Raw genomic sequence first — 72,089 nt, 5'->3', positions numbered from 1 at the left:
TTTCATAATAAATGTGCTTTGAATATTTGAAAAAGAAAGTAAAATAATGAGGTAGTGTTCATAGCTTCGTGGGCCGTACAGAAATCTGATGGTAGAGGGGAAGAAGATGTTCATAAAATGGTGAATGTGTGTCTTCAGACTCCTGTCCTCCCTGCTGATTGTAACATTGAGGGAGAGAGCATGTCCTGGATGGTTCGGGTACTTAATGAACGATGCGACTTTTTGTGGCATCGCCTATTTAAGATGTCCTCAATGGTGGGGAGGTTCCAATGAGATCTCCCTTCATTTCTGATAAATTTCAGGGAGATCAGACCCAGAGCCATCAAACACCACTCATACATTAACTCTATCATATCTGGTTCCTCAGATAGGCAACTTGCTGGGTCAGAATGGACAATTGGGCTTCTAATCTGTATAACTCCAGGGTGCTATGGATAATAGAATAATTCCAGGATCTAGAATGAGGAAATCTGCTCCAATTCATTCAGTGGAATTGGATCATTTTGCAAAACAAAACTTGACACTGCACTAAAGCCCTGATACAGTCTCCAATCCCATTAACGATTCTAACAGAATCAGAATCGAGATTAATGTCACTGACAAACATTGTGAAATTTATTGTTTTGTGACAGCAGTACAGAGCAGAAGTCACAGTGTGGGCAGTTATTAAACTGATCTTGAATATGTTGATAACATTTCCTCTAGTTACCCAGAAGACAGATTAAACATCGTATCAAACTGGCATCTACTCGATAAGGCAACATTATCAAATCAGAAACTCTCAACATATAGGTAATATCTTCTCCATGTCCACTCTATCTAGGCCTTCCATTGCATGATAGATTTCAATTATGTCATAAGATATAGGAATAGAATCAGGCCATTCATTCAGCCCATCGAGTCTGCTCCGCCATTCCATCATGGCTGACTTAATTGTACTTCTCAACTCCATTCTCTTACTGTCTCACCATAACCTTTGACACCCTAACTAATCAGAACATATCACCCTCTGCTTTAAATATTCCCAATGACTTGCCCTCCTCAGGTGCCTGTGGCAATGAATTCCACAGATTCACCACCCTCCAGCTGAAGAAAAATGCCTCCTCATGTTTGTTCTAAAGGGACATCCTTGTGTTCAGAGCCTGTGCCCTCTGGTCCTACTTCCTCTTCTAATCTACTCTATCTTGGCCTTTCAATATCAATAGGTTTCTGTCACAACCACAGATTTGGCAGCGCAGCAGATACGGCAATTGCACTCATGAATATGCACGTGTCAGCTAATAATTTATTTATTCTGGTGGTATTTAACTCCATTCTTTTCATCATAGTGGTTGTTGAGACTTGAGCAAAGCACAGCAATGTTTCGCTGCCTGTTGCATTCAGCCTTGCCTGAGAAATTGGACTGTCGAGTCGACTGACTCTGAAGACTAGCAGTATTTGTTTATATTTAGCTATTCCTTTAAGCTGGAGTGTTGGCTTTGTGTTCCATTTGAGAATTTTAGTTAATGGTCCTGTTTGGCCTAGCACTTATTGCTTCCTTTTCCCTCTAACTCTGTTCGCATTAAGGTCTGTAAACTATCGACCCGCTTCGCCCCGCACTTGGGCCATATCCGAGTATAGTGACAGGTTTCAGTTAGATGCTCCCTCATTCTTCTATACACCAATGAGTACAGGCTGGAGCCATCAAACAGGCTGCATACATTATCATTTCATTTTCTCTTCCTTAGGTAGTCAACTTGCCGAGTCATCGCAGAAATTTTGGGTTTCTAATCTATATAACTCTAGGATGCTATGGATAATTGAATAATCCCAGTATCTGGGATGAGGAACTCAGCTCCAATTCATTCAGTGGAGTTGGATCACTTTACTAAACAAAACTGTCACCCCACTAAACCCTTGATACCTTGATACAATCTCCATTACCATTAACGATTCTAACAGGATCAGAATCGAGATTAATGTCTCAGACATACGTTGTGAAATTTGTTGTTTTGTGGCAGCAGCACAGAGCAGGAGTCACATGTAGGCAATTATTAAACTGGCCTTAAACTTGCTCATGACATTTTCTCCAGTTACCTAGAGCACAAATTAAACATCCTATCAAACTGGCATCTATTCGAAGAAGCAAACAGAATCGCTGCCAGAGATGGAGTGAGTGATTTGCAGAGGAGTTGACATGGAAGAGTTTCGATGCCCTTCCACCCAACCCAGTTGCAAGGTTAGATTCCTCCAAGGGCAGAGCTGATATGGTGAGATCGAGAATGTCTTCAGGCTGGGTGACCCAAGCGTATTGGGGCGCCAGGTTTCGGATCCTAGAACGTGGCACTACTCGGTGCTTGGACAATTTAAGCAATGGCCCAGACAGAATGGAAGTCCAAGGGTCAAGTTGAGTTAGCTCGCTCTCCCACAAATGTTTATTCCTTTCTCTTACAGTGGCTTTTGTTTTTACTTTATTGGGTTATTCGGGTTTCCTGCCTTGTGGCTGCCTGGAAGGAGACAAATTTCAAGGTGTATATCTTATACATTATTTGGTAACAAATGTGTTTTGAATGTTCCAAAAGGAGAGGCATAACTGGTTATGGGGAACGGAGTGGAGTGGTTAGGGTTGGGGGAAAGAGAGGGGTGGATAAGGTTGGGGGGAGAGAGGTGGTGGGGTTTGGGGGAGAGAGAGGAATAGCTGGGGTTGGTGACAGAGAGGAGTGGTTGTGCTTGGGCAACAGAGAAAAGGGGTTGGAATAATGGGACAGAGAGAATGAGTTGATGTCAGAGAGAAGGGGTCAGGGACAGAAAGAAGGGTTTAGGGGATAGAGGAATGGTTAGGTTTGGGGACAGTGAGAAGTGGTTGTGGTTGGAGGACAGAGAGGAGTGGATGGGGCTGGGGAACAAAGAGGAGTTGTTGGGTTTGGTGACAGGATGGGGTTGAGGAACAGAGAGGAGTGGTTGAGGTTGGAGGACAGAGAGTAATGTTAGGGACCGGGGGTGTGAGAGGAGTAGTTGAGGATGGAGGAAAAAGATGAGTGGTTGGGGTTGGGGACAGAGAGAGAAGGGGTTGGGGTAGGGTACAGAGATAAGGTCTTGGGGATGGTGAGAAGTGGTTGTGGTTGGAGGACAGAGAGGTGTGAATGAGGAAGGGGTAAGAGACAGTTGGGTTTGGGGATAGAGAATAATGGTTGGCGTTGAGGGACAGAGGAGAGTATTTGGAGTTGCGGACAGAGTGGAGGGGTTGGGGTTGGGGTTGGGGACAGAGAGAAGTGGTTAGGCTTGGAGGATAGAGAGGAGTGGTTCGTGGTTGGGAGACAGGCAGGGTTGGGGTTTGAGGATGGAGAGGAATGGTTGGATATGTGGGACAGAGAGGAGTGGTTGGGGTTGTGGGGCAGGGAGAAGTGGCTGGGGAACAGAGCGGAGTGGTTGGGGTTGGGTGATAGAAGGGATTGTGGTAGTGGGACAGAGAGAAGGTGTTGGGGACAGAGAGAGTGGGTTGTGGACAGAGAGAAGGTGTTGGGGTTGGAGGACAGAGAGAAGTGGATGGGTTAGAGGATAGGACAAGTTGGGATTGGGGACAGAGAGGAGTAACTGGGGTTGGGACAAAAATGAGTGGTTGGTCATGAGGGACCATGGGGAGTGGTTGGGGTTGAGGGACAGAGAGAAATGGGTGGGATTGGGCAAGAGAGGAGAAAGTGGGTTGGAGGACAAGGATATGGAGTTAACGGTCAGAGGAATGGATGGGGTTGTGGAAAGAGAGGAAGTGTTGGCATTGAGGGACAGAAATGAATTGCTGGGGATGAGGGACAGAGAGGAGGTGTTAGTTGGGGATAGAGAGAAGTGGTTGGGTTTGGGATACAGAGACAAATGGTTGGTATTGGTGGAAAGAGTGGAAGGGTTGGGGTTGGGGGACAGATAGGAGTGGTTGGGGTTGGGAGACAGAGAAGATTGGTTGATGTTGAGGGACAGAGGGGAGTGGGTGGGTTTGGGTTAGAGAGAAAGGCTGGGTTTGGGGTACAGAGAGGAATGGTTGGGGATGGGGCCAGGGAATAATGGTCGGCACTGAGGGACAGAAGGGTGTGGTTTGGATTGGGGTACAGAGAGGAGGGGTTGGGGTTGGGGGACAGAGAGGAGTGGATGGGTTTGGGGTACAGAGGGAAGTGGTTGGGATTGGAAAATAGAGAGGAGGGGTCAGAGTTGAAGGAATGGAGAGGAGTCTTGGGTTTGGGGGACGGAGAAGAATGATTGGTTATTCTGGTGGAGTGGTTGGGGTTGGGAGATAGAGAAGAGTTGATAGGGTTGGAGGATAGAGAGGAGTGGTGCACAGGGGAGTGTTTGGGGGAAAAGAAGAGTAGTTTGGGTTGGGGGACAGAGGAGTGGTTGGGGTTGGGGGTCAATGAGGAGTGTATGGGGTTGGGGAAAGAGAGGAAGGGTTGGATTGGGGACAGGGAGGAGTGGTTGAGGATGAAGGACAGAGAAAAGTGGTTGGGTATGGGGAATAGAGGAGAGAGGTTGGGGTTGGGTGGCAGAGAAGGATTGAGAGAAGGCATTAGGGGACAATGAGAAGTGGTTGTGGTTTGAGGACAGAGAGGAGTGGGTGGAACTGTGGAGGAGAGCTCTAGTTGGGGGTGGAAGACAGAGAGGAGTGGTTGGGGATGGGGAAGTGAAAAGTGGTTGGGGTTGGAGGATCAGAGTGGAATGGATGGGGTTTGGCAAAGAGTGGAAGAGTTGGGGATGGGGTGAAAGATAAGTGGATGAGATTGGGGTAGAGAAAGGAGTGGTTGGACAGAGAGGAATGATTAGGGTTGGGGGTCAGAGGAATGATTGGGTTTGGGGACAGTGAGAAGTGGTTGGGTTTGGAGCATCAAAGAGGAGTGGATGGGGTTGAGGAAAGAGTGGAAGTATTGGCATTGAGGGACAGAGATGAGAATTTAGGTGGGGACAGAGAGAAGTGGTTGGGTTTGGGGTCCATAGACATATGGTTGGTATTGGTGGAAAGAGTGGAAGGATTGGGATTGAGAGACAGATAGGAGTAGTTGGGGTTAGTTAATGGAGAGAAATGGTGGGTATGTGGGACAGCAGTGGTTGGGGTTGCAGGGCAGAGAGAATGGGTTGGGTTAGGGGACAGAGAATGGGTTGGTGGACAGAGGATTGGATGGTGTTGGGGTTGAGGGTTGGAAGACAGAGAAGAATGGTTGGTGTTGAGGGACAGGGAGTGGTTGGGTTTGGGGTATAGAGAGAAGTGGTGGGATTGAGGTACAGAGAGAAGTGGTTGGGATTGGGCAGAGAGAGAAGAGTGGTTGGGGTTGGGGTTGTTGGACAGAGGATAGTGATTGGGGTTGAGGGATAGAGAGGACAGCTTGGGGTGGAGACAGAGGGAAGAGGTTTGGTTTTGCGTACAGAGAGGAGTGGTTGGGGATGGGGCCAGGGAGGAGTGGACGGGTTTGGTGTACAGAGAGAAGTGTTTGGGATTGGAGGAGAGAGAGGAGGGGTTAGAGTTGTGGGAATAGAGAGGAGTTTTGGGTTTGGGGGACAGAGGTTATGGGGGATAGAGTGGAGTGGTTGGGGTTGGGCGATAGAGTGGAGTTGTTGGGGTTGGAGGATAGAGAAGAGTGGTTCGCAGTGGGGCACAGAGAGGAGTGGTTGGGGGACAGGAGTGATTGGGGTTGGAGGAAAGAGGAACGGTTGTGAGGGACAGAGAGGAGTGGTTGAAGATGGAGGACAGAGAAGAGTGGTTGGATATGGGGGACAGAGAGGAATGGTTGGGCTTGTGTGACTAAAGGGGTTGGGGTAGGGGGACAGAGAGAAGGCATTAGGGGACAGTGAGAAGTGGTTGTGGTTGGAGGATAGTACTAGTTGGAGTTGAAAGGCCTAGAGGAATGGTTGGGGATGGGGAAAGAGAGGAAGTGTTGGATTTGGGGGAGAGAGAAGAACAGACGACATTGAAGGACAGAGGAGTGTGGTTAGGGTTGAGGGACAGACAGGGTGGGATGCAGTGGGAAGAGAGAAGAGATTGCTGTGTTTAGGGAACAGAGAGGAGTGGTTGGGGTTGGGGACAGAGAGGAGTAGTTGGAGACAGAGAGGAGTGCTTGGGGAAAGAGAGGAGTTGTTGGGGTTGGGGACAGAGAGGAGTTATTGGGGTTGGGGATAGAGGGGAGTGGTTGGGGTTGTGGAAGGAGAGGAGGGTTAGGGACAGAAAGGAGTGGTTGAGGATGGGGGACAGAGAGGAGTGGTTAGGGATGGGTTACAGAGAAGAGTGGATGGGGTTGGGGAACGGAGCAGAGTGGTTTGAAGTGGGGGACAGAGAGGAGTTGTTGGGGTTAGAGGACAGTGAGGAGGGTTGGGGACTGAAATGTGTGGTGGGGGTTGGGGGAATGAGAGGAATAGTTGGGGTTGGGGACAGAGAGGAGTGGTTGACGGTGGTGGACAAAGATGAGTGTTCGAAATTGGGGACCATGGACGTGATTCAAAGAGAAAAAGCAACGCCCCCCCCTTCCCTGCACAACAAGAATGGCTATGCAATCATCAACCCCATAGCCCTCTTCCCCGTACAAAATGTCACAAGTACATTGGACCTCAAATACCCCTCTCCCCGCATGAAAAAATCAACAAAAACACAACAAGAACATCAAATCCTATATCCCCTTTTTCTTGCACATAAAATACAAGAAAGAACAGGCAAAAACAGAGTATAAAAATCTATAAGACTGAGAAAAGTCCATAGTCCAAATCCATATCCAAATCGCAGAAAACCTCAGTAACCTCATCGGGGCACAGCGACAGTGATACATTTTACCACAGCCACCCCTTTCTCCTACTCACTACTACCTTCTGGGTTAGTGCTGAGTGATGGTTGTCCCAGTCTACTTGAGCTGACCTCACATGCGAGGACAGGCACATCCCTATTCCATCGGGGTATGAGTTCCGCCGGCTACCCTCACCTGGTTTAGCCCGTCTGTTGAAGGGGTGTACCAGGTGCAGCCGCTGTTGCATGCAAACAGCTACGTGGAGCCACAGGTGAGAGCAGAGTGTGTGGTGGGGACCACAAGTGAGTGAGCTGCCCTAGACTGGGCAGGATAAGCCCCTTCACCAGAGGTGCTATCCATCCCTGGATTTTCATACAACCCAGTAGTGAAAACACTGCACCAAAATGAAACTATATTAAAGATCAAATATGAGCTAAGTTTCACCTTAGTTATATCACTTGTAAGTGCCGTGGCATGGTTTTCTAATAAACAGTTCCTAATACAGGGGACAACAGAAATTCTGCAGATGCTGGAAATTCAAGCAACACACATCAAAGTTGCTGGTGAACGCAGCAGGCCAGGCAGCATCTGTAGGAAGAGGTGCAGTCGACGTTTCAGGCCGAGACCCTTCGTCAGGACTAACTGAAGGAAGAGTGAGTAAGAGATTTGAAAGTTGGAGGGGGAGGGGGAGATCCAAAATGATAGGAGAAGACAGAAGGGGGAGGGATAGAGCCAAGAGCTGGACAGGTGATAGGCAAAAGGGGATACGAGCGGATCATGGGACAGGAGCTCCGGGAAGAAGGATAGGGGGGGGGGACCCAGAGGATGGGCAAGAGGTATATTCAGAGGGACAGAGGGAGAAAAAGGAGAGCGAGAGAAAGAATGTGTGTATAAAAATAAGTAACAGATGGGGAGGTGGGGCCTTAGCGGAAGTTAGAGAAGTCGATGTTCATGCCATCAGGTTGGAGGCTACCCAGACGGAATATAAGGTGTTGTTCCTCCAACCTGAGTGTGGCTTCATCTTTACAGTAATCAGTTCCCCTCTACCACCACTCTGCTCCCTCTAGTGGAATTAGTCCTTACTCTTAATAATTTCTCCTTTGGCTCCTCCCACTTCCTCCAAACTAAAGGTGTAGCTATAGGCACCCGTATGGGTCCTAGCTATGCCTGCCTTTTTGTTGGGTCTGTGGAACAATCTATGTTCCGTGCCTATTCTGGTATCTGTCCCCCACTTTTCCTTTGCTACATCGACGACTGCATTGGCGCTGCTTCCTGCACGCATGCAGAACTCGTTGACTTTATTAACTTTGCCTCCAACTTTCACCCTGCCCTCAAGTTTACCTGGTCCATTTCCGACACCTCCCTCCCCTTTCTAGATCTTTCTGTCTCTGTCTCTGGAGACAGCTTATCCACTGATGTCTACTATAAGCCTACTGACTCTCACAGCTATCTGGACTATTCCTCTTCTCACCCTGTCTCTTGCAAAAACGCCATCCCCTTCTCGCAATTCCTCCGTCTCCGCCGCATCTGCTCTCAGGATGAGGCTTTTCATTCTAGGACGAGGGAGATGTCTTCCTTTTTTAAAGAAAGGGGCTTCCCTTCCTCCACTATCAACTCTGCTCTTAAACGCATCTCCCCCATTTCACGTACATCTGCTCTCACTCCATCCTTCCGCCACCCCACTAGGAATAGGGTTCCCCTGGTCCTCACCTACCACCCCACCAGCCTCCAGGTCCAACATATTCTCCGTAAGTTCCGCCACCTCCAACGGGATCCCACCACTAAGCACATTTTTCCCTCCCCCTCTCTCTCTGCATTCCGCAGGGATCGCTCCCTACGCAACTCCCTTGTCCATTCGTCACCCCCATCCCTCCCCACTGATCTCCCTCCTGGCACTTATCCGTGTAAGCGGAACAAGTGCTACACATGCCCTTACACTTCCTCCCTTACCACCATTCAGGACCCCAAACAGTCCTTCCAGGTGAGGTGCTTCACCTGTGAGTCGACTGGGGTGATATACTGCGTCCGGTGCTCCCGATGTGGCCTTTTATATATTGGCGAGACCCGACGCAGACTGGGAGACCGCTTTGCTGAACATCTACGCTCTGTCCGCCAGAGAAAGCAGGATCTCCCAGTGGCCACACATTTTAATTCCACATCCCATTCCCATTCTGACATGTCTATCCACGGCCTCCTCTACTGTAAAGATGAAGCCACACTCACGTTGGAGGAACAACACCTTATATTCTGTCTGGGTAGTCTCCAACCTGATGGCATGAACATCGACTTCTCTAACTTCCGCTAAGGCCCCACCTCCCCATCTGTTACTTATTTTTATGCACACATTCTTTCTCTCACTCTCCTTTTTCTCCCTCTGTCCCTCGGAATATACCTCTTGCCCATCCTCTGGGTCCCCCCCCCCTATCCTTCTTCCCGGAGCTCCTGTCCCATGATCCTCTCGTATCCCCTTTGCCAATCACCTGTCCAGCTCTTGGCTCCATCCCTCCCCCTCCTGTCTTCTCCTATCATTTTGGATCTCCCCCTCCCCCTCCAATTTTCAAATCCCTTACTCACTCTTCCTTCAGTTAGTCCTGACGAAGGGTCTCGGCCTGAAACGTCGACTGCACCTCTTCCTACAGATGCTGCCTGGCCTGCTGCGTTCACCAGCAACTTTGATGTGTGTACCTAATACAGGGTTATATTTTATATATAATATGTATTTGTTTATATCTAAATTCATGTAAAATCAAAGAGGGAAGATTATTGTTATTTGTTAAATGTATATCGAGACATATAGTGAAATATGTTTATGTCAATGACCAACACAGTCCAACTATGTGCTGGGAGCAGCCCACAAGTGTCACCACACTTCTGGCGCCAATATAGCATCCCCACATCTTACTAACTCTAACCTGTACAGCTTTGAAATGTGGGAGGAAACCCATGTGGTCAACATACAAACTCCATATGCTGGGTGGCGATGACATTACATGCCCACTGTTGTAACTGTGAACAAGGTCACTGGAAAAGACACTGAAGCTGGTGGATATGGAAGCCTTTATTCTCACCAAAGGAGTATGCAGGCATCATATTTGAGAAGCTCTTAAAGAAGAGACCTCTTTGACCCAATATTACACAACATTGTTATATGCTGGAGAGCAAAGTTAACAGCAGAACGATTCTATAGTTACAATGTGTCTACAATGCTTCCTTTCAATTACATACAGTTTTCAAACACCTTTGCACCCTCACTCCAGACACCCAAAATGACCCTAGGCTGCATTCATGCAGATACTGGCACCTGAGGTCAAGTGGAATGTTCCTTTGTTTGTGATTGAGCCCAACCTGCAGCTCCAGGAAGCCCATTATTCTGAACTGTTTTAAATTCAATCTGCAATCCACATTCAAATCTGAAAATTGGTTGCTAGTGAAATTAATATTTGTTATATACCCTAACAGCAGAATACACCCTAACACCCACAACTCACTAACCCCAACCTGGACGTCGTTGAACTGTGGGGGGAAACCCATGTGGTCAATGTAGAAACTCCTTACAGACAGCAGCAGGAGTTGCTGGCGCTGTGAAGCATTACGCTAGCTGTGCCAGATAGCCTAGATTTTATTACTGAGTTGTTGTGTGAAATCAGTTTTTGTTTTTGTCCTTGTAGCCTCACGAGGATGGACCTCTGTACTTTCCAACTGTGACCACTATAAGCCTTGGCTCTCAAACTCTACTAGATTTCTATCAGCCCATTACAAGAGAGAATGAAAAGGGAGAGGTTAGTATCATTTATCTTCATCATTGCTTTTTGCTATGTCATGTTTATATGATGGCAGCGTTTTCAATAGTTCATCTCACCTGAATTTGACACAATGTCGAGATCATAGAACGTAGAAGAGTACAGCACAGAAAGAGGCCATTCAGCCCACAGTGTTGTGCCAAACCAGCTAAAAAGTAGATCAGAAACACCCAAACACTAATCCCTACAACCTAGAACCATATCGCTCCTTCCTCCTCACTCCAAACCTCTCTTAAAAGCCTCTAATGTATTTGCCTCTACCACCATACTAGGCAGCACATTCCAGGCATCCACCACTCTCTGAGTAAAAAAAACTTACCCCTCACATCCCCCTTGACCCTACTCCCTCTCACATTCAACTCTGGGAAACAGATACTCTCTCTGTCTACTCTATCTATGCATCTCATAATCTTATAAACCTCTATCAGATCTCCACTCAGCCTCCACCGCTCCAGAGAAAACAACCCAAGTTTATCCAGCTTCTCACAATAGCACATGGCCTCTAAACCAGACAGCATCCTGGTAAATCTCTTCTGCACCCTCTCCAGAGCCTCAACGTCCTTCCTATAGTGGGGTGACCAGAACTGTAAGCAATATTCCAGGTTTGGCCTAACCAGAGTTTTATAAAGTTACATTCACCCTGTCAGGCCCGGTAAATGTTTTTCTCAATGTTCAGAGAGATCAGTTCCTGGACTTCTTCACCTTCTTGGTTTTTAATTCCACCCAAACTGATTTTACTTGTTTACTGATGCAAGACCTTTCAGTATTAACCAGTGGCTCTGAGAAACAGTGTGTATTGAATCAGACTGATACCTAGACTCTGTGTAGTGGGCACTAGTATGGTGTCACTTTCAACTGTGAAAATTACACCGTGAAAATTTACCCATAAAGTTTTCAGGCACATCCTATTCTTGTCGGCATCAAACAGTGCCCCGACTAACCCTAGTAATGCCAAGTAGCATAGCAGTCAGCGTGATGCTATTACAACTCGGGGCGTCAGAGTTCAGGGTCCAATTCCGACACCCTCTGTAAGAGATTTCTACGTCTTTCCTGTGAGTGTATGGGGTAGCACTGCAGCACAGTGGGTGGGTGGGTTGGATCGGCACATGAATGGAAGGGAGGTGAAGGGATATGGACACAGTGTAGATTGGACATGGATTAGCTTGATTTGCTTTGATAAATTTGAGGACCAAATTTGGTTTGGCACAACACTGATGGCCAAATGGCCTGTCCCTGGGCTGTACTATTCGATATGCTACGATGATTCCACTGGACTGAGATGAGGATGAATTTCACCACCCAGAGGCTAGTGACTTTTCGGAATTCTATAGCCAAGAAGGTTGTAAAATTGTTGAATATATTCAAGACAGATCCATAGTTGTATATGGTGACACATAGGCACTTAGATAATAAAATTTACTTTGAACTTTAACAATCTAGTTAGCGTTCCAATAACGTCCCAATTAGTGTAACTAAGTCGACAAAAGTATAACATCCAGTAAAAATTCAACCACACGTTCATGTACCCCAAGTTACAGACACTACCGGGCTAAATATTCTACAAACATACTTAGTTAAAGGTGTGCACAGAGCATACCTTCCCAGTGGCCATGTTCACCACTTGCCTTAAACAAAGAAGTTTTTCAGGTTTTTCTGTTTTGTGAATGTCTGTTAAGAGTAAGAATTTCAGGATGTATACTGTATACACTCTGATATTAAATTGATATTATTTCTGTGTGACCAAATAGGAAAGTATGATCTTTTTAAGTGTAAAATATATTTGAAGAATATTGAATAAAGAATATTATAACCGCAAATTCAATACACAGATAATCAACAGCATGATGATCAGAATGTGAGGTTTTAATAATAATCCAGTAGTTTCAACCTATCCTATGGTTTCTGAATAACTGATACAAGATATAAGATTTTCTAATATAATATAGATTCCCCAAATCGGGGCCACATCAGCAGATTAAAGATTCGATTTTTTTGCCCCATTTACATCGAAGAGTTCAATTCCGACACCCTCTGTAAGAGATTTGTACGTCTTTCCTGTGATGTATGGGGTAGCGCTTCAGCACAGTGGGTGGGTGGCTTGGCTAGGCACATGGATGGAAGGGAGATGAAGGGATATGGACACAGTGTAGTCCACTTCTGCACATGTGCAGTCCACTTCTGCACATATTCTCCAGCTTCAAGTATGTCTTTTGCCTCAATGACCATAGCAGTCAGTGGATGAGCTAACACCCACACCTCATGAACCCTAACCTGTATGTCTTTGGTTTGTGGGAGGAAACCAGAGCACCTGGAAGAAACCCATGTGACTACAGGGAGAATGTCCAAACTCACCGCAGACAGCGGTGGGAAATGAAGCAAGTCACTGGTACAGTAATAGCATTATACTGTTGTGCTACACATTAATGATCCTGAGGATGTCAACCTCTGATTACTGGCCAGAGCCATTTCAACACTCAGTCTGGGAGTGCTGACTCAGGGACACTGTTGTGTGTGCTGCCTCACTGGTGCTGTCGCCTAGTGACCTGATGCCCTTCTGAGGAGCTGAGGGGGAAATGGATCAGCCATGTTGAAATGGTGGAGTAGACTTGATGGGCCAAGTGGCCTAATTTTGCTTCTCTATCTCATGGTCTGTTTCACCACCACATGCACCCAGGTTCCCAAACGCAGTCGCCTATCCTCTCTCCACTTCTGCACATATTCTCTGGCTTCAAGCACCCAGATATTCAGCCGAGCTCCAAACCAAATGGTCTTCTGAAGATGGGAGTCAAACCTCTTCAGTGTTAGAGCTGCACTCACTAGGTGTGTAACAAAGAATCCCACTCTTATCTAAGTAATGACAACTTGACTTCCAGCTGCAGAGGATGCAGAGACATCAGAGGAGTTGAACCAAAGGTTAAAAAATGTGAATTATGCTTCCAGTAACAACATAGGGCTGCCTGTGGACTCCAGCTCTGGATTGTTTTGGGGGGTTTGCTCACGAAGGCTTCCCCATGAGTGGGTATAGCTGCAAGGCAGCAGGGGTTTGAGTAGAAGTGTTTTTCTTCTCCCAGTTGAGTTGCCAACTACAGCTGATGAGCCCCACCTGCCCGAAATGTTTGTATATTTTTGTTGGGTATACTTATAACTAATAATCACTGTTAAAAAGGCACTAGTTGTGGATAATAATAAGCATGAGAAATTCTGTAGATGCTCGAAATCCAAAGCAATACATACAAAATGCCGGAGGAAATCAACGGGTCACATACGGTAGAAAGGGAAGGAGGAGGTGATAGACAGGTGAGAGGAGGTAAGAGGTGAGAGTGAGGAATAGAAGAAGAGGGGAAGGGGATTTTTTTAACAGAAGGGGATGCCATCAGGTTGGAGGCTACCCAGTCGGAATATAAGTTGTTGCTCCACCCTGAGGATGGTCTCACCTTGACATGAGGTGGCCGTGGACTGACACGTTGGACTACAGTGAGAATGAGTAAATGGAAAATAACCAAATTTTGTGATGTTAAATATATACTAGTAACTAAATAATTTTTAACATCAACTGCTAAAATTCAAGAGGCTCCAGGTGATTTAGCGAGGGACGGCACAGAATTCATAGACATGAGGTGCAACCAGAATTCCACTTGCATCTGTTGAGATGTTGATGTCCTTGCGATCGATGACGGGCTTGAAGACAAAGCTCTGCAGGAGACTGGTCAAAAAAAGGAAGAGTTCCATGCGAGCCAAAGATTCTCCCAGGCACATTCTTTTCCCTGCAAGAGTACAGAAATGTTCTTGAAGAAAAATTTGTAAAAGGTTAGTTACGGCACTCAGCACATAATTACTTAAAATATATTTAAGTATATTAATGCGAGGAGGGAGGAGAAGATGGCGGCGCGACGCAGCGCGCGCGGCTGTTCCGAATGATGTCGTATGTGTTAACTAGGCCATGCACAATCCTGATTTGATGGAGACAGCCGTGAGAAGCACGGAGGAACACCTGGAGTAACTTCTGAAACACCTGCTTCACTGCCGCTGCTACTGTGCGATTGAGAATCTCCGGAGGGGAAGGCCCCAAATCCTCGGATTTGCCTATTGCCGGGGCCGGGGTCGAAGCGCTCGGCAGAGATAGTGCTGGGTGCTCGGTGTCAGAGAGCTGGTCGGGGGCTCGGAGTTTTCGGATGGACTCGGAGTTGGACTGTGGTTGGATGCCTCCAGGATGCTGCATCGGCAAGTTTGTGGCACTGGAGGTTCACCGTCTGTGTGAGATGATGGGACTTTCGAGAGAGTTTAAGACTTTTACCGTGCCATGGTCTGTTCTTATCAATTTACGGCATTGCTTTGCACTGTTGTAACTATATGTTATAATTACGTGGTTTTTGTTAGTTTTTAAGTCGGTTTGTCATGTGTTTCTGTGATATCATTCTGGAAAAACATTGTATCATTTCTTAATGCATGCATTACTAAATGACAATAAAAGAGGACTGTGTGTCCTCATAATCTAATCTCATCTAATCTATTCTGAAGTATTTATTCAGTTCATCAACCATTTCCCTGTCCCCCATTACTACCCCTCCAGCATCATTTTCCACCAGTCTGATATCTACTCTCATCTGTCATATACACTTTATATATCTGAAGAAACTTTTGGTACCCTCTTTAATATTATTGGCTAGTTTACCTTCATATTCAATTTTCTTCTAATGACATTTTAGTTGACATCTGTTGGTATTTAAAAGTTTCCCAATCCTGTAACTTCTCAGTAATTTTTGTTTTATTATATGCCCTCTCTTTGGCTATTATATTGGCTTTGGCTTCTCTTGTCAGCTATAGTTGCGTCATTCTGCCTTTAGAATACTTCTTCCTCTTCAGGACGTACACATTCTGTGCCTTCTGAATTGTCCCAGAAATTCCAGCCATTACTGTTCTGCTGTCATCCCTGCCAGTGTTCTTTACAAGTCAATTTGGCCAGCCCCTCTCTCATGCCTCTGTAATTCCGTTTACTCCACTGTAATACAGGTACATATGGTTTTAGCTTCTCCTCAAATTGCAGGGTGAATTCTATCATATTATGATCACAGACTCCGATGGGTTCCTTTACCTTAAGCTCTTTAATTTATGACCTGTTTTGTATTATTCTTTACAAACTGAATGTAAAACTTTTTGGATATTATAATCATTCTTCCCAAATGACTTTCTATTGATGTAAGAGATGCAAGTTGCTCGAATCTGGACTAAGAAATAAACACTGCAGGAATTCCTTCAGCATTTTGTTTCTTCAGAATCAGGTTTAATGTCACCGGCATATGTTGTGAAAATTGTCGTCTTTGCGGCAGCAGTACAATAATAATAGAGAAAAATACATTAAATACAATAAGTGTTAAGTAGTGAAAAAGTAGTAAATTTAAAAATATTGTGGTTGTATTCGTGGGTTCAATGTCCATTGAAAAATTGTACGGTAGAGGGGAAGAAGCTGTTCCTGAAACACTGAGGGTGTACCTTCAGGCTTCTATACCTCCTTCCTGATGTTAACAATGAGAAGAGGGCATGACCTGGGTGATGGGGGTCCTTAATGATGGTCTCCACCTTTCTGAGGCGTTGCTCCTTGAAGATATCCTGGATACTATGGAGGCTAGTGACCATGGTGAAGCTGACTGAGTTTACAGCTCTCTGCAGCTTACTTTGATCCTGCACGGTAGCAACATCCCATACCAGATGGTGATGCAGCCAGTTAGAATGCTCTCCACAGTAGAAACTGCAGAAATTTGAGAATAGTTTTGGTGCCAGACCAAATTTCCTTAAACTCCTATTGAAATATAACCGCTGTCTTGCCTTATGAGATGCATCAATATGTTGGGTCCAGGTTAGGCCTATTTTTAAAATTCATCCTTAGCTTATTTCTGATTGTCCTCGAACTAAATAGCTTACTAGCTGTGTCAGTATCACATTTAGGCCACACCAAGTTGCTGCACAAGATTTCCTTTCTCACACTAAAAAGGACATTTATTTGTTTATTTAGTAATACGGTGCAGTGTTGGCCTTCTGACCCTTCGAGCCACACCACCCCAGCAACCTGTGACAATCCCGATTAACCTTGCCCCAATTACAGGAATATTTACAATTACCAATTAACCTACCTGGTATAACTTTGGACAATGAGAGGAAACCAGAGCACCGGGGGGGAAACTCGTGCATTCCACTGGGAGGACGTACAGAGGCTTTTCACAAAACGGAACCAGAATGGAACTCTGAACCTCAGAACACCCAGTCTGTAATGGTGATGTGCAAAATACTACGCTACTGTGGAGCGCACCCAAATTCATCAACCAGTTCATTTTTTAGTCACTTCATAGCTGGCATTTTTGAACTAACTCTTAAAATTCCACTTTATTGAATTACTAAAATTTAAATTCTGCTGCTTTCATGGTTGGATCCAAACTTAAATTCCAAATGAATAACCTAGATCACTGGCTACTAACACAGTAATCAATAACCAATATATTTTGCCCTTGTCTCCTGGTTCCATCATCAGGGACCCCCACCACCCAGATCATGCTCTCTTCTCGCTGCTGCCATCAGGAAGAAGATACAAGAGACGCTGGACTCATACCATAAGATTCAGGAACAGTTGTTATCCCTCAACCATCAGGCTCTTGAACCAAAGGGGAAAACTTCACCTGCCCCGTCACTGAAGTATTGAAATGTTCCCACAACCAATGCATTCACTTTCAAGGACTCTTCATCTCATGCTCTAAATATTTAATGCTTATTTATTTATTATTATTAAATTTAATTATTTTTGTATTTGCAGAGCTTCTTGTCTCCTGCACTGTAGTTCAACATCCCAGTTAGGCAGTCTTTCATTGATTCTGTTATGGTTATAATTCTATAAATTTACTGTCTATGCCAGTAAGTGAATGAATTTCAGAGTTGTAAATGGTGATATGTATATGCTTTGATCATAAAATTTACTTTGAACTTGTGATTCATCATGGAATACACCTTTGAGAAACTACAAACATATTTATGTGATGTTTCTTAAATTAAATTGGAAAGCTCAGAAATCTTACACGCTGGGTGTATTCTAGAAATATGGAATATAGAAAATAATAATTTCAACAATATCCAGTGTTTAGATCTGAATATGTATTGTAGATTGAATTTAAAATGCAGCACAGAACAATGGTCTTCCAGGAACTGTAGACTGGGGTTGATTTTAATCCAGGAAACACGCCGTTGACCTGACATGCTTGTATATGGATGAATGCAACCGAGAGGCAATGATGATTACTATTCAATCTATGGTGTCAGGAGTGCTGGTGTGAAGATTTAGGTGTTTAAAAGTAATATTTATTTATTGTTTGATTGAGATACTGCACGGAATAGACCCTTACCGAGCTGTTTCACCCAGCAATCCCCAATTTAATCCCAGCCTAATCATGAGACCATTTACAATGACCAATTAACCTACTAACCAGTAAGTCTTTGGACTGTGGGAGGAAACACACGCCATCATGGGCAGAATATACAAACTCCTTACAGACAGCAGCGGGATTTGAATCCGAGCCACTGGTACTGGAAATCATTGTGCTAACCACTACAGTAACATTCCGCCCTAAATGAAGCATTGTCAACCCAAAGTATTGAAGTAAACAATGTTATTGTAAATATCGAAACTCTATTGAGTTACTATTGATCTTAAGGGTATCAAACTGTGATGTACTTTGAGTTCAGAGGCCTATTCTTCTCAGAGTGTCTCCAGTATAATGACCTGCTGCTTGCTTTGAGGGGTAAAGACTTCTATATCCACCAGCTTCAATGTCTCTCTGGTAACTTCATTCACAGTCACAACACTGGGTAATCCTTGCTGTGTGATTTTTGTGTGTGCTGAAGTGAACAATCTACTCCTGCTTCAGTATAAAGGGATCTCCTCACACACACTTTGATGTTTAGCTCTGTCTGACTCCAGTTGGAGTAATATGCCCAGAGTCAGCACCTCAGTTTAGGAAGGTCCACAGAAAGCAGCAAGTCTGATGATTGCGATCGTTTTGGGTTTCAGCAAAGAATTGTGACATATATATACACTTCAACAATAAAATTTACTTTGAACTTTGACTTATTCTGCGATCACCCTTTTCTTGGGTGGAGAGCAACAGCAGCCTGTTATGCCGTTGGCGTTTAGGATCACAATGAAGTTCCTCCACCTTTGATACTGTTCAGGGCTTCCTTCATCATGTCAGTAGCTCAGTTTTCACTACTGTCATGCAAGTCCCTGGTGAAGACTCAGGAATACTGACGCACTCAGATGTAGAAGGATTCTTCATTGCTATTTCTGTTTTAGAACATAGGACCTTAAGACATAGGATCAGAATTAGGCTAATTGGCCCATCAAGTCCGCTCCACCATTCAATTGTCTATTAGTTTTCATTACCGGTCAGAGTTGTTAGCCCTGAGTTGAACCCCGGAACCTGAAGGATTGGTGGACTGCTGTTAGTCTGGCCTCTGCCCTTTCACCTGTTTGACATGGGTGACCCTACCCAGAGGCAAAGCATAAAGCTCTTACTCCAGCCAATATAGATCTCCGGGTCATTGAGGCATGCAAGCCTCCAAACGCTATGAGAAGGTTGTGGTTCTCTTGCAGGCGGGCAGAGAGGACAGGCAATATAATAAATAAGTGTATATGTATACCTGCTGAGAATGCCATGAAATTTTCACTCTTTTTGAAACATCCATTTTCATCAAGGAAATGGTTTGCGTTAAATGATTCTGGTGACTCCCAGTGGCTGTTGTCTTTCAGAGCAGAGGAAAGGACAGGGATCACAAGCATGCCCTAAACACAGAAACAAGTTGAGACATGGTTATGATCAAAAATTATGTCAGATGCACAAAGCAGAAAGTATCTCAACACATTAAAAGAATGACTGATGACGTTATACGTCCCAGAAAAGATGTACTGCAGTGGCTGATGTGGTATTGATCCTCGGAGCACAGAATGTAATACATTTGTGGTCTGAAACCTGATTTTGTTGGATTATTTATAATAATGTTGTTATAATATTAATGCAATAATATTATTATTGTTTAAAAATTTTTCTCAGCTCAAGCTGGTAACGCCTGACATACAGGCATGGACAAGCACACTCGTTTCTCAATTGCTAGGAGCTTTCGGACTATTCAGGTGGTGTTTAGTATTGTGGATTTCTGGAGATTTACATGAATATTGCTGTGTAGGACTAATTGTTTAATGCTATTGTGTAGTAACTGGAGTGATATCAGCTGTAGATATTACTATTGGGACAATGTATACTCTGTTCATGTTCCATTGTCTTTCAATTTCCTCTTTTAATTCACTGTTTTTCTGTATGTTGTGTGTGTTTAGAATCCATTAAGTTGTGCTTGTTTGTTTATCCTGTATCATTATATTATTATGTATAGAGCACGTTTCATACAGGTGATGTAGCTCAGAGTGCTTTACAATGGGTTCAAGTGGAGACCATAATACAGTTGTAGTCAGAAGTTTACATACACCTTAGCCAAATACAAACCCCATTTCCAGAAAAGTTGGGATATTTTCCAAAATGCAATAAAAACAAAAATAACCTTTTTTTAACTGACAGAAGTACAAAGAAAAGATTTTCAATAGTTTTACTGACCAACTTAATTGTATTTTGTAAATGTACACAAATTTAGAATTTGATGGCTACAACACACTCAACAAAAGTTGGGACAGAGGCATGTTTACCATTGTGTTACATCACCTTTCCTTTTAATAACACTTTTTAATTGTTTTGGAACTGAGGATACTAATTGTAGTAGATTTGCAATTGGAAATTTTGTCCATTCTTGCTTGATATAAGACTTCAGCTGCTCAACAGTCTGTGGTCTCCGTTGTCTGATTTTCCTCTTCATGATGCGCCATACATTTTCAATAGGAGATAGATCTGGTCTGGCAGCAGGCCAGTCAAGCACATGCACTCTGTGTCTACAAAGCCACGCTGTTGTAGCCCTTGCAGAATGTGGTCTGGCATTGTTCTGCTGAAATAAGCATGGGCGTCCCAGGAAAAGACGTCGCCTTGATGGCAACATATGTCTCTCTAAAATCCTAATATATGCCTCAGAGTCAATGGTACCTTCACATACATGCAACTCACCCATGCCGTGGGCACTGATGCACCCCCATACCATCACAGATGCTGGCTTTTGCACCTTTCGCTGATAACAATCTGGATGGTCATTTTCATCTTTGGCACGGAGAACTTGACGCCCGTTTTTTCCGAAAACTAGCTGAACTGTGGACTGATCTGAGCACAGCACACGATTCCACAGTCCTTTGGTCCACTCGCCAGCGTTTCTGCATAGAGTTGATGTATGGCTTCCTCCTTGCATAATACAGTTTCAAGTTGCATTTCTGGATGCAGCGATGGACTGCGTTGAGTGACTATAGTTTTCCAAAGTACTCCCGAGCCCAGGTGGCTATAATTGTCACAGTAGCATTACGGTTTCTTAGGCAGTGCCACCTGCGGGCTCGAAGATCACGCGCATTCAACAGTGGTTTCTGACCTTGCCCTTTACGCACTGAGATGTCTCTGAATTCTCTGAATCTTTTCACAATATTATGTACTTTAGATGTTGAAAGACCTAAATTCTCTGCAATCTTGCGTTGAGAAATGTTCCTTTTGAACTGACTAACAATTCTCTCATGAATTTTGGCACAAAGGGGTGAGCCATGACCCATCGTTGCTTGCAAAGACTAAGCCTTTGATGGACGCTACTTTTATACCCAGTCATGATACCTCACCCACTACCAATTAGCCTGCTTGATGTGGAGTCTTCCAAACCAGTGTTACTTGAATATTCTGTGCACTTTTCAATCTTATTTTAACTCTGTCCTAACTTTTGTTGAGTGTGTTGCAGCCATCAAATTCTAAATTTGTGTATGTTTACAAAATATAATAAGTTGGTCAGTAAAACTATTGAAAACCTTTTCTTTGTACTTTTGTCAGTTAAATAAAGGTTCACGTGAATTAGCATATCACAGATCTTTGTTTTTATTGCATTTTGGAAAATATCCCAACTTTTCTGGAAATAGGGTTTGTACATTTAAACTTAGTTTTTCACAATTCCTGACATTTAATCCTAGAAAACAGTCCCTGGTCTCTGGTCTCAGAATACAAGGTTGTCCCTTTAGAACAGAGATGAGGAGGTCTATCTTTTGCCAGAGGGTGGGGAATCTGGAATGCATCGTCACAGGTGGCTGTGGAGGCCAAGTCATTGGGGACAGTTAAAATGGAGGTCGACAGGTTGTTGATCAGTCAGGGTGTCAACGATTACGGGGGGGGGAGATGCCTGCGGAGTCAGGAGAATGTTGTTGAGAGGGATAATAAATCAGCCAAATGGCCTGATTCTGCTCCAATTTCTTGTGCTGTTTCAGTGAACTACATACTAATATTGCAAAGCCCTACCATTTACTGCGTACCCCAATATACTGGAGATTATTCCACCTCCTGGAGTGTATGGGATGTCCAGGGAGGGGTAGCACCTCTAGTGAAGGGATTTGTCATGTCCATTCAGGGGCAGCTCCCTCATCTTTGGCCCCTACTGGACACTCTGCTCCCACCTGTGGCTCCAAGTAACGGACCTCATGTGACAGCAGCCACATCCCGGTACACCACTTCAACAGGCTGGCTAAAGCAGGCAAGGGTAGCCAGCAGCCTCATACCCTGGTGAGACAGAGACAGGCCTGTCCTAGTTTGCAAAATCAGCTCCAGCGGACTGGGCAGGTAAGACCTACAGTGACATCCAATGCCCATGAAGGTGATACTTTAATGCTGCCTGAAGAATGAAGACATGACGAGGCACAGAAGATGTCATGGTCATCCACTGCAACCAAGGAAGACACCAGCTTGTGCTGTTTGCTCATATCACTGAACCCAGACTTCTGAGGTTGAGAGAGTGGAACTGCCCCAGTGCAACAGCTTGTCCAGTTTAAAAACTCTCCCACACAGGTCTCCTGTCGTCATCGGACAGGATGGACAAACACCACCATTCCTCCTCAGCAACAAGCAGGTTAAGGACACTGTACTTTTTAAAGTACAGAATAGCTGGCACGTGATTATTTAATTTTAGTTTTGATGTTATTACAAATAATACAAATAAAACATTCATTATACTGATCTTGACTCCGACCTTGGGTATCAAATATCCTCGGAAGTTCACATCACTTGTTGTCATGTGTGGAATGCTCAGAGGAGTGATGTCGATGTATCGCTGGACTTCGTGGATGACCGCGTCAGTGTACGGCATCTTCGCCCGATCCTCAATTGCCGGTCTTCGATGAGATCCAATCACATCATCAATCTCATTGTGAATCTTCTCTGGAAGAGGAAGATAAGCAAATTTTGTTTCACACATTCCATTTACCAACATTTCCCAACTCGTCATATTGGTCAATATCGTCTGATTTTACACTCAATAGTCAGTTTATTAGGTACACCTGCTCATTAGTGCAAAATTAGGATGACGAGAGAGACAATTTGAGACTCTGCAAACGTCTGTAAGGAGTTTGTACGTCCTCCGCAAGTCCGTGTCTCTCACGCTGTATCTTCACAGGCAAACGCAGGATCACACAGACAACTGGAAGGGTTAAGTAAAGCTAGGAATTTTATTAATAAGCTAATCAGTTGAACTTATAAGGTCTTGGATAACCCGTGATAACTCGTCCAGAACTCCACTAGGCAGGGATCAAGACAACGGAGACCTGAGAGGATGGCACTACCCCTTTAAATACATTCCAGTGCACAAAAAAATCTGTGCCCAGCTGATAAACCACCAGGCTAATTACAGGGTTAACCAGTAACTATTCTAATAAGAGACAAAAGTCCAAGGACACTTAACTGGACACCTGCAAAGTCTTGAAGAATTAATTGGAAGTATCCAAGGACAATTGCAACTTAACTGTAAACTGGGGAAGATCTAACAATATCACATAAAAACCCCGAAGCGCATTAATACAGATAATTATAATTAATAAAACACAGAGAATACAAAAAAAAACTCAGATCCCTCAAAGAACTCTACCAATGACCCAAGGTTGTGAGAGTGTGGGTTTCCTCTGGGTGCTCTGGTTTCTCCCACATCCCAAAGACGTACAGGGTAGAGGGATAATTGGTCACATGGGTGTAACAGTAGTGTGGATTAGTTGGACCAGAAGGGCCTGTTACCGTGTTGTATCTCTAGATAAACGATGACTGTGTGGCTCAGCACAACTCCACTACTGTATTCAAGTTTGCTGACGTGGATCCAGTCAAAAGCAGTGATGAATCAGCAGTCAGGAGGGTAGATTTAAAACGTGACTGAGTGCTGTCATAACAACAACCTCTCACTCAATGTCAGTACGACCAAGGAAATGATTATAGACTTCAGGAGAGGGAAACCAGATGTCCATCAGCCGATCTTCACTGGAGAGTCAGAGCTGGAGAGGGTTAGGATCTCTGAATTCCTGGCTGTTACTGTTTCAGAGGACCTGTCCTGGACAGGAAAGTGCAATTGCAAGAAAGCACAGCAGTGCCTCTACTTCCTTTGGAGTCTGCGGGGATTCAGGATGACATCTAAAACTTTGACAAACTTCTTTAGATGTGCAGTGGAGAGTGTACTGACTGACTGTATGGAAATACCAATACCTCTGAATGGAAAAACCTACAAAACATAATGGATTTGGCTTAGAATATCACGGGTAAAGCCCTCACAACCACTGAGCACATCGACATGAAACACTGCTGTAGGTAAACAGCATCCATCATCAGAGATCCCCAACTCCCAGGCCATGCTCCCTTCTCGCTTCTGCCACCAGGTAGAAGGTGCAAAAGCCTCAGGACTCACACCACCAGGTTCAAGAACAGTTACTACCCCTCAACCATCAGGCTCTTGATCAAAAGGAGATAACTACACTCACTTGCCCCATCATTTACATGTTCCCACAATCAATGATATCACTTTAAGGACTCTTCAGAACCATGTTTAATATCATCTGCATATGCTGTGAAATGTGTTAACAACATGATAAATATATAAGAAAAACTGAATTACAGCTAGTATAAGCATGTCTATTAAATAGCTAAGTTAAAATAAGTAGGTGCTTAAAGCAGGAAGTTTAAAAAATAGTGAGGTAGTGTTCATGGTTCAATGTCCATTCTGAGATCAGATGCCAGAGGGGAAGAAGCTGTTCCTGAATCATTGAGCATGTCTCTTCAGGCTTCTGTACCTCCTTCCTGATGTTAACAATAATAAGAGGGCATGCCCTGGGTGGTGAGGGTTCTCGATAATAGATGCAGCCTTGAGGCATGGCTCCTTCATAATGGAGCTGAATAATTTAACAACTTTCTGCAATTTACTTCAATCCTGTGCAGTTGCCACACATGCTCCCCACCCCCCATGCCCCGCCCATACCAGATGGTGATGAAGTTAGTTAGAAAGTGTTTCACAGTACACTTGTAGAAATTTGGGAGTGCCTTTGGAGACATTGCAAATATCCTTAAACTCTTAATAAATATAGCCACTCCCTTGTCATCTTTGTACAGTTTGTTGTCTTCTGCACTCTGGTTGATCTTTCATTGATCCTGTAGATGGCACCCCATGAACCCATGGGAAAGAGACAAGTGTTCAGGGTGAGAAGAGAGCGAAACCTTTAGAGTGGTAGAAAGGGTACCAATCACACGGTCGACTTTGTTCTTCAGAGTTCACAGTTCCTTTATTATCAAAGCATGTATATACATTATACAACTTGAGATTTGTCTCTTTACAGGCAGCCACAAAACAAATAAACCTCAGAGGAACCCATTAAAGAAAACGACTGCAAATGCCCAATGGGGGAAGGAGGGGGAGAGAGAGAGATGAAAGAGAGGAGAGTATCTGATCACTTGTCACTGAAATGAACCTCATGGTTTTGTCCAAATTGTGACCTTTCTTGTAAAAATTCTGTCTAATTTATGTTTCTCCTCATCTCAGTAATTCTGGAACGGCTTCTGATTCTAAATTGACATTGCCATCTGATTCTAAATTGACATTGAACCCATGTACAATAACTCACTACTTTTTAATTTCAGTTATTTTGCACTAGTTATTTTAACTTAACTATTTAATAAGCATATATAATTTAATTAACAGGTTTTTTCTCTACATTTATTTATCATGCATTTCATTGTACTGTTTCCATAAAGTTATCAAACTTCACAACATATTCCAGTGATACTAAATCCGATTCTAATTCTAAAAGGACGTCCCTCTATTCTGAGCCTGCGTCCTCTGGTTCTAGACTCTCCCACCATAGGACACATCCTCTCCACAGCCACTCTAACGAGGCCTTTCCACATTCAACAGGTTTCAGTGAGATCCATATTAGAAGTGTGGTGACACTTGCGGACTGCCCCCAGCATAATTCCCACTGAGTTGTTTTGATGCACGCGATGCAAATCTCTGCATGTTTTGATGGCTTATGAGTGCCTGAGATCCCAAGAGCGATTGTGTCTGGATTTCACCTCCTAGTAGGGTCACCCATGGCAGTAAGGTCAAGGGGGAGGTTCCAGACAAAGAGTGATCCAACCAAGACCTCAACGGTGGAGCTGGAGGAAGATGATGACTCTTTATCCCATTATCTCATGCTCTCATTATTTATTGCTATTTATTTATATTTACATTTGCACAGTTTGTTGTCTCCTGCACTCTGGTTGATCTTTTGTTGATCCTGTTGTAGTTACTGTTCAGTAGATTTGCTGAGTATGCCCACAAGAAAATGAAACTCAGAGCTGTATACGGTGACATTTATGTACTCTGATAATAAAATCTACTTTGAACTTTGATTTTGACATTTTGACACTGTTGTGTAATTGATACACACCTCGCAATTTCTACAGGTGTACCATAGAAACCATTCCAACTGGTTGTATTGCCATCTGGTACGGGGTGTGGGCACTGCACAGGATCGAAGTAAGCTGCAGAGTTGTAAACTCAGTCAGCTTCATCATGGGCACTAGCCTCCTTAGTATCTAAGATATCTTCAAACAGCGGTGCCTTAGGAAGGTGGCGTCCATCATTAAGGACTCCTATTACCCAGACATGCCCTTTTCTCTTTGCTACAATCAGAGGTGGTACAGGAGCCTGAAGACACACACTCAGTGATTCAGGAACAGCTTCTTCCCCTCTGCCATCTGATTTCTGAATGGACAGTGAACTCATGAACACTACCTCTCTACTCTTTTTGCACTACTTATTTAATATAGCTATTTAATATATATTTACTGTAATTCAGTTTTTTTCTATTATTATGTATTGCATTGTACTGCTACTGCAAAGTTAACAGATTTCACAACATATGCTGGTGATATTAAACCTGATTCTGAATTGAAGAGAAGCTCTTTTATGGTCGACTGAAGATTTCAACGGACTGAAGAGTCTGAACTATACATGTAGAGTTTGGTTGTATTTTTATTGATATTCTATATGGGCTTGTTGTCTTTTATGTGCGCGGACTGGGCCTCAAGCTGCAGTTTCACCTGGGGATGGGGTGGTTGCCTTGGGACCAGTGAACTCCTCCGGGGTGGTGTGGTGCAGTGTCCAGGCTGGAGCCGGCTCCCCTCACCATGTTTGTTCACAGGAGACGGGCTCTATCAAAATCAACTGGAGATTGATGGACTGAGTTTCTGATTCTTTTATTGTGTGATCATGATACCATTTGTGCTTGCTATCTTGTGAGTGTTTTGTGCTGTGTGTGACCATTGGCACTGTGTTTTGGACCTTGACACTGGAATTGATTTGAATTGAATTCAAACTTACCTTGAACTTCCGGATACTTTGTTAGGATTTGAAGAGCCCACCACAGTGTTGTACTGGTTGTTACGGTTCCAGCCAGAAGTAAGCTCTCTGTCGACACCAACAAGTTTTCTTGAAAGAATTCGGAGTTAAGCTCACCTTTGTCCTGAATCAAGGCAAACAAAAATCCATGTTTTAAACAGAAGGGATTTTGCATATGCTAGAAATAGCGAGCAACACACACACACACAAAAAGTGCCAGAGGAACTCAGCAAGTCAGGCAGCATCTATGGGGGTTAATGAGCAGTTGACCTTGTTTCAAACTGAGATCCTTCATCAAGGCTGAAAAGCAAGTCAAGTCAAGTCACTTTTTATTGTCATTTTGACCGTAACTGCTGGTACAGTACACAGTAAAAACGAGACAATGTTTTTCAGGACCATTTTGCTACCTGAAACAATATAAAAACTACACTGCACTACATAAAACAACACAAAGACTACACTAGACTACAGACCTACCCAGGACTGCATAAAGAGCACAAAACAGTGCAGGCACTACAATAAATAATAAACAAGACAATAGGCACAGTAGAGGGCAGTAGGTTGGTGTCAATCCAGGTTCTGGGTATTGAGGAGTTTGATGGCTTGGGGGAAGAAACTGTTACCTAGTCTGGTCATGAGAGCCCGAATGCGTCGGTGCCTTTTCCCGGATTCCAGGAGGGAGAAGAGGTTGTATGAGGGGTGCGTGGGGTTCTTCATAATGCTGTTTGCTTTACAGATGCAGCGTGTGGTGTAAATGTCTGTAATGGCAGGAAGAGAGACCCCAATGACCTTCTCGGCTGACCTCACTATCTGCTGCAGGATCTTGAGATCCGAGATGGTGCAATTTCCGAACCAGGCAGTGATGCAGCTGCTCAGGATGCTCTCAGTACAACCTCTGTAGAATGTGGTGAGGATGGGGGGTGGGAGATGGACTTTCCTCAGCCTTTGCAGGAAGTAGAGACGCTGCTGGGCTTTCTTTGCTATGGAGCTGGTGTTGAGGGACCAGGTGAGATTCTCCACCAAGTGAACGCCAAGGGGGGCGGGGGGAGGGGAGGGAGTACATTTTAACAGACTTCAGTCGATTTGCTACTTTAATTCAATTCATGCCTTCCTGTCTCCTTACTTTTTTTATTTTATTAAGATTCAACGCAGAATCAGTCCTTCTGGTCCTTCACACTGCGCCATCCTGCAATGCCTTATCACGGGACAATTTACAATGGCCTATGAACCTACCTACCAGAACACCTTTGACTGTGTGGGTTTCCTCCAGGTGCTCTGATTTCCTCCCACAGTCCATAGAGAGAGCATATAAATTCCTTACAGGTGGGAATTGAACCTGGGTCACTTGTAGTGTAGTGCTAACCACCATGCTAAGGTGCCACCCTAACGCTACCATAATCTATAATAGGCAAATGTTTGCAATGCCAGTCCCCAAAGAAACAGAAAATCATGGAAGCTTTTAGGAGGGTCTCAAAGGACTGTTGGCACAAGATGCCAGATTCCCTTTCTACAGCCACTACCTGATCTGCTGAGAACTTGCGGCATTTCCATTTCTTAGTTTAGATTTCTAGCAGCTGCATAGTTTTCATTGAAAAAGATAACCGTTTTTGGTGCAGCACAGTAGTGCAGTGGATTGAACAATGCTTTAGAGTACAGGCGACCAGGGTTCAATTCCAGCTGTTGCCTGGAAGGAATTTCTATATTCTCCCTGAGACGATGTTGGTTTCATCCGGGTGCTCCAGCTTCCTCCCTCATCCCAAAGATTAGTAGGTGAATTGGTCAATGTAAATTGTCCCATGATTAAATTGGGGAATTGCTGGATGGTGCGGCTTGAGGGGCCGAAAGGGCCTACTCTCACTGTATTTGAAATCAATCAATAAATAACTAATTATGATCTCTGTGCAAAATTAACTGAGCAGAACATGGAATTAATGCAGGTAAGTGGGATTAGTATAGACAGGCATGGTGGTCAACATAGACGTGGTGGGCTGAAGGATCTGTTTCTGTATTTTTCAACTCTGATCTAATTTACCAATTAAGAGAAGTCGGATGCCATGGTAGCGTAGCGTAGTGGTTATTGTGATGCTATTACAGCATTAACCAGAACCGGAGTTCGGAGTTCAATTCCAGTGCTGCCTGCAAGGAGTTTACGTTCTCCCCATGACCACGTGGGTTTCCTCCGGGTGCTCTGGTCTCCCCCCACAGTCCAAAGGTCAATTGGTCATTGAAAATCATTCTCTGATTTGGTTATGGTTCAGCAACATATGGGGATCAACCAAGTACAGTGTCCACTCCAAGGTGAAGTTGTACCAGAGCTGCGTTGTGTCCACACTCTTTAAGGGGTCAGAATGCTGGTGCATGACAGGGAGTGACCTTGTCATTCCACACCATGAGCCGCTGGAAGATCCTTCGTATTTTCTGGCCGAACAAGATCTCCAACCACACCCTACTCCTTCAGTCTCACCAGGAGGACATGGTCACCATCACCATGAGGAAATGTTGGAAAAGGGTTGGGCACGTGATGAGAAGATATACCAATGCCATCATCAAGACAGCACTTCATTGGATCCCTGAAGGGCGGAGAAAATGAGGGAGACCAAAGACAATTTGTTGCCGTACTGTAGAGGTAGAAGTGAAGACCCGACCCACACATGGGGCACAATAGAGAAGATGGCCGAGGACAGGCAGAGGTGGAGGACCTTCATTGCTGCCCTAAGCACCAGCGGTGTAATGGGCAGTAAGTAACTAAACTGAATAAATAGATGGGCTGCTGGTTGGTGCAACTCTTTGGGCCGGAAGGGCCTGTTCTGTGCGGTGTCTCTAAAATAAAATAAAAAGACAGAAATTATTATCTTCAGTATATTTGGTAGGACAGTGGGAAGTGAATGAACGTGAGGAGAAACTTGCCATTACCTCATCCATCTTCGCCAGGAAGCAGTCGATGTAATCCCTGGGTAAGTCTTTCTGGACAGTTTCTTTGTGGCTTTGAATAGTTTTGGCCAGAAAACCTTGCAAGATTTTGATATTTTGGAACATCTTTTGGTGAGCTCCAGGCAGGAAACCCATGATCCTCGGGAAGGTGTTGTACAACTGCAAAACAAACACACCATTTTCACTGACCTAGTGCTGGATACCTAAGGCTCAGTTCAAAAAGTTCAAAGGATATTTATTACCAAAGTATGTACACAGTATCGAACCCTGAGATTCACTTTCTCACAGACAGCCACAAAGCAAAGATAACTATGAAATACGTTCAAAGAAAAGCATCAAAACCCACCCCCACGTGCAAAAAAAAAGAACCACACAAATGGCAGAAGAGCGAAAAATACAGAATACAAAACACAAAAAACATATATATATATATATATATATATATATATATATATATATATATATATATATATATATATATATGTTTTTTGTGTTTTGTATTCTGTATATATATATATATATATACATGTGTGTGTGTGTGTGTGTGTATGTGTATGTGTGTGAGAAATGGACTCAGTTATGGGCTCACGTCCCATCTCCAGGCTTCTTGGCCTTGAGGCGCAAGCTTTGCTCAAATCATCACTGTACACCCTCAGAATGCGAAGTGCCAGATGGTCCAAAAACACACCACCATAGTGTAGATCACAGGCTGCAACAGTAGAAGAACCACATTTGGAAGAAAAAGAGGTAAAAGCATTAGGTTAGAGGTAAGAAATTAGCTTTGTCTATTATACATCCAAACGTATTGTGGCATTATTACTTTTGTCTTGAGTCCATCATTCCTGTTGGAGCAGAGATCCCTGACAGCATCTCGCCAAGTTCTCTGTCTTAGGCCAGTCTTTCAAGTAGTCCCCAGATGTAGCCCATCTTCTTCCTCTCCCAGGGATGATGTCTTTGGAGTTTCTGTTGGCATTTCTGTACCTCTGGGATTTTTACGGAATGGGGTTACTAGTGCCATACCTAACCCTCCTCGTTTTGCAGCAGGCTTGAGACCATCCAAGGCAGAGTTGGCGTAATTATGGTAGCATCAGTAATAAATATCTGGTGCTGTTAGCATTTCTTCAAGTTCAAACATCATTCAACCATACATAAATATCACCAAATGAAACCCCATTACACAGGGGCCAAGGTGCAAAACACAGTAGTGACAGTCACACAAGGCAAAGCCACATGTAAAGTAGCAAGCACAGACAAGAACAAACAAGAGAAAATCTGCAGATGCTGGAGATCGGTAAAATACCATCACACACAAAATATATGGTCCAAGTCCCCGAGTTCATCAACATTACAGCAGTCTACTGGCGAACATGATACCAGCTCGTCTTCTGCCAAGTGAACACTGGGCGGCAGCAATGCCAGTGTGACACCAGCTTGGACACCATGCCACACTGCCTCCAATGAAGCACACCAACTCCGACACCTCTCTCACAGGTGACTGTAAACAGGTAACAACACAGTTTGAGGTCTAGTCCTCATTGAGTTTAATGATTAAGGATTAGGACATGCTCTCTCCTCATTGCTGCCATCAGGAAGAAGGTACAAGAACCTCAGGACTCGCGCCACCAGATTCAGGAATAGTTTTTGCCCCTCAACCATCAGGCTCTTGAACCAAAGGGGTTAATTTCACTCAACTTCACTTGTCCCATCATTAAAATGTTCCCACAATCTAAGGATTCACTTTCAAGGACTCTTCATCTAATGTCTTGATATTTATTACTTATTTATTTATTATTTTTATTTCTTCTTTTGCATTTGCACATCTTGTTGTCCTCTGCACTTGGCTGAAAGCCTTAGTACGGTGGTCTTTCATTGACTCTGTGACTACACTTTGGTAAGTCTGATCATCTGGCTGTACTTCTACTCCCTGAGTATAGGCAAAGACTGAAGACTGCAGCACTAGAAGTGAGAACCAAGAAGGTATGGACCAGGGAGGCACAGGACTGCTTTGAATCAGTAGACTGGATTGTGTTCAGAGTTACTTTCGAACCTGAGTGAGTGTGCCACAGTTGTCACTGACTTCATTAAAACCCATGTAGATGAGTGTGTGCCTACAAAAACTTACTGTACATTCCCAAAACAAAAGCTGCGGATGAACAAGGAGATTCAGGTTCTGATGACTGCTAAATCTGTGGCATTTAGGTCTGGCAATCCAGCTCTGTATTAGAAAACCAGGCATGATTTGCAGAGAGCTATTTCCAGAGCCAAGAAACAACTCCAGGAGATGTTCAAGGTGAAATCAGATCCATGTCAACTCTGTCAGGGCTTGCAGGCTGTTACTTCCGACAAAGCAAAACCGAACATCGTGAATGGCAGCGACGCTTCACTACCAGATGAGCTCAACACCTTTTATGTCTGCCTTGAAAGAGAGAATAAAACAACAGCTATGAAGATCCCTGCAGCATCCGATGACCCTGCGACCTTGGTCTCAGAGGGTGACGTCAGGCTATCTTTCAGGAAGGTGCAAAGCAGCAGGGCACTATGGACTACCTGGTAAGGCTCTGAAAATCAGTGCGAACCAACTGGTGGGAGTATTTAATTACATTTTTAATCTCTCACTGCTACAGCCAGAAGTTTCCACCTGCTTCAAAAGGGCAACAATTATACCAGTGCCCAAGAAGGAATAGTGTGAGCTGCCTCAACGACTATCATGAAGTAGCATTCACATTTGTGAGAGTGGGTGGGAGGGTGGAAAAGCGGTTCGCATGTTGTGCTGTTCTGCCAAAGACTGCGGGCATGTTGGGTTAGAACCGGAGAGCTGGTGAAACCTGCAGGCTTCCCCAGCACATCTTTATGTTGTGTCGGTTTTTAACACAAATGACTCATTTCGCTGTATGTTTCAGTGTACAGGTGATAAACGAATGAATCTGAATCTTCGATGAGCATTTTCACAGTCGGCAGGTTGAGACACGAGTGGACTTGTGCATTGTTAAAATACAGAAACATAGAAAACCTGCAGCACAGGTTTCAACCCACAATGCTGTACCAAACATGTACTTACTTAGAAATTACCTAGGTTTACCCATAGCCCTCTATTTTTCTAAGCTCCATGTACTTATCCAGGAGTCTTTTAAAAGAACTTATTGTATCCACCTCCACCAATGTTGCCGGCTGCCCATTCCACGCACTCACCACTCTTTGTAAAAAGAAACTTACCCCTGACATCTCCTCTGTACCTACATCCAAGCACCTTTCAACCCTGGGAAAAAGCCTCTGACTATCCACACAATAGACTATAGGTGCAGGAGTAGGCCATTCAGCCCTTCGAGCCAGAACCATCATTCACTGTGATCATGGCTGATCATCCACAATCAGTATCCAGTTCCTGCCTTATCCCCATAACCTTTGAATCCGCTATCTTTAAGAGCTCTATCCATCTCTTTCTTGAGAGCATCCAGAGACTTGGCCTCCACAGCCTTCTGGGGCAGAGCATTCCATATATCCACCACTCTCTGGGTGAAAAAGTTTTTCCTCAACTCTGTTCTAAATGGCCTATCCCTTATTCTTAAACTGTGGCCTCTGATTCTGGACCCACCCATCAGCTGGAACATGCTTCCTGCCTCCAGCGTGTCCAATTCCTTAATAATCATATATGTTTCAATACGATCCCCTCTCAGCCTTCTAAATTCCAGAGTATACAAGCGCAGTCACTCCAATCTTTCGACATATGACAGTCCCGCCATCCCGGGAATTAACCTTGTGAACCTACACTGCACTCCCTCAACAGCAAGAATGTCCATCCTCAAATTTGGAGACCAAAACTGCACACAGTACTCCAGGTGTGGTCTCACCACACGATCAATTACTCTCATCATCTTATACACCTCTATCAGGTCACCTTTCATCTTCCGTCGCTCCAAGGAGAAAAGGCCGAGCTCACTCAACCTATTCTCATAAGACATGCTCCCCAATCCAGGCAACATCCTTGTAAATCTGTGCACCCTTTCTATAGTTTCCACATCCTTCCTCAAGTGAGGTGACCAGAACTGAGCACAGTACTCCAAGTGGGGCCTGACCAGGGTCCTATATAGCTGCAACATTACCTCTCAGCTCTTAAACTCAGTCCCATGGTTGACAAAGGCCAATGTACCATATGCCTTCTTAACCACAGAGTCAACTTGTGCAGCAGTTTTGAGTGTCCTATGGACTCAGACTACAAGAGTCAACATGGTTAATAGCCATCCAGAATTAGATTAGATCTGAAGTCAAAACTACAAAAATAATGCATTACATTACAAAGTATATTGCAAAAACATTACATTGGTGAGGCACACATCAAAGTTGCTGGTGAACGCAGCAGGCCAGGCAGCATCTCTAGGAAGAGGTGCAGTGGACATTTCAGGCCGAGACCCTTCGTCAGGACTAACTGAAGGAAGAGTGAGTAAGAGATTTGAAAGTGGGAGGGGGAGGGGAGATCCAAAATGATAGGACAAGACAGGAGGGGGAGGGATGGAGCCAAGAGCTGGACAGGTGATTGGCAAAAGGGATATGAGAGGATCATGGGACAGGAGGTCCGGGAAGAAAGACAACGGGAGGGGGGAACCCAGAGGATGGGCAAGAGGTATATTCAGAGGGACAGAGGGAGAAAAAGGAGAGTGAGAGAAAGAATGTGTGTATAAAAATAAGTAACAGATGGGGTACGAGGGGGAGGTGGGGCATTACCAGAAGTTAGAGAAGTCGATGTTCATGCCATCAGGTTGGAGGCTACCCAGACGGAATATAAGGTGTTGTTCCTCCAACCTGAGTGTGGCTTCATCTTTACAGTAGAGGAGGCCATGGATAGACATGTCAGAATGGGAATGGGATGTGGAATTAAAATGTGTGGCCACTGAGAGATCCTGCTTTCTCTGGCGGACAGAGCGTGGGTGTTCAGCAAAGCGGTCTCCCAGTCTGCGTCGGGTCTCGCCAATATATAAGAGGCCACATCGGGAGCACCGGATGCAGTATATCACCCCAGCCGACTCACATTGTTTACATTGGTGAGACCCATTGTAGATTGGGGGACTGCTTCGCCGATCAACTCCTCTCTATCTGCCAAAAGTGAAACTTCCTGATGGCCAGATATTTAAATTCCTGATCATTCTGACGCATTGGTTCATGGCGACATCTTGTGCCCAGAAGAGGCCATCTCAAGGTGGAGGAGCAACACCTGATGTCCTGTCTGGGTAGCCTCCAACCTGATGGCATGAACATCAATTTCTCCTTCCAGTAAGAAGTTTTCTCCCTCCCCCTCCACCCCTCCTCTCTTTTGTTCCCTACACTGGCCTCCTCACCTGCCCATCCCCCCCCCCGGCTCCCCTCCCCCTTCCCTTTTTCCTGTGGTTCACTTTTCTCTCCTATTAGATTCCTTCCTCTCCAGCCCTTTATCTTTCCCAAACACTGGGCTTCATCCATTAGCTTCCAGCTATCATCCTTAGCATCTCCCCACCTTCTCATTCTGGCAGCTCTCCCCTTCCCTTCCAGCCCTGAAGAAGGGTCTTGACCCAAAAGTATCAACTCTTTATTCATTTCCATAGATGCTGCCTGTTCTACTGAGTTCCTCCAGCATTTTGTGTGTGTTGTTTAAGTATACATTTGTTAATATTAAATGCACTCCCTCTATCTTGCTGATAAATAATTAATATTGATCCTGAATCTCTCAGTTTCAATTACACATTGACCACCTGAGTCTCAGATAAAAATATGTTTGCTCTTAAGTTCAGTAACTCACAATCCACTGTAAAGAGACATACCTGTAACGAGGGGCTATTCATAGCGCGGGCAATTTCTGCAACCAGCTCCATCAGCCAGAAAAATTGTTTATCTTCATAATCAAATCGTTTTCCAAAGATGATGGAACAGATAATGTTTGACGTTGCACCTCGCAGGAGAAAGTTTGGTTTGAAAGGTTCACCTGGTCGAGTTAAAGAGGCCATTTAGAAAATCACAGTGCATTAAAGTGAAATTTTGGGGCAAGTCTAAATGCTGTTTGGACATTAAACGCAAGAGATTCTGCAGATCCTGGAAATCCAGAGCAACAGACACAAAATGCTGGAGGAGCTCAGCAGGTCAGGTAGCAGCTATGCAAATGAATAATCAGTCGACATTTTGGGTCAAAAGCCCTTCATCAGGACTGGGAAGAAGCCAGAATAAGGAGCTGGGGTGGGGGAGGGGAGAGGGGAAGGAGGCAAGCTAGAAGGTGATAGGCAAAGCCAGCTGGGTGGGGTTGGGGGGGGGGGGGGTTTGAAAAAAGAACCAAGCACTGGCGAAGAAGTAATCTGTAAGGAGAGGAGTGGACTATAGGAGAAAGGGAAGGAGGGGGGCACCAGGGAGAGGTGAGAGGCAGGTTGAAGGGAAGAGGTAGGAAGCCAGTCTGGAGAATAACCTTTGACACCTTCTTATTCTTGCATCTCCCCCTTCCTTTCCAGTCCTGATGAGCAGTCTCGGCCAGAAACGCCGATTGTTTATTCCTCTCCACAGATGCTGCCTCACCTGCTGAGTTCCTCCAGCATTTTGTGTGTGGTGTTATAGATATTTAACACATCGCTATTCACAAGAAATCAATTAGTTATTTGATACAGCTCTGGTGAGGCCTCATTTTGGGTATTGGGAGCAGTTTTGGGCCGCTTTCCTATGAAAGCATATGCAGACATTGGAGAGGGTCCTATCGTACGAAAGCCGTTTACTGCCTCTGAAACTGTACCCATTGGGATTCAGAAGAACTGGGGTGACCTCATTGAAACCTACGGAACGTTGAAAAGCCTTGAGAGAGTGGGTGGGGAGAGGATGTTTCCTGTGGTGAGGAGTGGGGGCAAGAGTCTGGGACCAGAGGACACAACCTCAGAATGCAGGGGCATCCTGTTAGAACAGAGATGAGAAGGAATTTTTTTTAGCCAGAGGGTGGTGAATCTGTGGAATTCGTTGCCACAGGCAGCTGTGGAGGCCAGGTAATTGGGTATATTTAAGACAAAGGTGGATAGATTCTTGATTAGTCAGGGCATGAAGGAGTACGGGGAGAAGGCAGGTTCTCTAATGCTGTAGTGACAAACCTTTCATATCCCTGAAGCTTGTGACCAGAAACTGGGCTTCCTCCTGAATCCTCTCCTCAATGCTCTTTTTCCCCATTCCAAAATCCTTCAAGGTGCTGAGAGTGAATCTCCGAAGCTGCTTCCATCTCTCGCCACTGCTGAAGTTAATTCCTGCAAGAGAGACCTCAGGTTAACGTCCCTTGGGACAAGGTTGTCTATATTCTGGTGATCAGTTTCTTAAACTACTTAAACAGTTTCCCAATTTATTCTTTACCCTCCTTTACAACCGCCGAGATGTTCTAACCTCCTCATCCCAGTGCTTGTTCTTCTAGGTAGGAATTGCTACGATAGAATTCCACAGTTAAATCAGCTGGTGTTCTTGGTCACCAAACACAGTCCAAGGTTTCCCTGATTAGATGTCACAAGACGAATAAAAAGGAACCGTAAAAGAATTGGAGAGGTTCACAAGCATTATCTCAGAAGTTAAGGGGTTAATGTACAAAGAACATTTGATAACTCTAGCACTGTACTTGATGCTGGATGATCTCAGGAATTTTAGGGATAATGTTTGAGCTGCATTTGATAACCCTGGGCCTGAACTTGTTGGAGTTTAGAAGAATGAGGCAGGGGGTGGTTCTCATTGAAACCAGGCCTAGAAGGGACGTGGAGAAGATTTATCTATTTATTTATTGAAATACAATGCAGAATAGGCCCTTTCAGCTCTTCCAGCCACATCACCCAGCAATCCCCCGATTTAACCCTAGGCTAATCACAGGGCAATTTACAACGACCAATTAACCTACCAACTCAAGACCATCTTTGGACTGTGTGAGGAAACAGGAGCACCTGGGGAAAACGTACGCAGTCATGGGGAGAACGTACAAACTTCTTACAGTTAGTGATGTGAGTTGAAGCCAGATCGCTGGTGCTGTGAAGCATTGTGCTAACAACACTATCATGCTGCCCATGGTAATGACGTTGCCTATATTGGGGGAGTCTAGGACCAGAGGTCACAGCCTCAGAATGGAAGAACGTCCCTTAGAATAGAGATGATGAGCAATTTCTTTAGCCAGAGAGGGGCGAATCTGTGGAATTTGTTGCCACAGACAATAATATATTTAAAGGTACCAGTCCAGCTAAAATGGAGCAGATTAGAAGATTTAACGTGTGGCTCAAATCATGGTGTAGGTTAGAGGAGCATAGGTTTAGACCATAAGACAAAGGAGCAGAAGTTGGCTATTCGGCCCATCAAGTCTGTTCCACCATTTTATCATGAGCTGATCCATTCGCCCATTTAGTCCCACTCCCCTGCCTTCTCACCATAACCTTTGATGCCCTGGCTACTCAGATACCTATCAATCTCTGCCTTAAATACACCCAATGATCCGCTGGGCAGTCTTCACCACACGCTGGAGTGCTTTTTCTATAAAGAGGCAACTAAAATTTATGATAACAATGGAGCAGTTGATATCATTTACTTCAACTTTCAGAAGGCTTTTGACAAGGTACTTGACGAGAGGTTAATAATCAAATTACAGGAAGTAGGAATTCAGGGTAAGGTGTGTGAATGAGTGCAGAAAAGGAGGAGTTGTGGTGAGAGGATCATTTTCACACCTAGATGTTAAAAGTGGGGTTCAGCAGGGATCAGTTTTGGAGCTGCTACTGACTTAATTTGTATTAAAGATTTGGATAAGCACATAACAAATAAACTAATAGAGTTTGCAGATGTCATAAAATGAGGGAGATGGACTGATAACATTCAGGCAGCAGAATCAATACAGTTCGATCTGAACAAAATCCAGATTTGGGCAGATAAATGGCAGATGAAATTTAATGTAAGTACATGTAAAATATTACATATAGGAAGTAGAAATATTAGATATAAATATACAGTGGGGGTTCTTGAGTTAGAAAGTGCACGGTTTGAGAAAGTTTTGGACGTCCTGGTAGACTCATCATGATCTAGACAATGCACAGAAGTGATTAGGAAGGCTAATAGATTGTTGGGTATATAATGCGCTCAGTGGGGTTTGCGTCTAGAAATGTTCTCCTTAAGCTGTATAATGTGTTTGTGAGGCCACACCTTGAGTGCTGCATACAGTCTTGGTCTCCCTAATTTGTGAGGGATGTAAAGGGACTGGAGATAGTTCAGAGAAGGACGATGAGACTCATTCCAGCTCTGCAGGGTATGAGCTATTCAGAAAGTTTGAAAGAATTAAATCTTTTTCGTCTCAGTAGACGTAGAATGAGAGGAGACATGACAGAAGTGTTCATTATCATTAAGATTATGAGTAAGGTGGACAGCAGTCCAGCTGCTACTTCAAAATTAACCATCAATGAGGACACAGGGTAACAGGTGGAGACTGGTTAAAGGGAGATTTCAGACTAACATCAGGAAACATTTCTTTACACAGCGAGTTGTGGACACATGGAACAAACTACCTAGTAGTAGTTGAGAGTAGTACCTTAGAGACTTCCAAATCTAAACTCGGTGGTTATTTCAGCACAATATGTGAATAGGAATTTGGCAAGCTTTGTTGGGCCAAATGGCCTGTTTTTGTCAAGAACTTTCTAATGTTCTACAGCAGAGGTTAATACATTCTTGGTTAGTCAGGGCACCAAAGGTTATGGCGAGAAGGCAAGAGAATGTGGTTCAGAGGGATAATACAACCATCATGACAGAGTGACAGGGCAGACTCGATGGGCTGAACGGCCTGATTCTGCTCCTATGTCTTATAGTCTCATTGAAACCTACCGAATATCAAAAGGCCTAGACTGTGTTGACACGAGGAGAATGTTACCTGTACTGGGAGAGTTTCGGATATGATACAGTTGCCTCATCAAATAGACGCCAGCTTGGTAGAATGTGTAACATGATTTCTGGGTCACTGGAGGAAATGTCATGAGTAAGTTTAAGGTCAATTTCATAACTGCTCGCAGTGTGGCTCCTGCTCTGTAATGCTGTCACAAAACAACAAATTTCACAACGCTTGTCAGCGACATTAAACCCGATTCTGATCCTGTTAGAATCGTTATTGGGAATGGAGATTGTATCAAGGGCTTAGTTGGTGACAGTTTGGTTTTGTAGAGTGATCCAACTCCACTGAATGAAGTGGAGCTGATTTCCTCATCCTAGATTCCGGGATTATCCTAGGGTTACATAGGTTGGAAGCCCATCTTATCCGTGCTGACTCAGCAAGTTGCCTACCCAAGGAAGTGGGAATGAAAGGGTTAGAGGAGCATTTGATGGCTGTGGGCCTCTCCTCATTAGAATGAAGGGGGAATCTCATTGAAACCTGTCGAATATTGAAAGGCCAAGTCAGCGTGGATGTGGAGAGGATGTTTCCTATGGTTGGAGAGTCTAGAACCAGAGGATACAGCCTCAGAATAGATGGACGTAATTTAGAACAGAGATGAGGAGGATTTTCTTTAGCCAGAGGGTGGTGAATCTGTGCAATTTACTGTCACTGGTGGCTGTGGAGACCAACTCCTTGGGTATATTTAAATCAGCCATGATGGAATGGTGGAGCAGACTTGTTGAGCCAAATGGCCCAATTCTGCTCCCATGCCTTATAGTCTAATTATGGGACAGCACAGTAGCATAGTGGTTAGCACAACACTTTAGAATAGAGGCAACCCAGATTGGATTCCGGCCACCGCATGTAAGGAGTTTATACATTCTCTCCGTGACTGTGTGGGTTTCCTACAGGTCCAGGTGCAGGTGATTCGTATCGCCAAATCATATTGTTTCCTCACAGTCCGGCAGGGAATGAGGAAAGGTGCCGCCCATGACAGGGAATGACGAAAGGTGCAGCTGACTCATATCGCCAAATCTATATCGTTTCCTCGCAGCCCGGTAGCGCATGCTCTGCGGCCTGGTGGTTGGGGACCGCTGATATAGGCAATCATGGTCCTTGACCATGAGGTTTTGGAAATTTTTTCTGCAGAACTGGTTGTCATTACCTTCTTCTGGGCATTGTCTTCAGAAAATGGGTGACCCCAACCATGATCAATATTCTTTGGAGATTGTCTTGCTGGTGTCAGTGGTTGCATAACCAGGACTTGTGATATGCACCAGCTGCTCATTGACTTCCACCACCTGCTCCCACGGCTCCCATCCCTTACACCTCCTTTGGTAGAGAGGTATCTCAACCGCGATACCCACGTTCATTGTCACGTTCTAAATCCTGGAACACTCTTCTCAGGCAACATCGTGGAAGTAACATCAGCGTACAGGATACTCAGCACTATCTTCTCAATGCCTTGGGTTTCCACCGGCTGCTCTGGTTTTCTCCCACCCTCCGAAGACATATGGGGTAGGAGGTTAGCAGAACAGAGGGAGCTGAGAATTCATCTGTACGGGGTCTTTCTTTTGTTACATTTAAAATGGCGATTTTGTTATGTTAATCTGTGGAATGCGGCTTTGTTGTGTTTTAATGCTGCAGAGAGTTTGCGCTAACAGTTTGTTTTACTTTAAATGAGATAACCAGGTTCTATTAGCCAATGGGTGGTTATGTATCGTTTTGTTTTCGGATGCCATGCTGTATGATATGACTGTGGACTGAGTTTTGGCAGGGAGTCGGAGGAGAGACGAGGAGGACGGCGGACGTGCGGAGAGGCTCTGGTCGATCACTCCGGGTGGTCCCGAGCCGTGGGTCGACGTAATTCAGGTGGTCGTCTGACGTCGAACTGAGCTCCAACGGTAGCGCGCGAAGAACTTGGACTTTGATAAGTGTTGGCGCCTTTTTTTTCCCATTACTTTCCTCTCTGTATCAAATGTATATTAATGTCATAGAATTAGTAATATCTATAAAGTGTATGTGTTAAAATTTACTGGGTGTGCTGGCTGATGATTGATGTTTGTGATTGATTCGGGCGACGACTGACCCTGAGGGGACTGTTGAAGCAGGTGCTGGGCGGGATTCCCCCTAGACATACACGAGCCAATATAACGGAACGTTACACATCTAAAATAGTGGCAAATGTAGAGAGGGTTGTAAAGAAAGTTTTTGGCATATTAGCCTTCATAAATCAAAGTACTGAGTGCAGGAGATTGGATGTCATGTTGAAGTTGAATAAGATGTTGTTGAGGCCTAATTTGGAGTACTGTGTAGAGTTTTGGTTACCTACCTACAGTAAAGATATAAATATGATTGAACAAGTCTAGAGAAAATTTACAAGGATGTTGCCAGAATTGGAGGACCTGAGTTATATGGAAAGATTCAATAGGTTAGGATTTATTCTTTGAAATGTAGAAGATTGAGAGGAGATTTAATAGAGATATACAAAATTATGAAGGGTATAGACAGAAAAACTCGAAGTGGAGTTTTTCCACTGAACTTCGGTGGGACTACAATCATTGCTTAAGGGTGAAAGGTGAAAAGTTTAAGGGGAACATGAGGGGAAACTTCTTCACGCAGAGTCAGAAGAGCGTGGTACGAGCTGCCAGCACAAGTGGTGCACACAAGCTCAATTTGAGTGTTTAAAAGAACTTTGGATAGGTACATGTGTGGTAGGGGTACTGAGGGCTATGGTCCAGGTACAAGTGCGAATAGGCAGTTTAAATAGGTCAGCATGGACTAGAAGGGTCAAAGGGCCTGTTTTGTGCTGTACATTTCTACGACCCTATTAATTGGTCATTGTAAATTGTCCTGTGATTAGCCCAGTATCTGGGCTGTGCGGCTCCTTGAGCCCGAAGTCCCTGTTCCGCACTGTTATTTCGAAATAATAAATTAAAATTGTAACTAAGAACAACCAACAAGTGCCATCTCTTTCAGCAGCATTAACAACCCTAAATGTATAAATAACAAAAATATTCGGATTTCAAGAGATCAGAAGCAGCAAACAAATAACTCGAGTTAAATTAAAAATCCTCTTACCATAGCCATCGGAGATTTTTTCCATGGCGGGTAAGAGATATCGGCCGCTGAAGTCATGCCCATGGCCAATAAGAGCCTCTCTTATAGCCTCGGCACCACACACCACCACCGCAGGGAAGCTGCTGAACCAGAAGGTGAACACGGGGCCATACTGTTCACTCAGCTGTGGTGATACAATGAATGTATATTGTTTTTTAACATGTTATACTCCATACAACGTTCGTCAATCAATTTAGCTGGAGGAGAATTAAGACCCATAACAATTTTTCTTTCAGAGACCAAATGGCTTTAGGCACAGAACTCTATCTGTCAATAGGGAGCGGACGACGAGTTTGTAAAACTGACCGGAGAAAAGTATGTTGGGAATGGTGAGGGTGGAGTGCCCTGGGACGGGTGTGGGACAGGTGGCAGAGAAGGAGTGCCAGGAGCAGGGGGTGGCGTGGGTGTAGACGCAGCCAGCCTTGAGACCCCAGGCAAGGCGATCTGGTTCCAAACAATCGTTTTACTGATTATGATAGAATGTTTCTCTGGTGCTTCCCAATCCCTCCCCTCTTCCCAACCGCGACTCCTCTTTCCCACTCCCAGTCCACAATAAAGACCTATATCAGAACAAGGTTACATCACTCACATATGTCATGAAATTTCTTCTCTTTTTGCGGCAGCAATACAGTGCAATACGTAAAATCACTGCAGTACTGTGCAAAAGTCTTACGGACCCTAGCCATGCATATGTGTCTAAATATTAATGTTTCGATGTACATGTGTTGAATAAGTTCATATGAAATCTGACCAACGCATTACAAGGGTGTGCTGGGGGCAGATCGCAACTGTCACCATGCTTCTGGCGCCAACATAGCACGCCCACAACTTACTAACCCGTACGCCTTTGGAATGTGTGGGAGGGAAATGGAACACCCGGAGGAAACTCACACAGTCTCGGAGAGAATGAACAAATGGCTGGAGGAAATCAGTAGGTCAGGTAGTATCTGTGAAGGAAATGGACAGTCCACATGAAGGTTCTCAATTTGAAACATTCACTGTCCAGTTCCCTCCGCAGACACTCTGTGACCCACTGAGATCCTCTGGATACAAGCATCTGCAAGCTCTTGTATCTCAAAGTGATGCAGAGCTACCCAATGAACTACTGGAACTATTAGAACTGATGACCAAAGTTCTGTGTCTCTCAGAGGAGACATTAACATCCTCAAAAATTGATATCTCCAGAAGGCAGCATCCGCCATTAAGGACCCTCACAATACTGGACATACCCTCTTCTCATTCCTTCATCATGGGCGCTAGCCTTCCCACCCCTCAAAAGTTGATACCCTAGATGCTGGCATCCATCGTGAAGGACTCTTGCCATCTGGGACACGCCCTCTTCTTATTCCTCCATTATGGGTACTAGCCTTCCCACCTTGGAGGACATCTTCAAAAGTCAATACCTCAAGAAGGCGGTGTCTATCATTAAAGACCCCCTTCTCATTACCACCATCAGGGATGAGGTACAGGAATCCACCATCAGATTTCTGTACTGTCCAAGAACATCATCTCACTATTCCTCTTTGCCACTATTTCTTTTTTTTGGCACTCAATCCCTCTGCTAGCCTGCAGGTCACTCTTGAGGAAGGTGTAGCACCTACTTATCCACCCCTGGCCCCCGCAATCAGGGTCACAGAAGCCATGGCAGCAGCTGGTGGAAGGTCTTCTAAGCCCAATCTGTGAGCACTGTCACCAGGCAGACAACCAGACAATTTCTGAAGGGTATTGATAAAGACTTGGGGGAAGAGAAGAAATCACCCTTCTTGTAAAGACATTGCCCAGTAGAAGGCAATGGCGAACAGCTTCTGTAGAAAAATTTGCCAACAACAGTCAAGGTCGTGGAGAAGACCATGATCATCCACGTCCTACAACACAGCACAAAATGAATGAGTGAGCAATTTTTATTTCTTACACTGTACCGCTGCCACAACAAATTTCATGGCATATGTCAGTGATAATAAAAACTGGTACTGATGGTCAGTTCCAGAATTTATAGCCTGAACATCTGAAAACAAGTCTTCGCAGTCTGACTACTTGCCGGTGCACGCAGGGTGACAATGAGTATAAAAATCATAGAGCAATATAGTGCAGTATGGTGCCCACCCTGATGGTCTCAATTTCCTGCATTTGGCACAAGTCCCACTCCTCCATGTATCTACCCAACTGCTTCTCAAATTGTACCTGTTTCAACCACTTCCTCTGGCAGCTTGTTCCCTTCACTCACCACCCTCTGCTCCTTCAATTGAATGGTTAAAGCAATGGGCTAGAAATTCATTGGGGTTTCCAAAGTTCAAAGTACATTTTTCATCAAAGTATGTGTACATTATGCAACTTTGAGGTTCGTCTCCTTATATAAATATAAAGGCATCCGTTAGTCTTGCGAGACCATGGATCTGCGCCTGGAAAGTTTTCACTCTCCAGGGCGCAGGCCTGGGCAACTTTGTATGGAAGACAGGCAGTTGACCGTACTGCAAGTCTCCGCTCTCCACGCCACCAGTGTTGTCCAAGGGAAGGGTATTAGGACCCATACAGCTTGGCACCGGTGTCGTCGCAGAGCACTGTGTGATTAAGTGCCTTGCTCAAAGACACAACACGTTCCCTCGGCTGGGGCTCGAACTCACGACCTTCAGATCGCTAGTCGAACGCCTTAACCACTTGTCCACGTGCCCACACATGCAGCCATAAAACAAGAAGCCCAAAAGGACCCACTTTAAAAAATCCAACAAACACATGCAGAGCGGGGAAAAGAAAATCAAATCGTGCGAACAACAAAAACAAGCAAGCAGCACTCAGAACTAAAGTGAGTCCATAAACACGAAACCCGGAGCAGGCCCACAGCCTCAGTTCAGCACATAGTGTAGTAAAGGTCTCAGAGCCTGCAGGCAGGAAGCCCAGAGCCGGCCCACAGCCTCAACTCAGTGCAGCAGAGAGTGGAGCAAACGTGGGCTGCGAGCTGAACCGGCCCGACTCTTGCCTTTGGTCCCGACACCCTGCCTTTTCAATCCATCTGTCCTGGCGTTTAAATCATCCAAACATCAAGCGTTCTTCGCACAAGGACCCAGGCCCTAACACAGCAATACGGTCTGAGTCTGGACATCACCGCCATGTTTCAGGCCGAACCTGACCTTTCCTGACTCTGACTTTTCTCTCTGCTCCGCTTGGTCCAACTCAGTCTCCTACTCCGTCTCAAACATGCCTCAGTCTCGCTCTGACCACTTCTGCTCGAATGCCCTCGATCTCACTCGCACCCGCACACCTCAACCCTCTAGAGTGAAGAACAAACCAGTGTATGGACGATTTAAACATCCAAATGGGTTCAGAAGGCAGTGTGTTCAGACCAGAGATGTGGCTCAGGCTGAATGTGCACACTGCTCTGTTATGTTTACTCGGCTCTGCGCTGAGCTGAGGCTGAGGCTGAGGCCTGCTCCAGGCTTCATGTCTGCAGACTCTCTTTCGCTCTGAATGCTAATTGCTGACTTTTATTATTTGCATGATTTGTGGTTTCTTTTCCTCTCTGCATATTGGGTGTTGGACCATCTTTTTTAATAGGTTCTTTCGGGGTGTCTTTGTTTTGTGACTGTCCGTTAGCAGATGAATCCCAAGGTCGTATAGTGTATACATTGATAATAAATATACTTCGAACTTTTTTGGGGTAATTTTCCTTTGGACAGCACGCTATTTGGTGTAACACTGTTACAGCATCAGCGACCCGAGTTCTGTTCCCATGCTGTCCGGTACGTCAAACTTACCTTTACTCAGACCATTTCACCAAGTAATCCAGACCTCAGACCATTGTTTATTGTAAAAAAGTGAATTTTACTCTCTTCAGCATGAGTTATACAGTAACAGCACATTGATATGTTAACCAAGATGCCCTTCTAAGCTATAAACATAAGAAAGTCTGCAAACGTTGGAAATCCAGAGCAACATGCACAAAAGGAGGAGAAGATGGCGACGCGACGGCAGTGCACGCAGCCTCTCTGGTGATGAATATCTGTTATCTGTCAAGTAGGGGACCATGCACAATTCTGATTTGATGGAGACGGACATGAGAGTACGGAGGAACATCTGGAAAACTTCTGAAATGCCCGCTTCGCTGCCACTGCTACTGTGTGGTAACCAGAATCTCCAGAGCAGAAGGCCCCGAATCCTTGGCTTTGCTTCTTTCAGCGGCCAGGGCTAGGTTGAAGGCGCTCGGCAGAGTATGGCGCTCGGGAGGCTGTATTGGAAGGGCTGGTCAGAGGCTCGAAGTTTTCGGACAGACGGACTCAGTGTCGGCTGTGATTGGCTGCTTCCAAGGCATCGGCAAGTTGATGGTGCCTGGAGGTTTATGGCAGGGAGTTTCTCCCTTTTGCCGCCGCTATCGGGGACTCAGGGATCGGTCGACGCGGGGACTTTGAGACTTTTTTACTGTGCCCATGGTTTGTTCTTCATCAAATTATGGTATTGCTTTGCACTGCTGTAACTATATGTTATAATTATGTGGTTCTGTCAGTGTTAGTCTTTGGTTTGTCCTGTTTTCTGTGATATCACACCAGAGAAACTTTGTATCATTTCTTAATGCATGTATGCATTTCTAAATGACAATAAAAGAGGACTGAGTGTTCTCATAATCTAAAAAAAAAGATGGAGGATCTCAACAGGTCAGGCAATATTTATGTCCTGGACCGAAACATCAACTCTTTCTTTCGTTCCATGGATGCTGCCTGACCTGCTGAGTTCCACCAGCATTTTGTGTGTGTTGCTCTTCTAAGCCAGTCCCATCAGTGGCACAGTAGTGTAGCAGTTAGCACGCAACTATTACAATGCCAGCGGCCCAGGTTCAATTCTCATTTGTATCTTCTCCCCATAACCGTGTGGGTTTCGTCCCATATTCCAAAGAATATGTGGGTTGAGTTAATTAGTCACAGGATAGTGCAGATTCACTGGGCTGGGAGGACCTGTTGCTGTGCTGTATCTCAAAACAAATAATATTCTTTTCTCACTGCCCCCATCAGGCAGAGGTATAAGTGCGAGTTCTGAGCCCCCACCAGCTTCAGGAACAGTTACTACCCCTTAATCATCAGGCTCTTGAATCAAAGGGGATAACTACACTCACTTGCCCCATCATTGAGATGTTCCCACAACCAATGATCTCACTCTAAGGACTCTTTATCTCATTGTCTCATGTTCTCGTTATTTATTGCCATTTATTTATATTTGCACAGTTTGTTGTCTGATCCTGTTATAGTTACAATCCCAGAGGCTTGCTGAGTATGCCTGCATGAAAATGAATCTCAAGGTTGTACAATATATGCAGACATATATGCACTTTGATAATAAATTTACTTTGAACTTTAAAGTCTCCTGCACCTCAGAATCAGGTTTATTCTGACTGACACATGTTGTGAAATTTGTCGTTTAGCGGCTGCAGTCCAGTGCATTAAAATTTCTATAAATTACAGAAAACCATAAGTATATTATATATTATTATATAATATCGATTATATATAAATATTATATGTAATGTTGAACCAATAGGTTGGCACAGTAGCAAGTGGTCAGCACAACGCTCTACAGGACAGGTGACCCGGGTTCAATTCCCGCCACTGCCTGTAAGGAGTTTGTACATTCTCCCCGTCACCGCGTGGGTTTCCTCCAAGTGATTAGGATTAGGCTCGGATTAAGTTCCTCCGGGTGTTCCGGTTTCCTCCCACCGTCCAGACCTGCTGGTTGGTAGGTTAATTGGTCATTGTAAATTGTGCCTTCGGGTTGTCGGAAGATTGCTGGGCAGGTGGCCCCAGGGGCTATATGGGCTTATTCCACGCTGCAACTTAATCAATCAATCATTAAATAATACATATATGGTAGCGTGGGGTGGGAGGGCTTGGTCGACAGCCCACCCCAGGCTTTCCTAGTGGCCAACACTATTTACTGTTCTTGTTTCAAAATGCTTTCGTGGCATTACAGTAGGGGGTCGCACTGACTGTAACTGGGGTATGTAATAATGACCTCCCCCGTCTGTATATGACTGAGGGGGGGGGTTCTGCCTGGGTCATTGCGTCCAGTAGGTGTTTTTTCGTGCTTGTCTCAATAAAAACAGCTGTTGAGTTAAAGGAGCTTTTCTCGTCTGTCATCATAGAACGAATGCTCGCCAACATTACACTAAAATATCTAAATAAATAAATCAATAGTGCAGAAAGACAGCTAATAATGAGGAACTGTTCGGAAATCTGATGGCGGAGGGGAAAGAAACTTCCTAACACATTTCCGATGTCTTTCCGGACCTACTGGCAGTCTTCTTCTTACCGTGTCCACGGACAGTGTATACATGGCCCAGCCAGAACTGGACACATTTTTACGCCTTGTCATTGAGTTCGGCAAGATCTGCAACAGTACAGGATTCCTCTGGCGATGGGCATTGCAGGAGATGTTGCATGGTTTGTGGCTCAGTTCCACATTCACAAGTTGTCGGGCTGGTTGCATATCCCCATTTGCTCAGTGACACCTTTGAACGACCTACACCAGTCCTAAATCTGCTGAGGCACTTCCAGGTTGCCCAGTTGCAACTAGCTCCTGGGGGAAGGCTTTCACCCGGTGGAATTTCCATCGTTGTGGGTTGTTTGAGACTGGCGAGCCGGTCTTTCCACAAGGTGATGCGGGCTTCAGACGGGGTTGATTGTAATGGAACAACACTGTTCACGAGCTCTTCCTTGACTTCAGGCGGCTGGGTGTAGATGTATGACCATGTAGAGGGTGCCTCCCATCTGGTGTTTGACAGAGTCATCCTTCTTTCTGGCTACCGTTCTTCTTATATCAGGGGGAGTGATACCTGTCACGATATATGGGCTGTTGGTGTTTGTTGGCTTCAAACAACCTGTGATAAGTCGGCAGCTTGCATTCAGAATGGCATCCATCTTCTTAGCATGAACAGATCTTTCCCATGCAGGGCAGGCTTATTCAGCAGTGGAATAGTATTGGAAAATGCAAATGCATGCATTGTATTTTCTATGTATTACGGTATTTACTCAACAGTATTTACTCAAATGCACACATTGTATTTTCTATATTTACTATGTAACCACTGCTAGCTCAATAGAAGGTATTCACTATGCAGCCATGACTTTTGACCTGTTCACTATTAATTCATGAAGAAAACTAGAAGGAAACCAAGCAGAAAGATAACGGTGGCGAGTAAGGTGATGAAATATGTGGCAGTATGTCAACACAAGACTAATTAAGAAATAACTGTGGTTAGGGACGAGAGGACATATGGTCTGAAATGTAAACTAGGACATAATTAAGGTGGGGAGTAAAACAATAGTGGAAAGTCAAGAGCGGGTATATTGATGATATGTAATCACAGGCCGACTGGATATGATAATGTAGCTAAGATAGGAAAATTGCTATAAAAAATGCTGTATACAAGCCTCGATGGGCAGTCAGCTACTAGCTTTCTGATTGTCTCAGCTTTGATTTGCAAATTAAAGTTTAAAACGTCTTGACGAGTTTTCTGCGTCTCCTTGTCGTTTGTGAGAAACGAGAAACCACGACAAAATTGGCGTCACGAACAGGATCGGATAGAGACCCGCGAGGAAGGGAACGGCAGATTGGGACGCTTCCCAGTCCCTCGGGGACCTTCACGGGGCTAACAGAAATAAGGGTGCACCCAAAGTAAAAAGGTGAGCGCTTTTTGCGATAATTCGGACAAAGAATTCTGTTGGTTTTGGGGGGTCTCAGGGACTCAGAAGTGTGAAGCAACTGCTGAAGGGTCTCTCTGATCCAAAGAATCTGGCAGAATTGGGGAAAAAAAGGAGGCTCAGAGGATTAATCAAAAGCACGGCAGTGGGGGTAAGTACGAATAAAGTAATAGTAAGTTAAGTAAGAAAATGCCACGTGGTGTTAGTAAGTCCCTGTGGATAGAGAATTGGTTAGCAGACAGGAAGCAAAGAGTGGGAATAAACGGGACCTTTTCAGAATGGCAGGCAGTGACTAGTGGGGTACCGCAAGGCTCAGTGCTGGGACCCCAGTTGTTTACAGTATATATTAATGACTTGGATGAGGGAATTAAATGCAGCATCTCCAAGTTTGCGGATGACACGAAGCTGGGCGGCAGTGTTAGCTGTGAGGAGGATGTTAAGAGGATGCAGGGTGACTTGGATAGGTTGGGTGAGTGGGCAAATTCATGGCAGATGCAATTTAATGTGGATAAATGTGAAGTTATCCACTTTGGTGGCAAAAATAGGAAAACAGATTATTATCTGAATGGTGGCCGATTAGGAAAAGGGGAGGTGCAACGAGACCTGGGTGTCATTATATACCAGTCATTGAAAGTGGGCATGCAGGTACAGCAGGCGGTGAAAAAGGCGAATGGTATGCTGGCATTTATAGCGAGAAGATTCGAGTACAGGAGCAGGGAGGTACTACTGCAGTTGTACAAGGCCTTGGTGAGACCACACCTGGAGTATTGTGTGCAGTTTTGGTCCCCTAATCTGAGGAAAGACACATCCTTGCCATAGAGGGAGTACAAAGAAAGTTCACCAGATTGATTCCTGGGATGGCAGGACTTTCATATGAAGAAAGACTGGATGAACTGGGCTTGTACTCGTTGGAATTTAGAAGATTGAGGGGGGATCTGATTGAAACGTATAAGATCCTAAAGGGATTGGACAGGCTAGATGCAGGAAGATTGTTCCCGATGTTGGGGGAAGTCCAGAACGAGGGGTCACAGTTTGAGGATAAGGGGGAAGCCTTTTAGGACTGAGATGAGGAAAAACTTCTTCACACAGAGAGTGGTGAATCTGTGGAATTCTCTGCCACAGGAAACAGTTGAGGCCAGTTCATTGGCTATATTTAAGAGGGAGTTAGATATGGCCCTTGTGGCTACGGGGATCAGGGGGTATGGAGGGAAGGCTGGGGCGGGGTTCTGAGTTGGATGATCAGCCATGATCATACTGAATGGCGGTGCAGGCTCGAAGGGCCAAATGGCCTACTCCTGCACCTATTTTCTATGTTTCTATGATACCGCTTCGCACAAAACGAAGGTCTGAACGGGCAGGGAAGAAGAATTAAAAATCCTCGTGAATACCGCCTTAAGAAGTGTAAGGGTCTGCATAGGCGAGGTGTAAAAGGAAAAGGTTCTGTGGATACCGCCCTAAGTAGGGGTCTGCACGGGCAGAACGTTAATTAGAGATAAAGATAGTTTAATAGATAATTCAGACGCTGGTGAGATAAACCATAAGGCTAGGCATAGAAATAGAGTTAGAGAAATAGTATTATTAAATAGGCAAGTCGTGAGATTCTAAAAATACCATAATAGAAAAAGGGAAAAAGAGAACAACATGACAGAGAAAGGAACAGCAGTAGAAATATTGAGCAGAAAATTCCCGGTGTGTCAAGGTAAGATCGTGGAAATTTCGGAAAAATGGGAAAAAAGAGCTAAAAAACTGGTCACGAAATGGCCAAGAGAAGGAATGTTTGATGTAAGCTATGTGAGGAAATGGAAGCGCTAATTAAAAATCACAAACCCAAAGATAAATCTAAGAAAAGAGAGGGAAAAAGGGAACAAGAAATGGAAGTGTTAAAACTCTTTAGGATGGAGGGAGAAAGGTTCAGAAAGACGGGAAGTATATTAATAGTAAGTAAAAAAGACACTGAGAAACGAAAGGAGCAGTCTGATAAAGAGAAGGAAAAGCATAACAGGGAGCCGGCTTCGGCTCTATACCCAGACCTGAAAGACGTAGAAAAACCTCCTCCCTATTATGAGAAAGAAACCCTTAAGCAGTGTCTGATGATAACAGGAAGAGTGGATCTAAATGGAGAAATTAAAGTCTGGGATACCGAGGAGGAAAGAATGAATCACCAAAAGGAGCAGGAGGAACTACGGATGGTAATAGAAGAAGACAGGGCAAAGATAGAACAGGAGAAAAGGGGAAGAGAAGAAGAGATCAAAGGGTTACAGGAATTAAAAGCAAAAAGGGATGAAGAGAATTCTTTGTTATATGGGCACGGAACTGAACAGGCCAGAGCAGAAGGTGACTTGTCGGGAGAGCAAGAGTTAAGTAGCGAAAGAGAGGGTGCAGGAGAGTGTAGGCAGAGGATAGGAGATAGGAGCCTTGAAGGGGAAAAAGAGAGAGTGAAAAGGCAGATATTAGAAACAGAGGGAGACATTAGGAAATTACAGCACAGACTGAATTTCCAAGGGGAGTTTGAGGATTTCACATGGGCCCAAGCAAATGCTAGCTCAAGGCAGAAAGGAAGAACTCCACGAGGATGCCAAAGGAGAAAGGAAACCCCAGAAAGAATCATGTGGCAGCCAGTGAAAACGAGCTCAGAAACAGATGGGGAGTTAGGCGAGGAGGAGAGTCAGGAGATGTGGGAAAGGAAAGGGAGAATGATGCCGTTGTTAGTAAGAGGATTGGGACAAGTACAGTATATTCCTTGGGATCCCAGGACCTGGAAGGGCTGAAAAACACCCTACCCAGCCTACATGAGGGTGCAGGGAAGTGTATTAGGGCCTTTGAGGAAGAGACCACAGGACGAATGTTGGCTATGGGAGATTTGAAGACGCTGCTGATAAGGCTGATGGGAACCTTCAAACTACAAGAGCTGATGGAAGCGGCTGGCATACAGAATGCGGACAGCAGACTGATTGACGGGGCCAGATTTAACACAGTGAGGCAGAGGATATGGGGGGCCCTCAGGGAGCTCTATCCACCCAAAATGGACCCCAAAGCCGTGAAAAGGGATCCACTGGGAGACACTGAAAATCCAGCAGCCTATATAGAAAATCAGTTGAAAAGGTGGAGACTGGAAACTGAACAAGAGGTGGAAGGCAACCCGTTTATGACCTGGATGTTCCGAAATGCTGTTTTGGATGCGATGCCTCCCCAAGTTAAGTGTAAACTTGAGGAAGTGGTTGGACTGATGTCAATGACCCCACAGGAATTCAGGGACCACGTAGTCCATGCGGTCGAAAAATATCGAAAAGACAAACGAAAGTTGACAGAGCAACAAGAAGAAGTGCAAAGAAAGCTGATACAAATGCAGCTTGAAGAGCTTAAAAAGAAGGAAAAAGAAAAAGGCAAGAAGATGCTGCCAGCAGTGACCGATTTAAGCACAGCCGTTGAAATGAATGAAGTGCCATTATATAGAAGGCCCGGTCGTGCCGTAAGACAGAGCCCAGAAAACCCCAAGCCAACAATAAACGTCTTCGGGGGAGCTTTTCCGCAAATGCCCTATCAGGGACAGGATAAATTTAAACAGCAGCACAGACAGGACTGGAAATCCCAAGGAGGGGGACAGAGAAGTTATGGGCAGAAAGGGCCAGTAAGGAAACAAGGGGAAAGAGAGATACAGAGACTGTGCTGGGGACGTAACCAGCCAGGATACATGAGAAGGGACTGCCCACTTAAGCCATGGGCCGTCACGTACCAGCGGGAACCAATGAGATTGGAACCACAGTCTAGCCAAGGACCAGTCCCCGCAGGCCTGAGTGGACCCGTGAACCCCTATGCAAGACATTAGGGGTGCCCAGAGAACCCAGCTGGGAAGGGACACTACCCAGTGATAACAAGGGAGGCAGAAGAGGAACCCATTGTTCAGGTTGTGTTAGAAGGACAGCTGACACCAATGATGATAGATACTGGAGCCACGTATACTTGCGTACAGCCGCAGTATGCCCTTCACCTTCCCATGTCAGGAAAATTTATTAAGACTGTAGGGTTCTCGGGAAAAACATAGTTGACACAATGTACAGCTCCAGTGAGATTAAGGATGGGCAGCAAAGGAATAGTTTTGCCGATATTAGTGTCCAAAGGAACTCCGATGAATTTGCTAGGCAGAGATGCACTATTAAGACTAGAATTAAAATTAGAATGTACCAGAAGTGGGTTGAGTGTGGAAAGAGTAAATGCACAATTACTAGTGCGGGAAGTCAAGAAAGCTAATGTCTTTTGGATAGGAGACATAGAAGATCAGATCTGGGAAACCTGGGAAAAATGGGAAAAGGGCGTGCAGGCTGTATTGCCCCAGGCTGTAGCGCCCAAATCCGAGTTACATTGCACAGTGATTTTTGACGAAACTCAGAACGAAGAGCTAGAGGAGAAGCTATAATAATTGGGAGACAGGGGGCAGCCCTGCAAGTCAGGTGGAATACCTTCTTGGAGAAATGGTACAGGATACTGGAAGCTGAGCCCCACATAACGCTGCTGGTAAATGAGGGACATCAGTCTAAAGACCTAGGACCCTTAGTAAAGCACGTTGGAACCGTAGCGGTGTGGAGGAAAATTATGCCACAGGTGTGAGTATCGGGAGACAACTTTAAAACGTCTTGACGAGTTTTCTGCGTCTCCTTGTCGTTTGTGACAAAACGAGAAACCGCGACAATAGCAAAGAGCAAGTTCGACATGTTTTCGAGCTTGCTCCACATTTTGTGTTAGCGAGCTTATTCAGGATGTTGTTTCGTGCGCTCACTTTTGCCTTTGTCTTATTGATGTGGTTCTTGAAAGTGAGGCACCTGTCAACGATGACTCCTAAGTAGACAGGGTGCTCGCAATGCGTCACTGTTGCTCCACACCGGGTCACTTTAGACTGTCGTTTGGCTTCACGGTTCCTGAGGTGGAATGCTCAAACTTGCATCTTTGATGGGTTTGCGCGGAGGTGGTTTTCTTTATAGTCGGATGTTAGTCCCTCCAGGGCCTCAGAAAGCGTTTTCTCCACGGTGTTAAAACCAGTGCTTTGGGCAGTGATGCATAAGTCATCAGCATATATAAAACGGCGTGTGACAGCATCTATAGGTTGGCCATTCGTGTAGATGTTGCTCAGCAGCGGTGAAAGCACACTTCCCTGAGGAAGACCATTTTTCTGAACACGCCACCTGCTGCGCTTCCATATAACCATATAACAATTACCCACCTAGTTCAACGTAGAACCGGCGATTCTGAAGCATGCTTTCTCACAGCTCTGTTAAGTGAATATCTTCTCTCATCTCTAGGATCTTGCAGAGGAGACGTCTATGGTTCACTGTATGGTAAGCTGCTGACATGTCTACAGAAACAATCTGTTACCATCCCTTGCTCAAAACCATCTTCGATAGATTGTGTGAGGTTGAGCAGTTGGCTTGTTGTTGATCTGCCGGGGCGGAAACCAGCTTGCCCTGGAATGACCTTCTCATCTACAGTTGGTGCTATCCTATTGTGTATCAGGCGTTCAAACCGCTTATTGGTGTGGCAAAGCAGTGAGACGGGCCGAAAACTCTTAGGATTTGAGGGATCTTTTCCGGGCTTTAATGGTGCTATTACATGTGACTTCTGCCAAATATTAGGTAGCTTGTATGTTGCCAGACAGCGGTTGAACAATTGTAGGAGCCATTTCTTTGCTTGCTGTCCAAAATGCTTTATCTGCTCCGATGCTATGTTGTCAAGACCAATTGCCTTCCCGTGTTTTAGACCATATATACCAATTACTGGCAGTAATGAGAAGAGAACAGGAGTACTGCCTGTAAACTGTCCCCGGCAGTTTTGAACGTGGTGATTGCAGAATCACAATCAGGTGTATCATCGTGGCCATAAGTGCCGAGAAATTTGTTGGTTTGCGGAAGCAGTGCAGTGCAAAATTACTGTTACAAAATATTAATAAATGGTTCCAAAAGAAGTCACAAACAAAGAATCTGCAGATGCTGGAAAAACGAGCAACACACACAAAATGCTGGAGTACAGTCGACTGTACTCTTCCATAGATGCTGCCTGGACTGCTGAGTTCCTCCAACATTTTGTGCGTGTTGATAATAGCGAGGTCTTAGTGATTTGATACCGTGATTTACGTTTTTCCAAAATCAGCCCTCACACAACTGCTTCGGCGGCTTTCTCAAAGAAAGCTGCCTCGCGTGGAGGAAGTTTTTTTCAAAAAACAAATTCTCTCTGTGTGTAATTTAAATATACAGACATTGCCCCTACCTTGATGAGGGATTTGTGGGGTGCTTTCAAATCCAGTTGGAATAGGTTGCCGATGATCGGGAGGGCAGGGGGACCCGGGGGAAGCCTGCCTGTCTGCCGCTGGTTGTTCTGAAAGAATCTCGCCAGAAGCAGGACGCTCAGTAAAACAACCAACAAAGTTGTCAGCGGTTCACCAAAACTCATGATGACAGATTACGCAGATTCTGAAAAAGAAGCAAGAGAGGCTGTATCTCAAAATTCACAGTTGTACCACTTTCACCAGATTCAAACAGTAAACTACCCTTAAATTAAGGGCAATTAAAGTCCCGATTGAAGTTCATACTGCCGTCCGCACTGACAACTTTTATACATTTGAGTAAGTCTCATTATGGACCGCCCTTCGGAGTTCTGACGCGGCTTTATGTCAGTGGGCGTGAGTAATGTTCTCAACAAATAAAACTATCGAGAATTGAAATGGCGTTCAAAAGGCTGACAATTCCGAATCACCTTCATTGTCAGGTAAAAGCTCGGTAAACCGGACCGCAAGCTGCTGAGAATTCCTCCGGCCATCGTTGGAATGTATTGATTCTATGCATTCCGTCTGACTTAAGTTCCATTGTAAAGTTGAAAGTTCAAATTAATGTTATTACAAAAATTCATATATGTCACCATGTACAATCCTGAAATTCGTTTCCACGAGCATACTAAACAAATCTATAGAATAGTAACTCTAACAGGATCAGTGAACGATCAACCAGAGTGCAGAAGACAACAAGCTGCAAATACCAAGTGAGTGTAGTTATCCCCTTTTATTCAAGAGTCTGAGATTGAGGGACAGTAACTGTTTTTGAACCCGGTGGTGCAAGTCCTGTGACTTTTGTACCTTCTACCTGATGGCAGCAGTGAGAAGAGATCATGTCCAGGGTAGTGAGGATCTCTGATGATTGCCGTCAAGATTGTTTAATGTCATTTCCAGAGCATGTGTAAAGGCAAACGAAATGATCGTTACTCCGCCTCTGATGCACTACAACAAAAACCACAACAAGATCGAGAACACAGCCCAGTCCATCACAGGTAAAGCCCTCCCCACCATTGAACACATCTACATGAAACATTGCTGCAGGCAAGCAGCATCCATCATCAGGGACAACACCACCCTCCCCGGGACATGCTCTCCTCTCGCTGCTGCCATCAGGAAGAAGGTACTGGAGCCAGCAGATTCAGGAACAGTTACTACCCCTCAAGCATCAGGCTCTTCAACTTCACTCAAAGCAACACACAAAATGCTGGAGGAACTCAGCAGGCCAGGCAGCATGTGTGTATAAACAGTTGACGTATTCGGCCAAAACCCTTCATCAGGACTGGAAGGAAAGATGAGAAATCAGAGTATGAAGGTGGAGGGGGGGGGAGCGGAGGAAAAAGTACAAGGTGGCAGGTGACAGGTGAAACCGTGGGAGGGGAAAGAGTGACCTAAAGAGCTGGGAAGCTGATTGGTGAAAGAGAGAAATTTCTGAGAAGTGGGAATCTGACAGAAGAGGATGGAAGAAAGGGAAAGGAGAAAAGCATCAGAGGGAGCTGATGGATCCCAGCAAGGATACGTGGCTGTGGTTGTGGGTCACTCAACTTCACTTGCCCCATCATTGAAATGTACCCATATTCAAGGACACTCCATCACATGCTCTCCATATTTATTGTTTATTTATTTATCATTACTCTTTTTTTCTGTTTGTATTTGAATAGTTTGTTGTCTTCTGTACTTGGTTGAATTCCCAATTTGATGTGATTTTGTTCTGGTTATTATTATTTTATTATGGATTTATTGTGTATGCCTGCAAGAAAATGAATCTCAGGGTTGTATATGGTGACATACTGTATATGTATCTTGATAATAAATTTACTTTGAACTTTGACTTTGGGACAGAACTTCATGTAGATACTAGAGGCAACTACTGCAAATACCATCAGCTTTTGGAGTAAAAACTCCACTAAGTGGATCCTCGATTTCCTCACTTACAGACCTTAGTCACTACAGGTTGGCAACATCTGCTCCACAATTGCTTTGAACGTTGAGTTAGCTTTGATTTACAATTGAAAATATGTTTGATGTCAACTTGGATCTCATTAAATCAGTCCATGTGTCCAAACAGAAAAAATAGAACCATTGTATATGTCGGGAGTCAGTATTGTTATGTACCCCTAGAGGTCATTTTTTTTGTATGGACTACACCTTTTAAAAGAGAGAGAGAGTGTTCAACACAAGCACGTTGTTATTAAGAGAGAGAGGCAAAGACTGCTTTGAGATGGTGTTATGGTTTCTCTGCAGCATGTTTACACTTCTGCAAGGACACTGGCAGTTTATAAATTCTTACAGAGAGAGAAGGGAGGAGCTATTTGATGGACAGCTGGTGTTCAGCATGGTGAGATAAATAGAAGGTCAGATGATAGACTCACAGACAAATGGTTTTGGACACTGGATGAGCTTTATTGTGCCTGCAGAAAGGTGGGTTTTTGGAGGATCGATCAGTGGCTCTCGCAGTGTGGAAAAGGTGTGACCAGTGGGGAGTTATTTGTGTGTCTGACCCTCGCTTGGGTTGATAATTCCACCACAGAAGAACGGTTCCCTTTGTTGTGGTCACATTTGATGACTTTAAAGGAAGAGAAGAGGGGAGAGGAAGGTTTGAAACAGAAGAAACCTAGTAACAAAGAGGTCACTGTTTAGACTCTCTCTCTCAAAGTAGCCTGTAAGGGTGAGTTTGAGTTCCATTCGAATACGAAGGTGTGACTGTCACATAGTTAATCCACAAGGGTAAGTTCTTTGGTGAGGGGAGTACCTTTGTGAATATCACTTGTGTGTTACCCTTGTTTGGGTGTGGTGGTTCACTGAAGAAAGGCACCCCTGTGGCAAATCACTGTTGGAGTTATTTTGTATATCATGGAACTGGTTAAATGGCTATCACGTTGTGTGTTTATGGTTGGTTCTCTTGAAGAGGGTCCCCTTCGTGATAGACTACTGTTGGTGATAATCCATATGTGGATTCTGTTTGAGTATCCTATGGCCACCACTTTGGGATGACCTGTAGCTGAATTCGGGTGTGGTACCACTTGTGTTGAAAGGATATTCGTTGAAGATCACTGTTGGTGATACTTCGTGTGTGGAGTGGAACAACTTCGGAGATAAAACCTACTACTATTGTTATTTTGTATTGCTGTCATGGAATCTGTGGAATATCGACGTAATTGCCTTCTCTCGACATTTAACCTGGATTACAAATCTCTCTCTGTCTACATCACTACTCAACTGAATACCACGAGCTGAACTGAACTTTACTCATCACCATAAGACTGTATCTATTTACCCCTAGGCTTGAAGAAGCTTGGTTTCTATATTTCCACACTTATATTGCTAACCTGTTTGATATATCTGCATTTATATTACTGAATTGCGTAGTTACTAATAAATAATATTAGTGAATAGCAATACCAGACTCCAAAGTGTTTTCCATTTCTGCTGGTTCGTTAACCCGTCACGGGGTATGTGACAGTATATACGAGTGAGGAGTAGCCTCAAAATATGAGTGTGGGAAAGCTGGTGGAGTTTTGGATTGTTCACAGTACATTTATTATCAAAGTATGTATATTATATACAACCTTGAGATTCGTCTCCTTACAGGCAGCCACAAAACAACTAAACCTGAAAGAACCCATTTAAAAAAGGCCATCAAACAGCTAATGTGCAGCAAAAAACAAATGGTGCAAACAATAAAAGTAAGCAAATAAAATCCAGAACTGAAGTTTGTGAAAGTAAGTCCACAGCCACAAAGCCAGTCATCACTGCAGCCAATATAGGAGCCCGTTTTAGCTTCAGTTCAGCACAGAGATGGGTAAACCTCGTGGAACAGTGAGCTGAATCAGTCTGTCCCTCGTCTCCAGCCCCCACACCCTGACCTCTCCAATCTCCAGTCCCGACACCCTGACCTTTCCAATCTCCGGCCCTGACACCGGGACCTTTTCAACCTGGCCCAGTACCTATATCACCCAAACCTCAGGTCGTTAGGCTCTCTCAGACCTGAGCCCTGCCATTTTGATACACTTTATTTCTTGAGATGTAGTGTGGAATAGGCCCTTCCGGCCCTTTGAGACGCAGAGCCGGCAATGCCAACTTAACCCTAATCATGGGACAATTTACAATGAGCAATGAACCTACTAAATGGTGTGTCTTTGGACGGTGGGAAGAAACTGGGTGGCGCAGTAGCGTAGTTGTTAGCACAATGCTTTACAGTAGTGGTGACCTGCGTTCAATTCCCGCCACTGCCTGTAAGGAGTTTGTAATTTCTCCCTGTGACTGCGTGGGTTTCCTCCCACAGCCCAAGGATGTATGGGTTGGTAGGTTAATTGGTCTTCGTAAACTGTCCTGGATTAGGTTAGGATAAAATCTGGGGATTGCTGTGCAGTGTGGTTTGAAGTGTCAGAAGGGCCTATTCCATGCTTTATCTCAATAAATAAATTTTGAAAACTTGAACACGCAGATGAAAACCACTGGCAATTCCTTTGCTTGCATCTTTGAAAACAGCTCTATTTCCATCTTTAGTATCTCTATTTTTCCCTTTCAGGGTTCTTTTGAAGACCCTCACCTGGAGTTCCACACTGGTTCTGGTTCCTTGCAGGAATGGGACCTGCTCTCGGGGTTTCACAAATGGCCATTATTCGGTACACCAAGGGCTCGGCCTAAGAGCTTTGCTCGCCTTCGGAGACCCCAGATTTCGTGGCTCTAGGAGATGAGGGTATCGGAGGTCAGTGCCTGGGCAGGAGATCCATGTGTCGTGAGAGATGGAAGATCTAAGGCTGTATGCCCAGATACCAGAGATCTTTGGGCACAGAGCTCAGAAAAAGCGATGCCACGGACTTTTAACATCATACACCAGCAAGTTGTTTGTTATGTCTCCCCTCTTGTGAAACAGAGACACCGCTTTCTCCCTTATTAGGGAGAGGAAGAGAGCTTATGGTATGTCGAATACTGGGTGAACTAGTAGTCTTTGGAGTACTGCAAGTCTGTGTCTTTGCTATTGCTTTGCTCACGCTTCAGTGCTCAGTGCTGGGTGCTATTGATTTATTTTGCCGGTGGGGGGGGGGGTGCCGGTTGTTACTTACTGCCACTTCTGCGCAGGAGGGAGGGGAGCTGGGAGAGAGGACTTTGAGGTTCTAACATTTAACTGTCATTCATTCTTTGGAGTGTTACGTACCCCGTAACTGGGTTGCCAAACCAGCAGAAATGGACCACTTAGTTGGAGTCTGGTTTAACAGAAACTAATAAAGTTTTATTAAAGAAATAAGGAACACAGTATTCTAATCGTAATGATATAAATGCAACAGGTTAGCAATAATAAAACGCACATGTACACAGAACTAGGGTAATAGGAATCAACCAAGCTCTATCGCAGTCTAGGGGTAAAATGATCAGTTTCAAGCGACGCAGAGTTCAGTTCAGCTTAGTACAGTTCGCAGTAATTGCTGTTGTGCCGTTGGAGAGAGAGAGAGAATGCAAATTTTGATTCAAACAGACCTTTGATGTTCTTCGCAGTTAGCTTTCAGGCGAACCCTTTTACGTCTTCTGTGGTCACCGACTGTGACTTCTCTGCTCCGGATACGACCGTTCTTCCGCGGTGAACCCGGCACCCAGACAAGGGCGGACACACACACCAGGTTCCAGCCGATCGTACCCTTTCACCCTGTCAGTCTATGGTCGGTTCCCTCGAACCAGACCTCCAACTCGCACCAACTTGTGGGGGCACACCGCTCTTCCAGGGTCTCGTTATCTCGTGATCTCGTGGTGTCTGTCGTGCCTTAGCGAACCTGTTCTTTTTATCCCCCTGCTGGGGTATCGCCTGTCTATCAAACTTCAAACAGTTCAGGTTCAAAGCAACCAGTCTGTCAATACTCTGAAATGTGTTTCTTTCTTGTTAATCTCTCTCTTCTCTCTTATTAGCATTTTGAATGTTTCTCCATTGTCTCCCTTATCTCTCTCATCAGCACCAATCTTTTGATAACTTAGTTTGTCGTCACAGGAGGCACTCCTCTGTTTTTGTGGATGATTGCGAAGAAGAAGAATTTCGGGGTGTATATTGTATACATTTCTCTGACATTAAATGTACCTTTGAAACCACGCTTTCCATAGGGAGGATTCACAAATTCCTTACAGAGGATTTACCTCGGAACGCTATCACCTCGAGCTGTAATAGCATTGCTGTAACTGCTACACTATCGTGACGCCCTGGTATGGGAGGAAAGAGTGGAAACAAACAGAAAACTGAAGGAGAATCTGATGAAATAATAGCCCAGTTCTGCAGATTGAAATTGAAAAACAATATTCTCAGATGCTGTGTTTTCTTCTTAGATAGAGTCATAGAAAAATTCAGCATAAAAACAGGCCCCTTGGCCCATCTAGTCCATGCTGAACCATTTAAACTGCCTAATCTGATCGACCTGCACCGGGAGCACAGCCCTCCGTACCCCTGCCATCCACGTACCTATCCAAACTTCTCTTAAACGTTGAAATCGAGCTCGCATGCACCACTTGTGCTGGCAGCTCATTCCACACCCTCACCACCCTCTGAGTGAAGAAGGCTCCCTTCATGTTCCCCTTGAACTTTTCACCTTTCACCCGTAAACCATGATTCCTGGTTGTAGTCCCACCCAACCTCAGTGGAAAAAGCCTCTACACCCCTCATAATTTTGTATACCTCTATCAAACTCCCATGAATCTTCTATGTTCCAAGGAATAAAGTCTTAACCAATTTAATCTTTCCTTCTAACTCAGGTCCCCCAATCCCGCAACGTCCTTGTAATGAATTTCGTGAAGATAATGAAGTTCAGTTTGTGTTGAGAGTGAGTAAATTTTGAACAGGTGGATCCTGTCATTTTAATGATGGGCTTAGACATCATAGACAAATAGTCAAATCATATCTACATTCCACTGTTTCTCTGGTTCAAAGGTAAATTTAATATCAGTGAATGAATACAGCACACAACCTGGTCTGATCAGGGACAGTCAGCATGGCTTTGTGAAGGGCAGATCGTGTCTAACTAGCCTGATAGAGTTCTTTGAGGAGGTGACCAGGCATGAGAGTAGTGCAGTGGATGTGATTTATATGGATTTTAGTAAGGCATTTGACAAAGTTCCACACAGTAGGCTTATTCAGAAAGTCAGAAGGCATGGGATCCAGGGAAGTTTGGCCAGGTGGATTCAGAATTGGCTTGCCTACAGAAGGCAGAGGGCTGTGGTGGAGGGAGTACATTCAGATTGGAGGATTGTGACTAGTGGTGTCCCACAAGGATCGGTTCTAGGACCTCTACTTTTCGTGATTTTTATTAATGACCTGGATGTGGGGGTAGAAGGGTGGGTTGGCAAGTTTGCAGACGACACAAAGGTTGGTGGTGTTGTAGATAGTGTAGAGGATTGTCGAAGGTTGCTGAGAGACATTGATAGGATGCGGGAGTGGGCTGAGAAGTGGCAGATGGAGTTCAACCCTGAGAAGTATGAGGTGGTGCACTTTGGAAAGACAAACTCCAAGGCAGTGTAGAAAGTAAATGGCAGGATTTTTGGTAGTGTGGAGGAGCAGAGGGATCTCAGGGTACATGTCCACAGATGCCTGAAAGTTGCCTCACAGGTAGATAGGGTAATTAAGAAAGCTTATGGGGTGTTAGCTTTCCTCGAAGAAGGAGTCTGAGAGTCTGAGTGGGAGTGCCGAGAAAGACATTTTTGAAATTTTCGTTATTTTTTTTTCTCCAACGGCGTTCTGAGAGGCGGGACTGCGCAGGCGTGTGACGTCGGGCTGTGCAGCGCGGCAGATTTAAAAGGAACAGATCCTCATAGAGCGGGCAGCGTAGTTTGCGGGCTGCGGAGTGAGCCGGGAGCAGAGTGAAGACTTAAGGGCTTCGGCTCAACTGGCTTAGGCGGAAACGGGCGAGGCGAGGGAGGTTTGGCATTCATTTTCTGTTGTTATTTGAGTAGAGGGGCAGTTTGGCTCCCTGGTGCCAGGGTCCGGGATATTTCTGATCGTGTCCAAGATATCCTGAAGTGGGAGGGTGAGGAGCCAGAGGTCGTGGTACATATAGGTACCAATGACATAGGTAGGAAAAGGGATGAGGTCCTGAAAGGAGAATATAGGGAGCTAGGAAGGGAGTTGAGAAAAAGGACCGCAAAGGCAGTAATCTCGGGATTACTGCCTGTGCCACGCGACAGTGAGAGTAGGAATGCGATGAGGTGGAGGATAAATGCGTGGCTGAGAGATTGGAGCAGGGGGCAGGGGTTCAAGTTTTTGGATCATTGGGACCTCTTTTGGCACAGACGTGACCTGTACAAGAAGGGCGGGTTGCACCTGAATCCTAGGGGGACCAATATCCTGGCAGGGAGATTAGCGGGGGCTACTGAGGTGACTTTAAACTAGAATGGTTGGGGGGTGGGAATCAAATTAAAGAGGCTAGGCGTGAGGAGGTTAGTTCACTACAGGGGGATGGGAACCAGTGCAGAGAGACAGAGGGGTGTAAAGTGAGGGTAGAAACAAAAAGTGCTATGGAGAAAAGTAAAAGTGGCAGGCCGACAAATCCAGGGCAAGCATTAAAGAGGGCCACTTTTCAACATAATTGTAAAAGTACTAAGAGAGTTGTAAAAGAGCTCCTGAAGGCTTTGTGTGTCAATGCAAGGAGCATTCGTAATAAGGTGGATGAATTGAAAGTGCAGATTGTTATTAATGATTATGATATAGTTGGGATCACAGAGACATGGCTCCAGGGTGACCAGGGATGGGAGCTCAACGTTCAGGGATATTCAATATTCAGGAGGGATAGACATGAAGGAAGGGGAGGTGGGGTGGCGTTGCTGGTTAAAGAAGAGATTAACGCAATAGAAAGGAAGGACATAAGCCGGGAAGATGTGGAATCGATATGGGTAGAGCTGCGTAACACTAAGGGGCAGAAGACGCTGGTGGGAGTTGTGTACAGGCCACCTAACAGTAGTAGTGAGGTCGGAGATGGTATTAAACAGGAAATTAGAAATGTGTGCAATAAAGGAACAGCAGTTATAATGGGTGACTTCAATCTACATGTAGATTGGGTGAACCAAATTGGTAAAGGTGCTGAGGAAGAGGATTTCTTGGAATGTATGTGGGATGGTTTTTTGAACCAACATGTCGAGGAACCAACTAGAGAGCAGGCTATTCTGGACTGGGTTTTGAGCAATGAGGAAGGGTTAATTAGCGATCTTGTCGTGAGAGGCCCCTTGGGTAAGAGTGACCATAATATGGTGGAATTCTTCATTAAGATGGAGAGTGACATAGTTAATTCAGAAACAAAGGTTCTGAACTTAAAGAGGGGTAACTTTGAAGGTATGAGACGTGAATTAGCTAAGGTAGACTGGCAAATGACACTTAAAGGATTGACAGTGGATATGCAATGGCAAGCATTTAAAGGTTGCATGGATGAACTACAACAATTGTTCATCCCAGTTTGGCAAAAGAATAAATCAAGGAAGGTAGTGCACCCGTGGCTGACAAGAGAAATTAGGGATAGTATCAATTCCAAAGAAGAAGCATACAAATTAGCCAGAGAAAGTGGCTCACCTGAGGACTGGGAGAAATTCAGAGTTCAGCAGAGGAGGACAAAGGGCTTAATTAGGAAGGGGAAAAAAGATTATGAGAGAAAACTGGCAGGAAACATAAAAACGGACTGTAAAAGCTTTTATAGATATGTGAAAAGGAAAAAACTGGTAAAGACAAATGTAGGTCCCCTGCAGACAGAAACAGGTAAATTGATTATGGGGAGCAAGGACATGGCAGACCAATTGAATAATTACTTTGGTTCTGTCTTCACTAAGGAGGACATAAATAATCTTCCAGAAATAGTAGGGGACAGAGGGTCCAGTGAGATGGAGGAACTGAGCGAAATACATGTTAGTAGGGAAGTGGTGTTAGGTAAATTGAAGGAATTGAAGGCAGATAAATCCTCAGGGCCAGATGGTCTGCATCCCAGGGTACTTAAGGAAGTAGCCCAAGAAATAGTGGATGCATTAGTGATAATTTTTCAAAGCTCGTTAGATTCTGGACTAGTTCCTGAGGATTGGAGGGTGGCTAATGTAACTCCACTTTTTAAAAAAGGAGGGAGAGAGAAACCGGGGAATTATAGACCGGTTAGCCTAACGTCGGTGGTGGGGAAACTGCTGGAGTCAGTCATCAAGGATGTGATAACAGCACATTTGGAAAGCGGTGAAATGATCGGACAAAGTCAGCATGGATTTGTGAAAGGAAAATCATGTCTGGCGAATCTCATAGAATTTTTTGAGGATGTAACTAGTAGAGTGGATAGGGGAGAACCAGTGGATGTGGTATATTTGGATTTTCAGAAGGCTTTTGACAAGGTCCCACACAGGAGATTAGTGTGCAAACTTAAAGCACACGTTATTGCGGGTAAGGTATTGGTGTGGGTGGAGAGTTGGTTAGCAGACAGGAAGCAAAGATTGGGAATAACCGGGACCTTTTCAGAATGGCAGGCGGTGACTAGTGGGGTACCGCAAGGCTCAGTGCTGGGACCTCAGTTGTTTACAATATATATTAATGACTTGGATGAGGGAATTAAATGCAGCATCTCCAAGTTTGCGGATGACACGAAGCTGGGTGGCAGTGTTAGCTGTGAGGAGGATGCCAAGAGGATGCAGGGTGACTTGGATAGGTTGGGTGAGTGGGCAAATTCATGGCAGATGCAATTTAATGTGGATAAATGTGAAGTTATCCACTTTGGTGGCAAAAATAGGAAAACAGATTATTATCTGAATGGTGGCCAATTAGGAAAAGGAGAGGTGCAACGAGACCTGGGTGTCATTATACACCAGTCATTGAAAGTGGGCATGCAGGTACAGCAGGCGGTGAAAAAGGCGAATGGTATGCTGGCATTTATAGCGAGAAGATTCGAGTACAGGAGCAGGGAGGTACTACTGCAGTTGTACAAGGCCTTGGTGAGACCACACCTGGAGTATTGTGTGCAGTTTTGGTCCCCTAATCTGAGGAAAGACATCCTTGCCATAGAGGGAGTACAAAGAAGGTTCACCAGATTGATTCCTGGGATGGCAGGACTTTCATATGAAGAAAGACTGGATGAACTGGGCTTGTACTCGTTGGAATTTAGAAGATTGAGGGGGGATCTGATTGAAACGTATAAGATCCTAAAGGGATTGGACAGGCTAGATGCAGGAAGATTGTTCCCGATGTTGGGGAAGTCCAGAACGAGGGGCCACAGTTTGAGGATAGAGGGGAAGCCTTTTAGGACCAAGATTAGGAAAACCTTCTTCACACAGAGAGTGGTGAATCTGTGGAATTCTCTGCCACAGGAAACAGTTGAGGCCAGTTCATTGGCTATATTTAAGAGGGAGTTAGATATGGCCCTTGTGGCTACGTGGGTCAGGGGGTATGGAGGGAAGGCTGGGGCGGGGTTCTGTGTTGGATGATCAGCCATGATCATAATAAATGGCGGTGCAGGGTTGAAGGGCCGAATGGCCTACTCCTGCACCTATTTTCTATGTATGTTTCTATAAATTGAGGCATAGAGTTTAAGAGTCGCGATGTAATGATGCAGCTCTGTAAAACTCTGGTTAGGCCACACTTGGAGCACTGTGTGCAAAATGTGCAAAAACAGAAATACTATATATTAAAAAAAAGTGAGGTGGTTTCCAAAGCTTCAATGTCCATTTAGGAATCGAATGGCAGAGGGGAAGAAGCTGTTGCTGAATCGCTGAGTGTGTGCCTTCAGGCTTCTGTACTTCCTACCTGATGGTAACAGTGAGAAAAGAGCATGCCCTGGGGGTTGGAGGTCCTTAATAATGGACGCTGCCTTTCTGAGACACCGCTCCCTAGTGATGTCCTGGGTACCTTGTAGGCTAGTGCCCAAGATTTACAACCTTTTGCAGCTTCTTTCGGTCCTGTGCAGTAGCCCCTCCATACCAGACAGTGATGCAGCCTGTCAGAAAGCTCTCCACAGTACAACTATAGAAATTTTTGAGTGTATTTGTTGACATGCCAAATTTCTTCAAACTCTAATAAAGTATAGCCACTGTCTTGCCTTCTTTATGACTACTTCAATATGTTGGGACCAGGTTAGATCCTCAGAGATCTTGACAGTCAGGAACTTGAAGCTGCTCACTCTCTCCACTTCTGATCCCGCTATGAGGATTGGTATGTGTTCCTTCATCTTACCCTTCCTGAAGTCCACATTCAGCTCTTTTGTCTTACTGACGTTGAGTGCCAGGTTGTTGCTGCGGCACCATTCCACTAGTTGGCATATCTCAATCCTGTACGCCCTCTCATCACCACCTGAGATTCTACCAACAATGGTTGTATCATCAGCAAATTTATAGATGGTATTTGAGCTATGCCTAGCCACACAGTCAGTCATGGGTATAGAGAGAGTAGAGCAATGGGCTAAGCACACACACCTGAGGTGTGCCAGTGTTGATCGTCAGCGAGGAGGATATGTTATCACCAATCCGCACAGATTGTGGTCTTCCAGTTAGGAAGTTGAGGATCCAGTTGCAGAGGGAGGTACAGAGGCCCAGGTACTGCAACTCCTCAAACAGGATGGTGTAAATGATGGGAGTGATCAAAATTAATTACAAATATAAAACAGAAAATAATTGATTGCATAAGTATTCACCCTCTAAAAGTCAGTATTTAGTAGATGCACCATTGGCAGCAATTTCAGCCTTGAGTCTGTGTGGATAGGTCTCTATCAACTTTGCACGTCTGACGCTGCAATTTTTGCCCATTCTTCTTTACAAAACTGCTCAAGCTCTGTCAGATTGCACGGGAATCATGAGTGAAAAGCTCTTTTCAAGTCCAACCAAAAATTCCTAATTGGATTGAAGTCTGGACTCTAACTTGGCCACTCCAATGTAGATTTGGCTTTATGCTTGGGATGATTGTCTTGCTGGAAAACAAATCTTCTCCCAAGTTACAGTTCGCTTGCAGACTGCATCAGGTTTTTCTCTAGGATTTCCCTGTATTTTGCTGCACTCATTTCCCTTTCTATCTTCACAAGCCTTCCGGGGTCTGCTGCAGTGAAGCATCCCCACAGCAAGATGCAGCCACCACCATGCTTCACAGTAAGGATGGTGTGTTTTTGAGGATGTGTGGTGTTTGACTTACGCCAAACATAGCGTTTAGTCTGATGCTAAAATGCTCAATTTTGGTTTCAGCCCATTGGACCTTCTTCCAGCTCACTTCAGAGTCTCCCAAATGCCTTCTGGCAAACTCTAGCCAAGATTTCCTGTGGGTGTTTTTTCAACAATGGCTTTCTCTTTGGCACTCTTTGGTGACGCACCTGGCAACAGTTGTTGGATACACAGTCTCTCCCATCTCAGCCACTGCAGCTTGGGACTCCTCCAGAAGTGTCATAGGTCTCTTGGTGGCCTCCCTCACTAGTCCCCTTCTTGCACGGTCACTCAGTTTTTGAGGATGGCCTGCTCTAGGCAGATCTACAGCTGTGCTCTATTCCTTCCATTTCTTGGTGATTGACTTAACTGTACTCCAAGGGATATTCGGTGATTTGGAAATTTTCCTATATCCATCTCCTGACTTGTGCTTTTCAATAACCTCTTTTGTGGAGTTGCTTAGAGTGCTCTTTTGTCTTCATGGTGTAGTTTTTACCAGGATACTGACTGACCAACAGTTGGACCTTCCAGATACAGGGGTATTGTTACTACAATCAATTGAAACGTTAACTGCATATGGTGATCTCTGTTTAACTATTTATATGATTTCTAAAACCAATTGGCTGAACCAGTGATTAATTGGTGTGACATATTAAAGGGGTTGAATACTTATCCAATCAACTGTTTTGTGTTTTGTAGTTGTCATTAACTCAGATCACTTTGTAGAGATATGTTTTCACTTTGACACAGCAACACAACATGAAAACTTTTAAGGGGTGGGTGTGTGAATATTTTCTATGGGCACTGTTCAAGTCCTCTTTATCTAGGACTTTCAATATTCGACAGGTTTCAATTAGATGCACCCTCATTCTTCTAAGCTCCAGTGAGTACAGACCCAGAGCCATCAAACAGTCCTTTTACATTAACCCTTTCATTCCCAATTCATCAGGTCAGCAACTTGCTGAGTCATCACTGACATTTTGGGCTTCCAATCTATATAACTCTAGGATACTATGGAGAATCCAATAATCCCAGGATCTAGGATGAGGAAATCAGCTAAAATTCATTCAGTGGAGTTGGATCACTGTACAAAACAAAACTGTCACCACACTGAACCCCGGACTCAATCTCCATTCCCATTAACGATTCTAACAGGATCAGAATCGGGTTTAATGTCACAGACGTACGTTGTGAAATTTGTTGTTCTGTGGCAGCAGCACAGAGCAGGAGTCACAGTGCGGGCAATTATTAAACTGGCCTTAAGCTTGCTCGTGACATTTTCTCCAGTTACCCAGAACACAGATTAAACATCCTATCAAACTGGCATCTCTTTGATAAAGCAAACACAATCGGAATCAGCTTTAATATCACTGGTATTGATCATGAAATTTGTTGTCATGCAATTGTTATACAAGCAGTACATTGCAATGCATAATAAAAACTAAATTTCAGTACAAAGTCTATACGTATATACTAAAAAAGTTAAATTAAATAAGTAGTGCAAAAATAGAAATATAAAGTAGGGAAATGGTGTTCATGGGTTCAATGTCCATTCAGAAATCTGATGGCAGAGGGGAAGAAGCTGTTCCTGAATCGTTGAGGTGTGCTGTCAGGCTCCTGTACCTCCTTCCTGATGGTAGCAATGAGAACAGGGCATGTCCTGGGTAATGGGAGTCCTTGATGATGGATGCTGCCTTTTTGAGGCATCGC

General features: G+C 44.6%; 1 protein-coding gene across 1 annotated transcript; it reads right to left on the bottom strand.

Moving 5' to 3' along the window:
• Positions 1-12,381: 12,381 nt before the first annotated feature.
• On the bottom strand, positions 12,382-57,534 carry LOC140206183 (cytochrome P450 2C19-like). Its single transcript, XM_072274467.1, has 9 exons — positions 57,212-57,534; positions 43,239-43,401; positions 37,381-37,530; positions 36,085-36,245; positions 30,278-30,454; positions 27,347-27,488; positions 22,706-22,893; positions 19,208-19,349; positions 12,382-14,292 (listed from the first exon to the last, which is right to left on the bottom strand). Exons 1-9 carry the CDS (start codon positions 57,392-57,394, stop codon positions 14,111-14,113), a joined length of 1,488 nt encoding a protein of 495 aa, XP_072130568.1. The 5' UTR covers positions 57,395-57,534; the 3' UTR covers positions 12,382-14,110.
• Between the last annotated feature and the right edge of the window lie 14,555 nt (positions 57,535-72,089).

This window comes from Mobula birostris, chromosome 12 (genome assembly GCF_030028105.1).
Source record: "Mobula birostris isolate sMobBir1 chromosome 12, sMobBir1.hap1, whole genome shotgun sequence".
Taxonomy (NCBI): Eukaryota; Metazoa; Chordata; class Chondrichthyes; order Myliobatiformes; family Myliobatidae; genus Mobula; species Mobula birostris.
This window is presented reverse-complemented; position numbering and strand designations above follow the sequence as displayed.

What these genes read in the sequence shown, in the direction of transcription:
- LOC140206183 (XM_072274467.1), bottom strand. Translation starts at nt 57,394, where the DNA reads ATGAGTTTTGGTGAACCGCTGACAACTTTGTTGGTTGTTTTACTGAGC. An exon ending in AAAGTATCCGGAAGTTCAAG is followed by an intron (nt 22,894 to 27,346) that starts GTAAGTTTGAAT and finishes TTCCTCTTCCAG; the next exon opens with AGAAGATTCACAATGAGATT. An exon ending in TTTCATGGCATTCTCAGCAG is followed by an intron (nt 14,293 to 19,207) that starts GTATACATATAC and finishes GTACTCTTGCAG; the next exon opens with GGAAAAGAATGTGCCTGGGA.